Raw genomic sequence first — 72,089 nt, 5'->3', positions numbered from 1 at the left:
GATAGCAAGAAGTGTGAACTGAAGAAATTACTGGGATGCCATGGACCAAGCAGTGTCTCCCTCCTCTGTACCATGCCTATCAATGAGGTTATCAGCTCAAAAGCACCCCTGCGTTTGGACGATCAGTGTTCGCAATAAATATATCTGAAATAAAATATGGTGTGCAAATCGTAATGTATGGTCCATACCTTAGTCGAGGATCGAACCCCTACAGGCTCAATCGGGACCTAGTAAGCCGCTCCGGTATGCCGCCAACATGTAAGCGTGGTAGGAAGCTTTGGCCAATGGGTCTTCTGCCCCTCATGAGGAGCCCCTCTAGCATGGGCTCTGGTCGCCCTAGTCACTCTACGCGCTTTTATCGTTGTAGGAGCCCTCGCCCCCTTACCTCTGCTAGCACCTGTCAGAGGTGGCATGCGATGGGTCTGAATGAAGGTCGCTTAGTCGCCCTCTGCCCTGAAATAGTCAGCATTCAAGCCCACCATAAACTGAGTAACCGCATCAACGGACAGGCTGTCTGTTGATCTCGTGGACTCCAGCGGTACCATCGGAACGATTGGGTCTGGTAAGCTCACGGTCTGTTGGATGAACCGCTCACTCAAGAACCAGGCCCGGCAGACTGGGCTCTCAAATAGAATGCAGAAGCGAGAAGTAGCCCAGGCCCTGGCGTACTGGTCCCGTATCCCAGCCACCATCATAGCCCAAGGCTGCCACATGATCTGCAAACAGAGAGTGTACAGATTGTTAGTTGTTGTCAGTTGCAAAAGTGAGAACCAGAACAGTGTTAAGGAAAAAATGGCTGGGCCACTTCTCGTTTCCGACGTTGGCACCTGTCATCATACCGCCTCGAATAGGGAACTGCCAGTGGGAGCTCCTCCATGGGCTCTGGGGCAAGAGTTGGGAAATAAGCATACACCCACACCTGCGGAGAAAATGCAGTGATATGTGAGAATACAATGTATGAACAGACGCAGAAAATACAAAGCAGAAAGCTCAATGTATAAACAAATACAGAAAGTGCAAAGCAGAAAACACAAGTGCTGAACAGATATGAAGCAGAAAATGTAGAGCAAAAAATATAAAGCGCAAAGAGGCAACTGAAATGCATAACTCCGAGGCTCGCCAGTAGCCTTCGATCAACTCTCCCCTCAGGCGAGAGGTAGAACTCATGTAGCCATAGAGGGTGGCGAGGCCAGCTCTGCCGCAAATCATAGAAGCGCACATGTAGACCCGACTTTCTTTGCGCGCCCCCCTCTCGGAGAGGTGCGAATAGGTCTCCTACAGTTCGGACTTCTGTCACAGTTCTGAATCTAATCTCACAAAGTGCAATGTGAGACTGATAAATACCAAAGAGTCCAATCCGGCAAATCATTTTTGAAAATCAGATTTTAAATCAAAAAATGCCAAAACTAGACTGCTTTGCCAGATTACAAAGTCACCACCTAAATATTTTATTTTTGAAAAATTTAGGAAACTCTGACTCGTGCCAAAGGCCACGTGTCCGTCATCACCAAAATTGTCTCGGCTCGGGAACTTGTGTACGAGAGGGGAAGGTCTGAAATGAGCACCCTCGCTCGCCCGATCAAAGGATCGGCCTCTACTAAGTATGATATGTTGTTTTATAAACCTCATGTGTTCTTATTCTGATTATTAGCTAACTTTACTATGTGACGCACACATACAAGTATAGACTAAGTCGCAAGACTTGGAACGAATTCAACTCATGTTTGTCTTCGAAAATGGTTTGAAAGTGCCACTTGCAAGTGGGTTAAAGCGCGGATTTGCCACCCTCAAGTGAGCTTAAAATATGATTTGCCACTTCGCAAAGTGGGCTTAAAACTCACATTTATCGAATTGTCCCAATTCAAGCAACAAAGCCTTCACGCAGAGGCATTCATGCAGTTAAGCACTTAAGTAAATAGCCTTATGGCAAGCATGCTATCATGGCAACACTCACACTCATGCAAGTATGCTAAAGCGTAACACTTACAGTGTACTCTGAGCTAAAACAAAAACTTGTTAAAAATATGCATGATCCTAACTATGCAAAATGCCTAATGCAATACATGTAATAATGCAACTAAATAGGCTCGGCTATCTAAAATGGCATATGAATGCAACGATTTGATACACGTATTTAAATAAGTATTGAAATACGATTCAGTTTGAATGATGCGCCGAGCTCGGTGCATGCAAGACAAATGAATGATGCAAACATGCAAGCATAAGGTATGTTAATCGAAACGTGCCCTAAAACTAACCATTGAAAGCGGTTAAGTAAAAGGGAGAAAGAAATGGGGTTGGAAGACATGCACACACACGCACTTATTACAACATTGCGCCCTCTCGACGGAGGGTCTGAATAAATAAGCTAAGCTACACTAAGCTAAGCTAATTATTACAAACAACTAATTAACTATTCTAGCTACTTAATTACAAACCAAATTGAATTTGAATAACTAGTTACACAAACTAATTAATTACAAAACGAATTAAATAACTAGCTATGCTAAGCTAAGCTATTTAAAACAGTTTAAATAAAGCAAGTAAACGGCCACGTAGGTGAGGGAGACATGCATGCTTGGTTGCGTCCTCCTGAAAATCCACCGCTTTGCCTTTGGATGCCTCTGTTTGCACTTTGCCTTGATCTCTGAATAACACACCAAATAACAGACTGCTTCTGCTCCACCTCAGGAACACTTTGAACAACTTTTCAACTGGTGGCCAATCGGCTACCATAGGTGGCTGTCGGCCACTACCACTGGCCGGTCGGCCACTATTTGTGGCTGTCGGCCACCCTTTCCCTGGAATTCTTCTTTTTGCTGCAATAGAGAGCAAACAGAGGCAAAACAATGTATTCTCACACAATATACGTACCATTACCCTCCTTATCATTTCTCAAGCTCAAATGAGTGTAATATTCGGCTCTCAAGCCACCAACCAAGCATTTTTAATGCATGATGGCCAAAGAGTCAAGCTTGTACAAAGTCAATGAATGCACAAATAAGACTCTAAGTACCACCACCCTATCATGCATGATCAAAGGTGACGACAACCAAGAAATGTGACACGTTTCATCATTTTAAGTATGAAACGTCCCACACTTCTTGTGTTTGGATTAACGTCCAATCCAAACACATGCAATGCAACACAACATGCTTATCTTAGTCATGTTTTACTTGTCTAGTTCTTGTTTACATATTTTAGCATTACCAAGCCATTCATTAATCGGTTAAGTCCAAAATGAGTGTCCTCTAATGAGAGAGGGGTCAACCAAAGGATGGTTTAAGACATGAGAGATATCATGCCTTTGGCTAGGAGGAACCCTCATAAGAGGGTTAAAGCCATTGAGCACAAGCTCTATCTCAAGCTTAAACACAACCCTAAGGATAACCAACCCTTAAAACAAATGAAAAAATGAAGAAATGAGGGAGGTTACAGACTTTTTAGTGTTGATATGGCATGGAAAATAGTGCTACAACATGCAAGCAACACATGCACAACATGTTAAGGGCCAAAAACATTAAAGCTAGTGAAGAGCATTACACTAGAGGCATGCAATATCAAGCTTAAATGACCAAACCAGCTCTGGACAGAGCTTAAACATGCCAAAACAGTGGTTAAAACGTGCTGGAATTAAAGCACAAAAAGCTATAAAAACATGCTCATATGTTGGCTCACAAGCTAGGCTCAAAACACAACTCTCAAAAGCAAAGACAGAGTAAAGTATGTGAGAGTATGATAGAGCTATGTACACTGAAATCATATGCTAAATGATGCTATATCATGCAATCATCTCAAGCAAAGCATGTTAGAGGCCTTAAATCACCAAGCTAGTAAAGGCATTTGCACTATAGCTATACAAAACAAGGCTCACAAGGGATAAACACTTTAAAACAGTCCTAAAACAGTTTAAAAGGAGTCTTAAAACTAAGTAGGCTAAAAAGAGCTAGAATGAGAGGCTAGCATATAGCACAAACTAGACCATTAAGCACCATTGCACTACAAGCATATAAAGCAAGCCTCAAGTGGCCAAACTAGCTTAAAATAGAGCTTAGACAAGTCAAAAAAGTAGCAAGAACATGCTGAGATCAAGTCACAAAATGGTAGAAAAACATGCTCACATATTAGGCTATCTATTCATGCAAACAAGACACAAGGAGGGGATGTCAACCCCTCCTATTTTGGACCTCAAAACATGATTTTTGTCACTGAAAAACCTTTGAGTTTCGGTGGTAAAAAGGCCCAAAAATTTTGATTTGAAGGTGATGAGAAATGGTGCAAAAAGCTTCATAAGCCAAAGAGCCAAAAGGGGGGACAACCCCCTAACTCACAAAGGCCCAAAACCACCATTTTTAGGAATGAAAAACATAGGTTTTTACAGTTGAAAACCAGCTCAAAAACAATGTAAAAAGATGGCAAAACAAGTTATGCAAAACAAGCTTTAAAGGTAAGTCTTATACCTCTTGAATCCAAGCACACTTTAGGCACAAAGAAGGCACCAAATCAATCTAAAATCACATTCTAAAGCTCAAAGATGGTCCCAAGGAATCTCAGCCCAATGGTGGTTAAGTTTGATCAAGGATGTCTAGGCAAACTAGAAGTGTTTTTCTACATGTATGCACAAAATGACAAGAGATAGAGAAATCTAGAGAGAGAGAGAGATTTTAGAGAGAGAGGCTCCCAAACTTTCTAACCTTCCAAAATGAGAGATATGGCTTCCATATATAGCACAAATACAAGCCTTGGTCGAAAATATCAAGATAAAAATATCTGGAGCAGTATAGGACAGTTGGAGGAGAAATATCTACAAATTCTTAGCTTTCTGGGCATTTGTGGCCAACCAGCCACATTGGTGGCCGACCAGCTACTAATGGTGGCCGAAAAGGATCACTTTTGGCCGACCTATGGCCAGCAAGCTCCATTTGTGGCCGGCACACTTCCCCAGAGGCCGACAGCAAAAATTGATTCTGGCCCCGACTTCAAACAGGCATAACTCCTTTATCTAGACTCCTTTTTAGGTCATTCTTGAGCCTAAACTGCAGCCCCGGAAGTATTATTTCCAATGGTGGCAGCCTCACATCAAAATTCCAAATATGCTAAGAGATATCCCTCTTTTAGTGAAGACTGCTCAGTTTCAATCCAACTGGATTGATGTCTAACTTCAACTAGCCATATCTCCCTCATCTAGACACGATTTTAAGAGATTCTTGAGTGAAAAATGAAGCCCCAGAAGTCCACTTTCCAACGGTGATAGCCTCATAGCTGAAATCCAAGTGTAAAAATGGATAGACTTAATTTAGCGAGGGCCGCTCGACTCTCTCTCAACGATTTATGCCCAACTTCTTCCCCAACTTGTTTTCTTCCCTCTCCTCCAATTTTCTTCAATCCCAAACCCCTAAACAAGATGTTTTAAAGATTTTTCCAAAGAGTTCACATCTCATTCATTCATTTCCACTTTGCCCTTGCTCAGTTTACTGAAAAGCGCAACATTTAACGAAATGCGAGCCTCAGAATATCGTAGAAACTTTTTTTTTTCAAAAATGTTTTGAAAGAGAGGGTTTTAAGGTCTAAAATCTTTTTGGTCCAAAAAGCAGTATAAGGTTTGGATTTGACGCTCTCCTTGCCAAAGAAACCGAACATTTGCACTGCACAACTTTCGCCACTAAGTAAACAATTAGTGGCGCCCAAGTCTTAAGGATTGTCAAAAATGGGGTGTCTACAGCACCCAAGGAAGGGTCACCAGGGCACTCAACAGATATAAGCCCACGGTGTTCCACCTATTCGAAAATAAGGTGGTACCGAGGACAAACATCAAAGAACCCTTGGCATACTGCTCCATCTCCTCTACTGTCTCGGGCTTGCTCCATCGAAATCGCTCAGCGAACTAGCTCTGTTTGACCATAGCTGTCCGATACAAGGGTGGACGTGCTCCTAATAGCTCGACCCAGGCGGCCTCCCACTCTCCCATGTCTGTGTCGAACGGGATCGATCACCTCCTACGTCTAAGCCGGTGATCATGGAAAAGTCGTAGGGAGTCATCGTCATATCCCCGACAGTGGAAAAGTGGAAGGAATTTGTGGTATCCTACTACCTCTCCACAAGGGCTCCCAGAAGAAGACGGCTAGCGGTGACTCGCGTCAAGCCGTAGCAGAAGAGGCCAAAACCAGTCTTGTCCACAATGTCAGGAACTCCAGTATGGAGCTCGTCGTACCAATCTTGTGCAGTCGTGGCTCCGTACCCTCCGAAGGCATGAGACTCGGACTGTGACAAAGAATAGATGAATCAGATAAGGCAGTGATAAAAGTACAGTCAGATAAAAGGCAGTGCAAAAAATGCAAGTAAAGAAAGACAGGAATGCATGAAAACAGAACTCATACCTCAATGGCAATGGATGAAATATGAAAAGCCGGTTTCCTCAGTAGGAGGGCCTGTGGTACACCAAGAACAAAGTCGCTAAAGCACCTAATGCCACCGGCTGGCAAGATATGTATGCGGGAATGGTACCTCGTTGGATCAAAATGGCGTACCATCAATGACAGCGGCTTTGGCTCTCCCTCAGGCTCAAACTCTACTTCAAGGTCAGCCTCGATGCCCTGAGCCGCCTCGCCAACCTTGGCAATGATAGGCTCTTTCGCCTCAGCAACAGGTGGAAATACGGGAAGAAGCTCTAGAGGAGCCCTGTCATGTGGTGAATCATCTGCCATCTGGAAAATGGGTGAAAAGTAGGTGCAAAATGGATAACTTTGAAAAAAGTCAACCCTAGGAGAGAGAAAATGGAAGAAAAAGTCAAAACCGAAAAAAGTTCACTAAACTCGAGAGAAACTTGAGGGGAACAAGCCTAGAAGGGTGAAAATGAAGAAAAAGTGTTAAAACGAAAATTCAATCGGTTCAAAGTGAAGAGAACTAAGAGGGTTTAGCGAATAAAGTTTGTGTGGGGCATTGAAAAATGCGTAAAAAGCTCGGATATAGAGAGAGAGAAAGTGTTTAGAGAGAGAGGGAAGAGATTTTCGGACATGAGGTTATGTGGAAATGAAGTGTGTATACCTATACTTAAAGACCCATGCATAAAAAGTCAATTTTGCCCCGAATTGCCATCGATGGTCGGCATGTGGCCGGCAAGACTCATTGGTGGCCGGAAGCACTCTTTGATGGCTGGTAGCCTCCTCTTGTGGCCGGCAGCCTCCCCCTGAGTCCTGATGCTGTTTTGTGTCTTTATTTCCCAAGAGTTGTAAGGAAGGTTCATTGAACTAGGTGTATCCTTTTAAAACATATTGCAATCCTTCTGAGAAGTAACTCGGAGGTGCCTTCGAGTTTACTCAATTTAGGCTTTTGTTCTTTTCTGTTACATAGATTGTGCATTGCATATGGCATGTGTGTCTCGCATCATTTATATTTTGTATAGAACATGCTTTGGTTGATCATTTTGCATAGAACATGCGCTCTCATTATTTCAATTTATGATCTTATGTGCTTTGTGCATCTATCGCACACCCCTCAGTTTTATCTCAAGATGCATGAAGCGCGGCCCTAGGCAGGTTTCATCTCGGGACACGTGAAACGCGACTCCAAGTGGCTTTCTCTTATCTCACGACACGTGAAATGTGACCCCGAGTGGTTTTATCTCAGGACGCGCAAAGCGTGGCCTAGGGAAGGTTTCATCTCGGGATGCGAGAAACGCGAGCCCAAGCGGCTTTCTTTTATCTTAAGATGCGTGACGTGCAGCCCTGGGTAGATTTCATCTCGGGACGTGTGAAACGTGACCCCGAGCAATTTTTGTTCTCAGTTTCTCAAGATGCGTGAAACATAACCCTGAGCGGTGTTTTCTTCCCTTGTCTTTTGTTTTGGCATGGTTAGAGTGTGGTTTTATCTTTTTGCATTGAACCTGTGTTGGTTCTAAGCTTGAAGCTGCTTATTCATATGTTATTATCTTGTTATCTTGTTTATCGCATCTTGTTATTGCTTATTGCATCATCTTGCATGATCATAAGTTTTCAAAATAGCCGGCTTCGCGCAACGTGTGAGTCTAGCTTTTAAAGTTACATCGTGCAGATCATTTGCATCTTGCCCCAAAACTACGCTGGTTTGATTCCTTACAAAGGGATACGTAGGCAGCCTGTTGGCGCAACCATTTTTTTCTGTCTTGATTGTTTGTCCAAGTCTTACGGCCTTGTCAAAATGGGTCGTCTTCAGGCTTTGACATTCACTCACGTCATTTCATAACTCCGAGTTCTGTCAAAGAGGGGCAACTGTAGATACCTCATTTTTGACGACCCTTACGACTTGGACATCATTGCATGCACACCTGATGATGAGTTTATATGCTCGTCAAGTGCTTGAAGTCCTTAGCGAAATACCACAGCTTTGAGCCTTTTAAACCTTGCACCTCTGTTGCCCTGTTTTTGACCAAACCCTGTGTTCTTCAAGCCTGCAGCTTCTGGTATTAGGCTATCGGCCATCACTTTTGGGTTGCCAGCCACTGATGTGGCTTGCCGACCACCAGTGATGGCCGGCCGGCTACCAGTTTCTTTTACAGATATTTTGTACCAGCTGTGCCAGTTGTTTACATAGATGCATGCATCTGCATCCACATGTAGGGCTGAATATCTTTGTAGGGAATTCATGTTTTCTATCTAGAGGAGACCCCTCTCTCATGTTTTAAGGTTAGAAAAATTTTGAGATCAAAATTTTTCCTCTCTTTCTACAATTTTTTTTTCTCTCTCTCTCTCTCTCTCTAGCAAATTTCTATACTTTTGCTTACAAATTCCTAAACTTTGCCTATACACCCTTAACCAATCCTTCTCATCTTTGAGCTGAGGTATTTTTTAGCTTGGTTTGAGCTCTTGAAGGGTGTGTTGTCTTGGTTTTGTTACTTGAATTGCTTATTCTCTTCAAGAGGTATAAGGCTTTGCCTATTTGCTTGCTTTTTCTAATATTATTCTTGATGTTTTCCAACTGATTTTGAGTTGTAAAACTTCTATAATTTTGGGCTGAAACCTGGGTTCTAAGGCCATTAAAGGTTGAGGGGTGTTCTACTCTTCTCTGTACCTTGTTTTCGAGGCCTTTTCACTTGTGTTTCTTACTCTTTTACTATCTTTTTCTAAGCTTTTAAATACTGATTTTTAGAGCTTTTTTAATGGCCAAAATCATGTTTTGAAATCCAAATTTGGAGGGGTTAGCATGCTCTCCTTGTGTCTTGCTTACTAGCCTAGTTTATACCAAGTTTTAGCATATTAATCTAGCTATTTTTAGCTCAATTCTAGCATGTTTTAGGACTTGTTTTAGACTTTTTAAGCACTGTTTTGGGCTGTTAGTTGCATTTGAGTTTTGTTTTGCATGCTTGTAGTGTAATTGTCCTCATGAGTTTGGTATTTTAGGCCTTAGACACCATCTCATTTGAGTTAATGGCATTTATTTGTGCTTTTCTCACTCATTTTCAGCACTAATAATCTCTGCAACCTCCCTCATTTCTTGACTTTTGTTTTGCTTTGAGAGTTGTTTCAAGTCTCTTGTTCTTTTAAGCATGAGATTGAGGTTGTCATGCTTAATGGTTTAATCGCTTTTAGGGGTTCATTACCAACGGTATGATATTTCTTTCATGCCTAAAACAACTCTTGGTTTGAGCCCCTTTTCCATTAGAGGACTTAAACTCACCTTTTAGACTCAATTGATTAAAGAATGGTTGGTAACCTAAAATAGGGTAATAAAATTGAGGCTGAAATGGTGAAAGATAATAATTTGGTTATGTTCAATCGGACGTTAATTGAACATGTGGAACTTGGACCATTTCATACTTGCTAGTGATGAAATGACTCAAGTTTCCAAGGTCACTACATCCCTTGATCTTTCATGATAAGGAGGTGGTTTTGAGAGTCTTATTTTCATTGCATTTATTGAACTCGCACACTTGGTTTCATAAGCCATCATGCAGTAAAATTGCATCCATTGATGGTTTGTGAACCAAACTTACTACTCCTTTGATTTGTTCTTGAAAAGAAGGGGTAAGTTGTGCAAACAAACCCTTGAAATACACTGTATATGCTCTATTTGTCCTCTGTTGCAGCAAGGAGAACTGGGCAGCAGTGGCCGGCAAGTGGCGGGCAGATCACCATTGATGGCCGGACGGCTACTGATGCAAAATTCAGTAGTGTGTTCTTTAGGCCAAGTAAAGCTGGTCTGGAAGTGGGCAGTAGTGTTAGTTTTCTATTGTGCAACAAAGGCTCTCCGGAAGCAAAACAGTGGCTCTTCGGGTGGAAATCGAGCACGCGCATGATCATTCCTTGCATTCCGAGCTTGTTTTAGTTTAAAAAATTTAGCTTAGCTATCCGTTGTAATTCATTAGTTATAGCTAATTAATTTTGATAGATGTTGTAACTAATTAGTTAGTTAATTAGTTATTCAATTTCGTTTTCTAATCAGTTAGTTAACTAGAATAGTTAGTTTATTTATTGTGTTGTAATAATTAGCTTAGTTTTAATTAGTTAGTTAATTAGCTTAATTTATTTGGACCCTTCTTCGTGAGAGCGCAATGTTGTAATAATGTGTATGTCTTCCAACCCCACGTCTTTCTCCCTTTTATTTACTAGCTTTCGATGGTTAGTTTACGGACATTACGTTTCGTTTAGCATTCTCCATGTTTGCATCCATTTGTTTTGCATGCACAGAGGCTCGGTGCATCATTTTAACTTGCATTGTTAGTTTAAAAACTTCTTTGAATACGTGCTTAGACCGTATGCTATTTAATTGATTCATATGCCATATTAGTAGCCGAGTCTATTAGTTGCATTTTTTGCATGCGTTGCATTAGTTTTATTGCATAGTTAGGAATCAAGCATTTTTCTAACTCTTTTGTTTGTTTTGGCTTGGAGTACTAGGTGAGCCTTTACTCGTTTTAGCATATTGCATGTGTGTGATTGTTACCTAAGTTCAGCATGCTTGCCATGAGGTTAATTGCTTAAATGATAAACTGTTTGAATGCCTGTGAATGAAGGCTATTTGCTTGAATTGGAATAATTTGAACAATGTTCATATGCGATCACTTTTTCAAGTGGTACACATTTCGAAACAATTTTCGAAACAAACATGAATCGAAATGTTGTAATTCTTGCAAATTTTGTCTATACTTGTGTGTGCATCACATAGTAATGCTAGCTTAATAAACTGGAACAAGAGCATATAATGTTGATAAAAATCATATCATGATTAGTAGAGACCGATCTTTGATCGGGCGAGCGGGGGTGCTCGATTTATGACCTTCCCTTCTCGTACCCTAGTTCCCGAGCTGAGACAATCTTGGTGATGACAGACACGTGGCCTTTGGCACGAGTCATGAGTTTCCTAAATTTTCCCAAAACAAAAAATACTTAGCTGACGACTTTGTATCTAGCAAAGTAGTCCATTTTTTGGCAATTTGATTCAAAATCGATTTTTCAAAAGATTTGCCATATTTGGACTCTTTGGTGATTATCAATTTCATATTGCACTTGTGAGATTAGATTCAGAACCGTGAGAGTCCGAACTATAGGGCTTATTTTGAACTTCTAAAAGGGGGGGCGCAAAAAAGTTGAGCTATAGCCCTTATCAGATTGATTCGATTGTAGGCACATGGGCATATCACCTTACAGACATGGCTGGTTGAAGTCTTCTACGACCCTAGAATTTGACCTACTTGCGTAAATTTTATCATTAAACCAACTTGCACAATGTGCTAGCTCATTTTTGTTTCTGTTGCTGTGATGTATCTATGTCGTTACTTAACTGTCAATATATAGTACCTCTCTTATCATCGTCTCATTTAGAATGGCCGAATAAGCCTCAGAATTTGGAGTGTCTCTCGTACATGATCACGTTTGGCCATTACAAAGACTCAGAATTTGGAGCGCCCTTTGTGCTCGTCACGATTGGCCGAATAAGCCTCCGAATTTGGAGTGCCTCTCGTGCATGATCACGCTTGGCCATTATAAAGATTTCGAATTTAGAGCGCCCTTCGTGTTTGGTGCGATTGGCTAAATAAGCCTCCGAATTCGGAGTGCCTCTCGAGCATTATCACATTTGGCCATTACAAAAACCCTGAATTCGGAGCGCCTTTTGTGCTCAGCATGATTGGCCAAATAAGCTTTCGAATTTGGTGCGCCCTTCGTGCATGATCACGATGGGCTATTACAAAGACTTCGAATTTGAAGCGCCCTTTGTGCTCGGCATGATTGGTCGAATAAGCTTCTGAATTCGGAGCGCCTCTTATACATGATCACGTTTGGCCATTACAAAGACTCTAAATTCGAAGCACCCTTCATGCTCGGCACGATTGGCTGAATAAGCTTCCAAATTCGGAGAGGCCTTTGTGCTCAGCGCAATTGGCCATTACAAAGACTCCGAATTCGGAGCGCCCTTCGTGCTTGGCACGTTTGGCCATTACAAAGACTCCGAATTCAAAGTGCCCCTCGTGCTTGGCATGATTGGACGAATAAGCCTCCACATTCAGAGCACCAGCTGAAAGGGTTTTCAAATAGGAGCACTGCCTAAACATAGCAATCAATTTACCAAAGTTAATAAGCACAAGGTTCGAAAGATACAAGCTAAGAGCAATAGAATGGCATGGGACCACAAATATGCAATGATTGATAAGACACACAAGAACAATGAATATTTATTTTAACCAATATGACTTCTTGTTACCAATACATGAGTCCTACTAGACTGTAAAGTACAATACACAGTTTCTTGTTATTTAGGCTTTTTCCGGATCGGCACCTTTCTCTTCGTCGTCCGTCTTTTTGGCATCAAAAGCCTCAAAGGGAAACTTGTAATCTTTGTACAACGGAGACACCAAATCAACATCTGTGCTTAAAGTCGCGGTTTTCGCATCGACAAACGTCTTCTGCCAACTTTTCCTTAGTCTTCTTAATGCCGATTTTTCGCCCGTCAAAAAACCTTCTTCATAGGCCTGTGTTCTTATCACCTTTTTGGCAAACATGTTTAGCATTTCCCTATCGGCTATAGCATGATCCAATAGGCACCAGTTGACTCTATCCGTAGCAACCGGGTTCGTTGCACATGCCGACTGCGTCTCAGTCACCTTGGCCTTTTTTAACTCACTCTCAGCTCTCTCTGCACGGCGCACCAAATCCCGAATACGCCTGTCCTTCTGCTCGATTTCTCTCTACGTCACTCACAGGCGCATGCCGACTTCATACAGGCTGTAAAGTTCTCAGATTGCCCCATGAATACCATCCCTAAAAACCTCATAATCGCCCCGGCCGATAAGTGATTGTTGCACTTCTAGTGGGAGTATTTGCCACGTAAATTCCACCACCACGTTAGGATCACGGACTATTAGTCTGTTTCGGTCATCGGTTTGTTCCTAATAAAGACCGAAAAGCTCAGCGGGCGCGGTGGTCTGCTCGGCTCATTTCGCGCAGTGGCATGCCCATTCGCAGTCTTTGAGCCCCCTCGTTGTTGCGCCCGATTTCTAGGGAACTTTGCTACTTCACCTCTTTTGGGGGACCTACTTCGACGTCTGGGCGACCGACGTCTCTCTCTCTCCTCCGCTGTTACGTTTTTTGTTCTCTGAGCTTCGCTCCCAATAACACGATACATTTTCACGTCCAGCTCCGCTAAACTCCTTCATTCTCCTTTACTATTGAAAAATAATCTCTCAGACATATATGGTCCCGCTTACGACCACCGTCGACACTCAAGTCTCTTTTCACTCTTAAATTATCGATTACCCTTTTTGTCTTCTGTGCCAGATCTATTTCACGACGCCTGAGACCTCCTAAATACTAGGTACCTTGTTCATTAATTACGGATGCACCGTTTCCGATGCGCCCCATAGCTAACCTTGCGTTGGTATGCCGTTTGCTCCAATTGGTCAGACGAGCTCAGCGTTGGGCCATATGTTTTAGTTGGCGCTGGCACAACGTGCCCAACTGGGGCAAGGCTAGATATATGAATCTATTCAGCCATATATTTTAGTGCCGAATTACACCACACTACCCCACTTGGCCAGACAAGCTTAGCGTTGGGCCATATGTTTTAGTCGGCGCTGGCACAACGTGTCCAACTGGGGCAATGACAGATATATGAATTTATTCGGCCATATATGTTATTGCCGAATTACGCTACACTGACCCATTTGGCCAGACAAGCTTAGTGTTAAGCCATATGTTTTAGTCGGCGCTGGCACGACGTGTCCAATTGGGGCAAAGGCAAATATATGAATCTATTCAACCATATATGTTAGTGCTGAATTACGCTACACTACCCCACTTGGCCAGACGAGCTTAGCGTTGGGCCATATGTTTTAGTCGGCGTTGGCACGACGTGTCCAATTGGGGCAAAGGCAGATATGTGAATCTATTCGGCCATATATGTTAGTGTCGAATTATGTTACATTGCCCCACTTGGCTAGACGAGCTTAGCGTTGGGCCATATGTTTTAGTCGGCCCTGGCACGACGTGTCCAATTAGGGTAAGGGCAGATATATAAATCTATTCGGCTACTAATTTTTGTTAACAAATACATAACAAAGTTTTATTGCTTTCTTGAAAAGACAAACAGGCTATTTTCATTAATAAACTGAGTGCATACAATCGTTGCTTTATATATGAAAACTACCCTACAAATGATCTCTAAACAAAATGAGTAAACCTTCAAAAGATACATAGGATACCTAACATCAAGCAAAATTAAACTAACACAAACCCAAACACAATATTTAGTCTTCAAGGTAAGACTTAAATGGCTCAACCTCCAGTTGCTCATATGGAATCGGCTGCTTCAATGTCACATCGGCGGCCGCCAGGGCTTTAAGCCAGCCATGCTTAAAGCCTCAGTTCTTGAATTTCAATACCTCTTCCACGTACTAATCTATGGCCGCGTTTTCACTAACATCAAACGCCTTGGAAATCTCTTACTCGGCGAGCTCTTTCGCCTTCTTTGATTCTTCCAAATTGGCCCCTAGTTTCTCGATCGCCTCTTTGGCCAACTTTAGTGCATCGTCATTCATATTCGCCCTTTTCTCGACGGCCACCCGGAGTAAATCGGTGCGTCTAGCCTTTTCCTCTTCAGCTTTGGCCTTTACTCGCTCCTCTTTCTCCTTTTTGGCCTCCGACTCGGCTCTAAGAGACACCACCGCCAACTCGGCTAGCGCCTCTTTAGCCTTGTCCTTTACGGTCTAAATCTCAGCTTTAAGTACGTTGATTTGCTCGACGGCGTCATAGTGACGGTAGTCGATTTCTGCGATTCTGCCCGCCGCCTGAAACAAGACAAGGGTACGGTTAGTCGTCATATAAAAGAAATTGGAAGTGAGAATTTCCCAGTTACATACCAATATCGCCGACTGTGCAGCTAATGCTATTGAAACCAAGTCTGGTTTAGCACAGAACATAGCCTTGTCCATCGGCAAGGAAATTGTCGAAGCCACACTTAAGGCCACGGCGGGATCTTTAATAACCGACGCATCGGCAGAAATCGGCGCATTCTTCATCCTAGGTTAGACAATAAACAACGCCACCAGATCTTGGGACAACTTTTCTATTCGAGGCCATTTATTGGTTATCTCTTCGGATGACTCGGCCTCCATCTCGGCGGGGTGTTTCTCTTCCGTTTGTTTAGTGCCTAAATCATTCGATCGTATTTCAACAACCAAGTTAGCCGTAACAGTTTCTCGCTCCGCGTCCTCAACAGAAACAGACGGTGGGGATAGGGATCCAACGCTTTCGACCCTCCTTCTGGCTGCCATCTTTTTGGCATTTTTCCTTCTAGCCATTTGTGCGAGCGATTCTCCAACCATGTTCTCAGGGTATACGCCGGGTAAGTCTCCCAAGTCGGTGAAAATGTCGTCCTCTAAAGGAGATGTTTCTATTCGGCCTGAGGTGGATGAGAGGTCAAAGCTGACTTCTTTAATGGCTAAATTAAGAGCTCTATCAACTTTCTCCCCCAAGCGACCCTCAGACCCATCTGAGTTAGATTGGCTTGGCTGCTTAGCGACTCGATCACCGACTTTACCGCCTTGGTCCTCTGAGGCTGAACCCTCAAGGCCGATATCCCTAAGGCTCTTCAAGTTTGAGAAGATGAGTGCTGTGAGATGCTGCTCGCCACTTGGAATTGGGATGTGATCAGTAGCTGAAAAAGTTGAATATGTTGGGTCGTATCGCAGTAGCACGTGGACGGCCCGCTCTTGCTTTTGAAGGTTTGGACGATCGAAGAATTCGAGTACGGTTTTGACTTGCGCAAGCACAGCGTCGTCGGTCGAAGTGCGTGCTTTTTTCAGATCGTTACTTGCACAAACAAAAAGATAAATACATGGAATCCAAGTCGCATAAATCTGGAATCCAACCTGAATAAATCTACAGAAATGCACAAACGAAAGAGAAATGGGTTTGTATGGCCACCTGTCTCGCCTTTTTGTTTAAGCACAAGGTCCAGGCGATCTTCACCTTCGACGAATTCCCAGTTACCTTGGACAACGACCATGACGTCGTTGATACGCTTACCAGAGCTGGCAAGCATAGTCACCAAATGGTGATCTGTGTCCTTAGCCCTGAGAAAGTAAGGTCCCTACCGACCGGATGATTTCGCTAAGGTATAGCAGTGCCGAATAGCAGGGATTCCTAGGTTAAGTCTAAGTCGGCGATTTAATTCTATTACGCCCATTATAATTCAGTAAAAATTTACGTTTGGTTGTAAAGGGAGTAGACCCCAATAGCGAAGAACGACCCTAAAAAACGGACTCCGCCCTCAGTGATTGACAGCAGAAGAAAGATGATCGTACTCGCATCAGTCCTCTTCATGTCAACTACACTATCTGCCACGAGTGACAAATGGACATTGTCTAAAATTGAGAAATGGCTATGAAAGGCGGAAACACGGTCCGCAGAAAGGAAAGTCTTCAAGTGTTTCGCCATTCAAAACGGAATAGAAAATATGCTAACTAAAAACGAACAAAAAAATGGGAGCTAGAATGAGGAAGAAATATAAAGAAGAGAAGAACTTATAGGTCAGAGAGAGAAGGGCAATGAGGAGTAGGCGAAAATCGCAGAGGTCTTGGAAAAGTAAGAAATAATACTGTGAGACAACCCAAGAGCCTTGCACATTCAAAAAACATTTGAAGAGACAGCACAATTTCAAATCGCATTAAATGAACAACACATACGAAGAGGCGGGAAGTTGTAATGATTTCTAATCGTGTTCATTTTGACGTTTCGGTATTGAAAGAAGTGTAAGCGCCATATTTTTGCCTTTCGATACGCAAACCAAACATGCCGACTGAATAGTATTAGTCGGATGTTCGAGGGGCAATTGTGGAGGCTAAATTTAATCAATGAGGTAGAAAAAGGCCAAGCAGGCCAGTTGGGATATTGGGCCGAAGACAAGTCGGCCCTACCCGGAAGTCCATGAAGCCACGTATACGAATCGGCCATATAAAAAGCCAAATGGGAGCCAACACACTCAGTTGGAAGGTCAACTAGATAATTATATGAAAGGTCAACAGTGGGCCCAACCCTAAGCCCAGGCGTAATATAAAAAGGAAGAACATCAGCCAAAAGAGAGGTATGTAAGAAAAGAACGATAACTTGTGATACAAGAAAGATTTGAGAAAAAATTAACTTGCTCGTCAGAATGCTAATTCTCACACCCCCGACCGAAGTATTCATTTCTATTTCAAGTGTCAACTCGAGAATCAAGAGCATCTAGTTAGATTATAAAAAGTATTACCAAACCACTTCACCACAAACTTCATTCAATCACATTGGCTTACATGCATTTAAAAACATGAGAATTTTGTTTAAAAGTCGTCTCTAAACAAATATCTTTGTCACTAAACCTTTTTGTTTATTTTTTATTTTTTATTTTTGGATCCATATCTTTTGTACTCAACTTACAATCCAGTTTATTGGCTTAAAATAATAGAAAAATTAACCATACCAGAAGATAGGAGTGATTCATTAATATTCTGTAACCTCAAATAAATTAACAAAATTGTTGTATGAAAGGGCAGAGTAATTCTGCATCTAGATCCATATATCGATGATCAATTTGAAATAACTGTGGAATAAAAATACATTTATTAGACATTGAAACAACAGAAGTAAAAAATATAACAATAATGGGTAACATATCAAACTTCCTACAGTGCATGAAGCAAGGCCCAACTCCAACTCCTACATTACTGGAACAGTTCTCACAACATTTTTCCTCGAATTACAGAAAGAATGGAGGTGATCGTCGTCAAACGTGCCAAAACCTGAGAGTTGGATTCCGTATGCTTGCATCCTCTTGACATCCCGTGGAGTTGGAGATTGCCAAAGCCCATCCCACCAAGCAGGAGGGAGAATCGGGGTGAAAGCACATTGAGTAGACTGGTTGTGACAGCTTAAAGGACCTGCAAATCTGTTCCATACATGTCCCCAACCAATTTGAATCCCCAAACCTTCTGAAACCAAATTACTCTGGAAGCTGCTCATGAACAAAAATCTTGAATCCTCCACTAAAATTGAAAAAAGAAAAAATATTAAAAAACAGAGGAAGCATTTCTCTAGATGGAACAAGCAGGGATTAAAGGCAGAAAGAGTACCAGGTTTGTGTGCCATGGCCAGTGCTGCGATTAGTTGAGCGTAGGTTGTTCCAACTCGCCTGTGAGCCCCAGAAACAATAGCGTGTTTTGCACGTGATGCAAGAAAGAAGTCAACAAATGCAACCCATCTAGGTGCTGGGCCCCAATCCTTAACTCTAAAATCTAAACTACCCAATCTATTATTGCCAGAAATATTTCCTTTGAAGCGTTCATAATCAAAATGAAGAACCTGGATAAACCATAACCATATTAGAAGCACTTATAGGTGAAACAAATGAAGAAAGTGAAATCCTGCTAAATTTTGGAATTTAAATAACAAACAAGGAAATTATCTTTGGGGCCAAAGGTCGGTCTGCTTGAAAATATGATAATAAAAAATTACCTCTGCAAATTCATTTATATATGGCGCAACCTCATTTATTAAAGTGGGGCTATCTGAAACCAAAACCACCTTGGGTCTGGATTTCAGTTGCAGATTGTCCATGGCTTTTCTGATGCAATTCAATGCTGCCTGTACTGCTCTCAGTGACCTGAAACAACAAAAGTAATAGCCAGCCTTATTAATTATATCCCTCGATGAACAAAGTAATATGTTTAGTAGCATACCTATTCATAAGCATCCGCATGTGCAATGTAATATCGGGATCCACCCCGTCACCGAGAACCCAATTCACTGCCTCTTTAACATTTTCTGAGGGAGATATGAGAACTCTCATCAGCTCCCCAAATACGTTAGGCCTATATTGAAGATTTTCAGGCCGCCCAAATAGATCATAAGCGGCATTCCTCATCTCAGAATAAACATTTTTCAAGAAAAATTGAGCTGCCACAGCATCTGTCGTGTTTTGGATCCTGCCATGGTAGGGTTAGTGACTATTTGATGATTTTTTAAACAAGTACTAGCAGATGATTACTTTTAGATGTTCTCAGTTTACCAAATTATAGGTTGCTCCCACTCCCTCCAGTTGCTGCAGAGGACACTTGTCTTGGCTGGCTTTTGGAAATCGTCAATCCTCATTACAAGACGCCTTCCATATTTAGTCAAACAATCATTCTGTCTCCATAGATGCTTCACTTCATTCAAGGTAAAGGCAACATCACTATAAGAAATGTAATCCCCAAAAGGATATATCCCCCTGAAATATTTTCAATAAAGTAATAATTAGCACCAATGAAAGCATCTTTTTGACAGTATTTTCCATTATAATTTTAACATCTGGCCTACTTTATAGTAATATCCAGAACAAAATTAGGACAACACACAGAAACAAGAGCAACTTCTATCAGGGTACGGGTACACTATCACACTTCACAGTTTCACGCTGTATGAAACCAACATACATCTAGGTGCCTGTCATTAACCATGATATGGTATACTATAATTTCATAAACCAAAACAATAGGTATATCAAATATAAATAGAAAGGCTTGAGAGATAACCAATATGCCTCTTTTGCCCAATTATCAGCGACCGATTCAACATTATACTTAATGCTCCCGCAGTTAAGATCTTGTACATCTCATTCCCAAAACCCGCTTCTGATGCTTTCCCTATAACAAAATTATGTCTGCAGAACTGCTCTGGAGGAAGGCCTCGGACTCTAGAAGCACCTGAAATGAGAATCAGTAGTGTGAGCTCCTGAAATGGATCTCTCTATGCAAGTGTGATACTAGAACCTTTTGCTTGTGAATGAAAAGTGGTTAAGCCTATTCTTCCCCCTCCCTCCCTCTTTCTCTCTCCTCTGTGCAGAGTGAATGTCAGATTATGCATAATTTACTCTCCAATGCTAGTCTGTTTCTTATCACTCTTCTTCCATATAAAAACAAAATTTTCAATTTTCATTTCCTTCTCTTTCCAGAGAATAGCTATTATTTCCAATAGGTTCAGCATGTATGCACTGTTTTATCTTTGACAATGAAAAGGCAGAGCTGAGTGCTCCTTTCCATAGTTTATCTTTGGCATGGACTTGAATAGCAATGGGTTTAAAGTAGTGGGGGGTGGAACCTCAGAAAGGATTGAACTTAAAACTTATGACATATCTACGGGGAGGGTAATGGTTGTGAGGATTGGTCTGCTGCTTTGAACTTGAAACATAGGGTCTGGTTATATATTCCTTGCCAGCTTCAGGGAACAAGTTCTCTCTTGGAGATGGATGGCACAGCTAAAGGGAGGGCAAAGGTGTTGATATCAAAGAAAAAATGAGCAGCTTGTCTAAAAGTGATTAATCCTCCAACAGCACTAATATGTAAAGGTGTTGATACTTGTCTTGCCATAATCAAAAGCAAAGTCATTGAAGGTCCTTCCAACTGAAGGGAAGACAGCAAAAGAAAGTTGAAGGATAAATTTAATAACTTGAAGTTAGCTCACGCAAAAGCTTGCTCATCTCGCTCTTACCAAGTCAAGCCAGGAGGAAGCAGCACTGTCACCTAGCCCCCCACCCCCGCGAGGGTTAGTTTGCTTATTACCTAGGTTATCAGGTTGTGAGAGTTTCCTTTCTTTCATAGAGTCTAGGTTTGTTGGTTTTTAGTTGTTGCCTCTTAGAGCTAGAGGCTTTAAACGCTTTCCCTTTAAAGCTTTGTTTGACACTTAAGGCTTGCATTGAGCTCCATTGTATATCTTTTCTTTTCTTTTTTTCGGTAATGAAATGCTCGCTTGAAAAAAAAAAAAAAAAAACTAGATTGATTCTTCAGTAGCTGGGCGTAAGCCCCTGCTTAACCAAAGAAAATCACGCAATGCAATCAAGGCATGTGTCATAATGGTTTATCTGGATCCCTCAACCTTTATTGTTGAGACCCTTATAATTCCTCAGTCAACGGCCTCCATTATCGTGCTACTGTCATAAGTCATAATGCATCGGCTTAGCCCAAACTCTACAAGACTAAAAAGTAAAAACCAAGATTGGCGACTAATAAAAACTCTTCTAAACATCCCGCAATCTTTTATAGTTCACAAAACCTCCCTCACAAATACCCCACTCCGACCACCCAAAAGAGAACTTAAATGTCGCACAACATCAGATGTATACTTTTCTCAATCTTCAAATACCCACCCACCCACCCACCCACACACACACACACACAATTATCACTTCCTATTGCATTGAAGACAATTATGTTAACAAATTTGAAATCAAGACAAATACCCAGATTCATGAACTAACAACTGCAGATCTAGATAGTAAAATTAATTGAGCAAGAAGAAGAAGAACAAGAGGGTTTACTTAGTACCATTCAGAGCAAAATGAAGATCAATTTTTCTTCTGACTTGGAGACTTTCCTCCCAAAACCCTCTGTTAAAGATTTCCCCCATTTCCTCCACCGTGGCGCATCCTTTGGTCCTCGAAAGCTGGGTCTTGGCAGTGAGACTTACATGAGCTCCTTCTGCAACTGGTCGGGTTTTCTGAATCGGGAATTCCTTGCCTGTAGATGGATCGACGGACCTGAGAGTGAGATTCAACAGGCCAACACCAGTAAAGAATGCACAAGCGATCAGGACGGCGTGGATCGACAAGAGTCGTCTCCTTCGTGATCCGACAAGCCTCATCTCATCTGAATTGATCGAAGAAGATGGATTGTAGTTAAGCAATTGTGGACAACCAATTGAGAATACAAAAGCAGGAAGTGGGATATGCGAGCGTGAAGCCTACAAACTTTCCGGGAGTTGCTCACCTCACCGCGACTCTCCCTCTCGTTGGGACCTTTTTTAGCTAACCGCATCTTGATAGTTAAGATTCCATGTCGGTAGTTTTTTATTTTATTTTAGTCAAATTATTTTTCTATTTTTTTATATTACATTTTTTTTATTTTTTATTTTTGTAAAAAATTAAAACTTATTTCCAAACATACTTTAATGGATAAAATACTAAGAGGAAAATTTCCAGGAAAAAAAGCTTTAGACCCTAAAAAACGTTTTATTATTAAATTTGTTTAAAAATATGTGGATTATTTACATATTAATTATTGATTGATTTTAAAATTTAATTGTTTGAGATCTTATATCATAAGGGTGAATTTATAAGATTTTTAACATTTCACATAAATGCCAAAAAAAAATAAAAAAATTGAGATTATCCAATAATTGTGAAATAATGATAAATTCACATGGTTATTTTACAAGATGATGTTATATATGGACATCATTCTTTATTACAGTAGAGAGGAGACAATTTTATTTTTTATTTTTTTGTCACACAGTATGATATAAAGATGTTAATAAAATCAAATTATTATAGTAGACTGATATTATTTCATTCGACAATGCTACGTAACTCAAATTTTGTGGCTCAAAAGTGGCTTAAATGGCCAAAACGACGTCGTTTTGAGTACAGAACAACATAAAAATGGCCAAAACGACGTCGTTTTGGCCATTTGAGCCACAAAATTTGAGTTACGAGATATTTTCCTATTTCATTTACTCAAATCTAAATTCTCTCCAAACTAACACTTAAATCCATTTTCATAACTACTCACTTACCGTCAAGTCGATAATCTAGATCCTTAAAAAATAAAAAATAATTATAAAAATATAAGTGCCTCATATATATCACTATGTTTTTTCGTTACTTTTTTACCTTCCATCTATTTATCCTCCATACATTTTTTTTGGGGAGGCAAAAAAGAAAAAGAGTACATTCATTTATAAATTTAAATATTTAGTTTGTTTTTTTTTAGTATTTATGTTCTTAATATTTTAAATCTAACCTTATATGCACACACAACAAATTATTTTTTCTTGTTTACAACCACAAGACCATACTTTCAAAGTTCATAACCACCTCAACCAACCAAAAAAATAACTTTATAACCATCATCGATCCGCTTATAACATTTCAATGAACCTTCATATGTTTTATTTGATTTGTTTGTTTAACGTGTGTTTGGTTATATATTTTTTAATTAATAGGGTGTTTTAAAGTTTAGAAGTGAATTTTGAGGAATGATTTGTGGCACTGTTCACCAAATAAGGTTTAAATGTTCTTAGAATTTTTCAATGTCACATTTGAATAATTGAATTTGTTGTGGAAAAGATTAAAGAGAAAATATATATATATTTGATTCACATTTTTATTGTTTTTCTCCTACAAATTTAATTTATAATTTGAACACTCCATAATAACGGATGATAGAAGCCAAGGTAACAAAAATTTACAAAATGAGATTAAAATTTGTTCATAAACTAGTGATGGGTATCAAATCAATGCAAGATAACAAACAAAATCCCAATCAAAAAATACATGTAAACAGTGCAACACACCGCATATGGAGTGTGGTGCTTGCTACTCAAGGGTGCCTCAGCCCCAAAAAGAAAAAAAAGTATGAATTCAACCCTTCTTACAATAATGACCAAATTAATTTCATTTATACAATAATGACAATGCGGTACTAATAACATGCATGGCTTGGACTATTGTTTCAATTTGGTCTCTGTAGTTGCCCTTTCCATGAACTTTTGCCTCTTCTGTTTCACTTCCATCAAATAAATCTACGAACACAAAAACCAGTCACATAATCGAATACAGAATGTAGTATATAGACATATAAAAATTTTAAAAATGGACCTCACTAACAAATTAAGTAAGATTTTGTCCATTCATTAATGTTTTGTATTTAATTCTATGATTGATTTTTATGCCTGTAGCAGAACTGATTGGTATCAAAATGCTACGTGCCCTTTGCATGGTTATGGTCTCCTCCTCCCCGTAGGCGTTGCATTCCCATCAAATAGCTCATCAATATGCGTCTCTATATCTTCGGGCTGGTATTTTATATACTTTTCCGTTTGTCTTCCCGGAGTAAAATGCTGACTGAACCTTGCCAAGAATGACCGGTACGCTGGTATCACCACCGCTGATATCGAAACTCTAAGCTCCGATTGAAGCTGCTCGTCGCTAACCACCCAAATGCTCTGCATCTTATGTATCTCATCGAACATGGTGTTGAAGCTCTTGAACTTCTCTTTCAACACCGGCTTCACCACCTTCCCATTCACATTCAATCCCTCATGGTTCAAGCAATTCAAAAGCCTACCCCATGTTTCGCGTTGGTATGTCTTGTGATAGTTCCTCAGATCCGACGATCTCTTCCTTGACCACGTGTCACCCATCAAGCTGTGTATCTCTGGGGACCCCTTGGTCTTCTGCAAAATGTACCTCCCATTGTTCATCATGAAAATCGAGCTCAACGAAGTGTCCTTGTAAAGCTTCGATTTCGTCTCCAGATTCGTATCAAGTAAATCCATCACTTTGCTTATCTGTTTCGCAAATGGCGATTGCTTTAAAGTCTCGTTGTTATTGTTGTTGCTGTTGTGATTGTTCCCGCCACGTGCAGCATTAGTGTTATCGTAGTCTGGTCCTGTGGTCGAGTCGGTCTGATCGATCTTTTGGTGCTCCCTGAAGACTTGCTCTAGGGTTTCCTTGAACTCGCATGCGTATTTTAGATAATTCAAGGTGTAGCGAGTTAGGGGATGAACCGCACCGCCAGGAACCGGAGTCTTTCCTATGTCTGCCTTGATCGAGTTCTCCAGTTCGCAGAAAATGCAAACCATTGCCTCACCAAGTCGGCAACGAGTCAACATTGCTTCAGATTTGAGCTCATTCGCAATTTCTCTAGGTAACAAATCGCCCATGCTTGGAATCACATCACGTAGGCTCTCGTATATGTCGAGAAATTTGAACTTCTCTGACGAACGCTTTGTCATTGCGATTGCTTCGGCAAAATTGAGAAGTTGCATCATAATGCTTCGAGATAGGTTTCCAAAGATGACATCAGTGATCAATTTGTCGTCAGAGAAAACCGCCTCGGAAAGCTTACGTTCACCAGTGAAGTGCACGGTGACGAATTCCTTAACCGTTTTGTTCCAGGAATCGATCTCTCTCTCCAATGGCTCCCATTGCATCTTTTGAATGTCGTCGATGCTGAACTTCTCAAACCCTAGCTTATGCAAGGTCGCTTCCAATATAGTCCTTCTGGCTACAAAATAAACTTGAAAACACTCTGCCTCGTAGCCTCCCATTGCCATCAATTTGGCTAATCGATTCAGATTCAACATGACCTCCTCTGAGTATCCCGGAAAATTGTTGCTCTCAGCAGCAGAGTTAGACTCCTCAGGTGAGGGTTGATCTGCTTCTTGATTTGATGTTTTTGAGTCATTGTTTTGATCAGAAGAATCAGGAGCCTTTGAATCTTCGAGAAGTGATCTGAATTCGTCTTCCAAATACGACATTGCTCGTTGAAGAATACCGCCAATGCGATTGATCACCTCAGCATACTTGGAATCAGATGAGAATTTTCTGAGAATGTTCGTCAGCTTCGAGATTCGATCAACGGATTCGAAGAACAATGAAGAATCCGCCTCGGAAAGGTGACTCCATTTCATGGATCTCTCGCTTGGATCGTAATTTGCGATATTTGCCTCGACAAGAAATGCAAATTGGTCCATGACATGGGGTACATCCGGGGGATTAGATTCTTCATCATCACCGCTTTTGGCTCTTGACAAAGTAGAGATGAATTGATCAATCTCTTCGCAGACTTTATCAAAATCAGGAGGAGGAGGGGATTCTTCTTCAGTGGCCTCATCTTCTTTGTTATCCACCTCAGTTTTTTCTGAATTTGGGTCGTCTTCTTTGGGTGGTGGTTCAGAATCAGAGGGTGTGGAATCGTCAGTGCCTTTTTCTGGTTCGTGTTCTTGGTCAGGGTCGGGTCTGGACTTAGGATCGTGATCGTGATCGTGATCGTGCTCGGAGTCGGATTGTTTGGAGTCTTTGGAGGCAAAGCTAGAGGATTTTTCAGTAAGGTGTTTGTCTTTCTCTGTCTCCATTGATGACAAATTGATTTGAATGATAAGCTTCTTCTTCTTGTTGTTGAAGCAAAATGAAAACAAAAGGTTTGAATTGAGAGAGAGAGAGAGGGAATAGAGAGAGAAGGATGGTAAGATGGCAAAGGAAAGCGGAAAAGGAGGAGGAGTGTTCGTTTTTCAATTTTCTTGATTTCCGTTATTTTGTTATTTTTATTATTTTTCTGGGTATTTTTTATTTATTTTTATTTTATTTTATTTTTGGGGGGTTGAGATTGAAATGGTCGTGTGGGGCAGTTATGGTTGGATGGGAGAGGAGTCCGTTGGATCTATTTGGTTGGGAGTGGTTGAGGTTTAACGTTTGACGGATTCGGGGACATTGTTTATGCTTCCCACCCACATTTCCACCGCACCAACTTGTTTTCGAAAGAATAATATTAAGAACAATATTAAGGCCAAGTTTGGGAAGGTTAAAAAAGTGTATTTTTTGTCTTTTTGAATTAAAAAATTGAGATTGAAAATATGGATGTTTGGGTTAACTTTTTGACTTTTTATTGAAAAATGTGTAATAAAAAATTGTAAAAATTGATTTGTAGGGAAAAATTTGAATTGGGAGTTGTGCAGCCGTAATTGTTGACTTTTGGTGAATAGTGTTAACTTTTTAACTTTTTGAGTAACTTTTTGACTTTTTGACTTTTTTGGAAGTACCCAAACTTGCCCTAAGAATCATAAAAAAATGTATTATGAAAATTTTTTATCTATTGATTAGTGTATAATATTTTATTATGTATGTAATCTAACGATAAATAATATTTCATCATCATTTTCATAATTCTTAACATTATTCTTTTCAAAATTCTCTATTACTTGTTAGCTTGTTTTGTGACGGCAAAGCAGTGCGCACTCTCCTCCCTTGAAACAATTTTTTAATTAGGTATACAAATGTCATTCACAAAAATAAAATAAAAAATAAAAATTCATTTTATCCTTAAAAAATGAAGAGGAGATTTTTAATGTATTGTAGAAATGGAATTTATGTTCCAAGAAATTAACAATGAGATATAATTTTCAGCAATTTATTTTTGGACGAGTCTATAAAATATACTCACTCTTTAAACTCGATAATATGACAATCAATTAAAATATTTAATACAATTCTTTTATTCATATTTTTTTCAATCATTAACTAATTTTCTCTATACTGGATGTAGAAAGTGGGTTTATATATTATTTTTCTTTATTTTTTACTTTTATGCTCAATTAATTTTGAAGGAAATAGATTTTAACAAAAAATGATACTCTTTTCAAAAAATATTTTTCATAGCATGCTTGTCTATATTTTGTTACAAACGTGAAACTTATGTCTAGTGATTGTGTTAGTGGTTGTGGCTGCGGTAAATATGGTAATTTTTTTTTTGGGTCTCGTTTTGCCTGGTCTCGCTCTAATTTTATTTATAAATATATATATATAATATATAATTTAATTTTTTAATATAATCAAATTAAAATATTATAGTTAACATTTATTTTTACTCATTTATTTATTAATTTACATATTTTTGAATCTCATTATTATCTTTACTTTTTATTATTTTTAACGTTATAAAATTAACCTCCAACCCTACCTTAACTACTTTCTTAATTTGCTCCACCCCCAATATATAATACAGGATAAGATGAGGGACTTCCGCCCCAAACCCACCCTGTTATCATCCTAGTTGGCAGTGGGGTGGGTATATGTGATGGTGACCATAGTATTATGGTCGTATTGGTAAAACTTTGGCCTAAAAATATTTTTCACCTCAATTAAATATTTTTGTTGTCAATTATAGAAAATATTTATGTTGACTTTTATTTGTTGTCATACCAAATATTTTAAAATGCAAAAAATATTTTATGTGAAAACAAACTTGTGTTAATTTGTTACACTTCCTTTAGTTTGTCACGCTTTTGTTTATAGAAGTAATAACAACTACATTATTTAAACAATACTATCAAAAGGAAAAAGATCCGGACCTCTTTTTTCCCTTACTCCTTGACCACCTTTCTCTCTCATTGGTTAGATTTTTTTATTTTTTTTCCTTCTCCTCCAATCACCACCCGCCACGTGTGTGTAGAGGGGAGGGGTGATGGGGGTGGTGGGGGTGGTGATTGGAAGGGCCTCTAGCAAAGCTCTTATCAAAATATAACAATAACTAAGTTATTTACCTATAAAGTCATTGAATATTATTTTACTTTGGTTTCAACAACTCTATATATCATTTTGGATAAAAATTACCACTATGTTTGATTTGTTTTTAAAATTTCTAAAAAAATTTAAATTAATTTAATTGAATTTTTTTTTATCGTTTTCATATAATTTTATCTTGTTGGAAAGTATAAATAATTTGTAAAAAATTAGAAATATATTTTTAGTATTTATTTTTGTCAAATTAATTTAAAAGTTTTCATAAAAAATTCAAAAATAGTGTTTTGTTTTTTGTTTTTAATAAAAAAAATCAAACCAAATAGATATTTTTACACCATTTTGGATAAGAATCATGATTGGTAACTCGAATTTCATCTTGTCCCAAACAGATCGAATTTTAGCTTGTCAGTCGATCGGCCGATCATCCGGCAAGAAAGCTAACAACGGTCAACAAAGTAACAATCGCGGTAAACAAGTGTTACACTGGTCGTTCGGGTGATTGCCTGAGCAGTCGTCCGGATGATTGACCAGCAAGTACAAATTCAGGCCATTCAGACAAGCTAAATTTGAGTTACCAATCTTTATGATTTGGATAAATGTAGTATATAAATTGTATTTGTACATTATTTTCTTTACATTGTTGTTATTTCAAAATTAAGTAAATTATGTCAGAATTTCTTCAATTTTGTAAATTTTTTTAATTAAGTCCTTGAATTTATATTTCATTCTAGTAGACCGTTTAAATTTTCAAATTAATTCAATTTAAAGTTCGACAGCTTTATTGAATGAAAATTTTATTTTCAAGATTAATGATAAATTTTTTAGTCGGTTTAGTGAATTTGCCAAGAATAACGGTGGTGGGAGAGTTTTTGTTATTGACATTGTTATTTTAATTTGAAAGTTGGATTTATTGTTTAAATTTAATAAAGTGATAATAAATTAAAATATTTAATTATCTGTCTCTCATTTTTTATAATTATGAATCAATCATCTATGTAATACATAGTACTTAGTGTAAAAAGTAAAATTTTAAAGTCTTTTTTGACATGTAGATTAAAAGTTAATTTTTGATTTTTTTTTGAGTAATATCACTTCTCTATTTTTTATACTTTTTCAAAACAAATTAAAATTTTAACCTAATTTCCAAAATAGATATATATCAATTTTTTATTTTTATTTTTTTGTTACCCTTACCCACACAAGGCATACCTTCGAAAAAACAGGGAATAATAATGCCGAAACCAAGGGGTGTTTCCGGAATTAAAAGGAACAGTCATTCAGCACCATACGGAACCGAAGCTAAGCAGAAATGTGTACATTGAATTTTTTTTATTTTTAAAAGATGCGTATATATAATATTATGAGTGGTAATGATTATCTATTATAATTGTTTTAATTTAAAATATAATTATAATTAAAATAATATTTTATTAAATACGTATATAGAGATAATTAGACGTGTGAAAATAAAGGGTCTGTTTGAAACGATTCTGAAAATTGTTTTCTACGATTGAATTCGCATATGGTGTTTGGATAGAGTTGTGAAATTAATTTTTCACAACTCTGCAAAAAATTCTGTCAAACAGAGCGCGATTTTCAATTTTTTTTTCTTCGAAATTTGACCTAATCGGTCGTCCAGCCGATTGACCGACCGGTTAACCGAAAAAGTGAATTATTATTTTTTTAATTGATATGTTAATTTTTATATATTTGAAAAAAATATTTTTTGAATTTTTTAAAATTTTTTATGTGCTTTAAAATAATTTTGAGTTATATGTTTAGTTATGAGTTGTACGTTTTTGTATCAAATATTAAATATTATATCAAAAATTTCCCACTCAATTCAAAACTCTTTCACCAAACAAATTTTTCACATTCAAATAATAATTCTAAACTTCACAAATTCAAAATACAAACTCAAAATAGAACTCAGGCTCTGAAATTATAATTATAAACTCTACCCAAAATTTTCCGAAACCGAAGCTAAAGCCAAACTTGTGAAAAAGGCAGCAACAGTTTATTTTATCTTGTCTTCTCTCTTAAAAAAGTACCAAACGAAACGAACAATCTCTGAGCTTTTTCTCTATCGATCAAATTCATTCATTCGTCACAGCCCCCACCCCACTGTTGCCCTTGCCTCACTTCACTAGGAACATCACTTCCTCTTCTTTCGCTTCCAATCAACCGCCGAACCAACTCCAAATACAATTCCAAACACTAGTACCACAATACAACCCATTGAAACCGTTGAAGATAAATCTAATTTCTCTCCGTTCATGAAGAAATCGAGCCTTCCCTGCCTGCATTTTTCTTGAAAAGGTTCCTTCTTTGCTTTGTTTTTGTTCTTCAAGTTATCGTGGGTGGGGGTTTAATTGTTAGGTTTTACCCTTAACCCTTTGTTTTGTTCCTCTTCTTGCAATTCGAATTAGGGTTTTCACTTCAATGGACTGTTAATTCGCACCTGTATTATTAGAGCTTTTGTTGTTATTATATTTTTGCTGCTGAGAATGTGGAGTTTCTAAGTCCTATTAGGAATTATTGACAGTGCATGCAAGACATGAAGATCCTTTTCTTTGCTTTATATGCATTTTTCTTGGCCAACAAACAGTCTAGGTAGTCTCTTTCTAAGAACGGGTAATTTTGGTAGCGAAGGCGTAATTCTATTTCCACACACCAGGTACTCTCTGTGCACACAATCTTTTTATTTTTTTAATGATAATTTTGTCCTAGAATAAAATTATCAAAATAACCTTATCTTTTTCATCCAAAACCTAATTCTAAGCCCTAATCCTTCACCATTCCCAGGCGGTGTAGACATGAGAGTTGTAGTGCCTAGGGTTTAAAATAAATAATGGGTAGCAAAAGTAGATGCTGGGGAGTAAATGTATTGATAATGGTGGCCGACGATGATAGAAGGGTGAGAGTGGCGGTGGAGGTACAAGTTTCCAGCGGCGGAGGTGGTGGTTAGGGATTAGGGGGTTAGGATTAGGGTTTGAATGTTGAAGAAGATGAGGGTATTTTTGGTAGGGGTAGGATGTGTATGAGCACCCAAACATAAGAAAATTATGCTCACACCCTAAACCCCAACAAAATTATCCAACAAAAATCATTTTTTATTTATTTGTAGAAAACTTACTGTTATGGAAAGATTGTGAAATTCAACAGTTATGGAAAGATTGTGAAATTCACACATTCAAAGTCATTAAACCTCCCAATTTATGTATGCGTTTTAGTTCCATCAATCATGTACTGTCCCAAAGGGTCTCGCTATGGCGTGAACTTCAAAATGAAGTTGTGCAACAATTTTTGAAATTCGAACATTGTTCATAAAATCACATTTTTGCAGGTGCAATTATTTTAATATTCTTTTAGTGGAAGGGAAAAGAAGGGGGAAAAATCACACTACACACATTTGGAATTGCTCCAGTTTTTGGGATTTTTAATCCTTCATTCGATTACTAAAAAACTCTCATGTCCCGTTATTTATCACCAAAAAAAAAAAAAACTTTCATGTCCCATAAGGGGAGTTATAACTCATCTTTCTCAATCTATATCTTGGCATTTATTATATCAATATGAACACATTGCGTGTGCCGGAGTCTAGTGTGTATATAGATATATATTTTCCTTCAATTCTCGTGGAGGCCTTATCACATGATTTCATTGTACTTACTTTTGTTAATACTAGTTTCATTAATGATTTGTGTTTAATTTTGTGAAATTGTGGTCCGTGGATTTATAGACTTGATTAACTGCATTAGAGAATTGATGCATTGACTGAGGGATGGTGTTTTTGTTTTGGATTATCTTACTAATGCAGTTGTTTCATGTGAACTTAAATGAAGCATATTTAGTATGTTTCTCTTACGAGTCTATTTGTGACTGGGTTTATTTTTATTTATTAATTACAGCATCTGTTGCTACTCAAACTCATCCTGTCACATAATATGAATCCTTGATTATCAGATTCTTAATGGTGACTAAGCTACGTTCTAATTCTGACTGTATGCCTTTTTATTGATATATTTATTTTAACCCTTCAACTTGAAGAATCTAAATGTGGATGCATGCTTTCATTCTCGTGGATGCTGTGCAAATTGATTTTCCGTTCATCATGAATGTAAATTGGTCAACATTTTTCACTCTCTAATTTTGATGACCACATTGCGGGATGCAAAACTTGGGTTACAACATTCACGCTACAACATTGGATGTTTATCAAGTTAGATTGCTAAACTCAAGGAGTGCAGTAGCTAAAAAATTAAAAATTAAAAAATCAAGGAGTGCAAGAGGCTTCATCCATTTTTTTGGGCACATCTTGTGCTTAATTTCTGCAAGATGTCTAGTAATTAGGACATTCTTGGCTTTAGCACCTATCACACACAACGAAGATTTGCTTAGAAAAATAAATAGATATAGTATTCCTGTTCTTTCCCCATCTCACTCCCTATTGAGCACATGTTCACATTCACACATTAAATTTCAGTTGTTATTCTTTTTGATGTTGTGATAGTTGTTTGATTAATTGGGACCCCCACAAGTGGATGGTGAGATTGGTCTCCCGGATTAGTCAGTCCAATACCGACTAAATTTTTTTTTTTTGGTGCCTTAATGTCATGGAAAAATCAGTTGCCCATCTCATCTTGCTATAGTAGACCTATAGTCTTCTTGCACGTTCTTTTACCCAATTAATCACATAATAATTGCTGCTTTGTGCAAAAATATTGCTTCTGTTCCTATTATCTGCTTCCTTTTACTCACGAAGGGCTGTGATCCTCATTGAGAGAACATGATGTTCACAATCGCTTATTGCTATCATTCCCAATTTACGTTGATTACTCAAAGAATATCTGTTGATGTTCTCATAGGGTGGTTCTGAGAATGATTTGTGTACACTTTTGGTAAATCTTCACACTTCTCTGTGGTGGTTTGTAATGAATAGATTTTAAATTTTTATAGGGAAATTCTAAAAGGCACCTATATATTAATTAAACTGAGTGCGAAAGAGAGGGGATAGGGAGGAGAGAGTTTATACATATTATTACTACTTGAACAAAATAATGGGGGTGTTTTGGTACAGTAAATTTAGGGTTATTTTTTAGTGTGAAGCACAGCACAAATTTTGCTTGTGTAAGGAACTTTCCCTGTTTTTGGTTCTGTTTGATACAATAGGTAACTTAATTTTCAAATACCTTTGATATATTGTGTTTTATGTCATCTTTGTATCTTACAAGGTAGTTAATCCATTTTGATTTTGTTCTGTACGTTTTCTTGTAAAGGTTGCTTCTTGTTCAGAAGTCTGCCTTTTGTTCTATTGTGTGGGCAGACTTTTGTCACAAACAATGGGGAGCACATTTAATCCGCAGATTCTGATGGAAAAGCTGGCCAAGCTCAACAGTTCACAGCAGAGCATTGAGAGTATCCTCTCGTCTATACGATATTTTTCTCTCTATTTAGTTTTTTGTTTTTGTTTGTGATAGTCATTGGTTATTTTCACCTGTATTGGGGATTCATTTTCTATTTCCATATTTGAAGTGATATTTTGTTTCATTGCTTCCAACATTATTCATTGCTTTTAAATTGAGGTTTAGCTTTGTTATTGAATTCCCCCAAATCTCTTAGACCAAAACCTTTTTTTGGGTTTATGCTATCTTCTTTGAAGTTACACCTAATTCTTTGTATTTCAAATAAAATTTTAGTGTTTTTTTTTTTTTTGATGAAATATTCCAGCATTTTCATTTAGAATTCCCCCCTCCCCCCTTTTGATAATATTTTCCACTGTTGTGATAACCAACTGGGGGTAGCCCAGTTAACCAGATTTGCAGATTCCCTACGTCTCATTGGAGGTCAAGGGTTCAAGTTTTACCACAGGAAAGCCTCCTCCCTCCCTCAGGTTATGGCCTCCGATGTACCCAAAAAATGATTTGATTTTGATAGTCTGGAACAGTACATGTAACTTGTGATTTTGTTATTTCATCCTGTGCTTTTGCTCCAGTTACCAATCTTTCTCATTAATTGGCTGTTCCAAATTCTCCTGTATGTGTTGCCTACTGTATTCTGGATGTATTTTAGGGGTTGTTTGGGATGTCCTAAATAAGTGTACTTTTTGTCTTTTTGGACTAAAAAGTTGAGGGAAAAAAATATGGATATTTGGGTTAACTTTTTGACTTTTTATGGAAAAATGTGTAATAAAAAATTGTAAAAATTGGTTTGTAGAGGAAAATTAGAATTGGGAGTTGTGCAGCCGTAATTGTTGACTTTTGGTGAAAGTGTTAACTTTTTAACTTTTTGAGTAACTTTTTGACTTTTTTTGAATATCCCAAACTTGGCCTTAATCACTATTTTTACATTTGTCATAGTCTTATTGTTCATTATTGGTACATGCTCCAGAGATGCTATCCTTAATGCAATTAAGCTTTATCACATTGGTGTATTTTCCATATGAATAAGGCAAAACAAGTTGTTGAAACATGGGATAGACAATTCCATTGCTCCCCACGTGAGCAAAGATTGGCTTTTCTATATCTTGCGAACGATATTCTGCAGAATAGTAGGCGAAAGGGGTCAGAGTTTGTTGGTGAGTTTTGGAAGTTTCTTCCAGATGCACTCCGTGACGTAATTGACAATGGGGATGAGTTTGGAAGAAATGCTGCACTACGACTGGTATTTTTCTCTAGCTCACCTGCTTCTTGTTATGCCCATACGGTTGGTTTTAATTATATAAATTGTTAAAGGGGATGTAAGTTCTTTTGGACTTCCAAAACCCTTTACCATGTAAATAAATATTGACATTGAACTTGTTAGATTGAAAGGCTTATTAAGGTGGAATTTCATGGAAAGAAGAATATGATACAAAAAGTATAGGCAAATAAGCAAAACTTCCATAAATTTATGAAGGAAATTGGGGGAAGCCGTGGATGATCCAGTCCTACTACCTTAATTTACTGTGATCTGATTTGGCAAGTGTTTTTCTCATAATTTTCTCTTAAGTGGCAGTAATTAGTAAGATTGAACGGACGCACTTCTGACTTTCTGATTTGTTGTGGAGACTGTCTTTAATAAATTTCCATGCCATGTATGATTCTATTATTATAACTGAAAACACTTGTGTATTACATGTTGTTAGTGTTGAAGAAAATTCTAATATTTTGGAGTCCAATTCTGTTTGTGTGGAGAATATGCACTTCTATAATTTTATTTATTATTCATGTGACATGGTGTTATTCTCAAGACTAGAATAATGACAGCTGGGCAGAGTAGCTTTTATAAGGGCTTATCGTTATCTCTCTACTAGAAGAGAGACGGGCAACGGGACATTTTAACATTTTTAGAGTGAGAAAATGGCCAGTATGCATGTATTTTCAAGTATTTGGTTTCCTGTACGCTTATATAACTACTTTACCACAATTTCCTTTGTCCATTGCAATTCCTGTTCACATACTTATCAATATCTGCAATTGAGAATCAGCCTGCCCCTCATTTATGCATATATATACATGTTTAGTGCATTCAGTTTGCTTAATTTGGTCTTGGTTCACTCCAGTCTACATTATGTATTGCTTAGCATTTTCTAACCAAGAAGTAGTTTCTGATTTTTGTTTGGACCATTTTCTCTGGTTGACAGTTGAAATGGCAAATGTTCATTTTTGGTACCATCCATTTAATTTAGTTTGCAACGCTTTTTTGACCCCTTTTTTTTTTTTTTTCTCAACTTAAATCTGTTAATATTTCATGATTGATATGCTGGGAGTTGCATTTTTTGTATTTGGCATGTAAATGTTAACGTTTGTTCATTATGAAAGTCGGTAGAGAGAGAGAGAGAGAGAGGATGCGCATATCAAACATTTCAATTGGTTTTTCTGAAACTTGGAGTGAATTATTGCTTACGTTGCATTCCTGTGCCTTACACATCCAGATCAGCATTTGGGAGGAAAGAAAGGTTTTTGGCTCTCGAGGACAGATTCTTAAGGAGGAGCTTGTGGGAAGGCACCTGGAAAATAATAATAGAAATGGGAAGCATTCAGGGTTCAAACTGGTGTGCAACTTCAATTCTATGGTGAATTGTTTATATGAGTAACTTGTTTTTATACGTAAGTTAAGGATTAATAATATTTTTTATCCTTTTTTTCTAGCTGAGGCATTCTACTGGAAATGCATTGGATAAAATAGTTTCAGTTTATCAAGTTGTTTATGGTGGCCAACTGGATGAAGATGTTATATTGGGCAAATGTAGGAATGCTATCAGCTGCATTGAGAAAGTGGACAAGGAAATTGGGGGTGATTTTAATTCTGGTATGTCCTTCATGATGCTTCTTGATAGAAGTTTAGAATGTAGTTCCATTAAAGTTTCTACTACTTATTGGCTTTTTGGACATTCCTATGTATGTGATAATGTGATATTTATGCATGTTTTAAAGCATTTTTCATTTTCTGTTTTCTTGTAATTTGTTATTTCCTCAGTGATTTTGTATCTTTTTGCTGGACATTCCTATCTATGTGATAATGTGATATTTATGCATGCTTTAAAGCATTTTTCACGTTCTGTTTTCTTATAATTTGTTTTTTCCTCATTGATTTTGTATATTTTTTTTGCAGTATTTTTCTGTCTTTTTAATTTTATTTCGTGTGTTTAGAATTTTCTGTGCCCTATGCATATTGTAATTTCAGGACTTGTTATGCATGCAATATTGCTTATATGTAACACAATGCTTGTTTGGAGAGTGTCATTTTATTTTTCTCACACATATTTTTCGAGAAGCTAACACTTGTTATAAGTGCACTATACTGGATCTATTAAAATATGGAATCAACTAGTTGGGCAGTGGTAATTTCACGTGTCTGTCTGTGTTGTTTTATGTATTTTACCTAGAAATTATCTAAGATCCACTACCTTCATAGTTATAGTGGCAGTACTGACATACAGAATAGCAAGTGTAGAAGACATCCTAGATTCAAGACAGAATGTTGTGAAGCTAGAGTTCCAAGTTTTTCTTGTCACCTTACGCATTATAAAGAGCAGTGTCAAAAGGATTAGGAATGTTACATGGACTCTGGTACAGGTGCGTGTCCAAGCATTAAACCTTCATAAACTTAAATCTTAGGATATTGAGATATATATCCAAACTAAGATATGGGTACGGGAACTCATTATGGACACTTATATATGTTACATATTATATAACATTATTATGTAGAAATGTACTTAAAATTAAATAGAATTTAGAGAAAATATATAATTTCTTTTTCTCATCTATGTTGGAGACTATAAATGTGTCTTTTCTATCAAATTTGAGTTTCTTATTTTTCAAACATTGCAAAAAGTTGAAGATCCAACTGTCCAAATCGGGTATGGATGTCGGACACATATTCCACACCCTTACGGTCCATTTGTTTTAGGTTATAGGGGATGGGATTGGATTGGGATGGATATGGGGTCAACTAATATTGTGTTTGTTTGCAAAAAGGCGAAGGGGATTCACTATACCTTGGGACTATGATATGCCTCCGTGGATGGGATTAGTAGTTTCCCATGGGAGATGGTATTAGAAAAACAATCTTTTGGGATTAGAGGGGGATTTTCTATTTTGCCCTTTATTATCCTACCTAATTTATTTACTCTACTTGATTAGTATGGTCTTTTCTCTATGACTTTTTTTTAATTATTCCACCATTTTTTACTCTACCATTTTTTATATCAAAATAATTTAATATAAAAATAATTTTTAATATAAATATATATTAGTATAATAATATTTATACCAAAAAAATTATATTAAAAGAATAAAATACTACCAAAAAATACATATATTTAGGGATGGTTTGGGATGTTTTAAGTAAGTGCACTTTTTGATTTTTTGTAAAAATATGTGTAAAAAAGTAGAGAAAGTGGGTAGAAAAGTAGATAGGAGATGTTGATTGATGTGACCCAAATAAGTGTATATTTGCAAAAAAAATACACTTTTTTAGTGCATGCCAAACACCTACTTATGAAATATAATTTTTAATATTAAAATATGTAATGCATTTATTAGTTGGTATAAGCCCAAATTTGATAGTAGTGGGTATTTGTGAAATTTTATATGATTAATCTCACTCCTATCTCTCAAAACAAACAGGAATTATTGATAGTTCACTGGTTATCAAACAAATGCAATTTTTCTTAGTCTCCTTATTAATAATTCCCTCACTAACAATCCCACCCAACCTACCTCTGAAAACAAATGGGCCCTTACCCTTGTCATATCTGGTGGACACGGATACTTCGGGGAAAATAGAAGAGTCAGAGCAATATGTTACTATTGTTGTCAATATTTTTTTTTTTATTAACGGAAGAGCTATGTGTCACTTTAAAGTTGTTTTCTGAACTTTCAAAATATGTTTTTGCATAAAAATGAAAACTATGTGAAAACTATTGGTGTTTCTAATTTTTTCAAAAATATGAAAAAACGTAATCATCGAAAATGAAAACAATACCAGAAAGATCTTTACTTTTTGGATATATTTTTTGTTAAAATCAACTAAAGTGGTAAAAGGATCTTTCCACCTTTTTTCTTAAATCAAACCAAATCAAACCAAGTCTTAAGTCCTATTACATGGGGTCGACTGCATGAATCCGTCTTCTGCACTCAACTCTATCTAAGGCCATTTCGTTAGTAAAATTAAGAAGATTCATATCTCTATTTACTACACTAGTTTACATCAATCTAAGTCTACCTCTTTCCCTAACACTACCATCTACCGTCACCGTATCGTATCTCTTCACTATCGTCTATGTTGGTTTCCGTTGTATATGATCAAACCATCTGAATCTATTCTCTCTCAACTTATCTTCTATCAGTACTATTCCTACCCATTTTCAAATATACTCATTTCTAACTGTGTTTTTTCTAGTCTTGCCACACATCTACATTAGCATTCACATCTCAGTAACATTCATCTTATCTGCATGTTGTTTCTTAGTTGCCCAACATTTCGCCCCATAATAGCCGTTTTATAAAACTTCCCTTTTAGTCTAATGGGTACTTATTTATCGCACAGTACTCCCGATGTACTCCTTCACTTAAGCCACCCCGCTTTAATTCTATGGACCACATCCGCTCTAATCTCCCCAGTCGTTGTGATAATCGATCCTAAATAACAAAAATATTCACTCTTAGGAAGTTTTTGGTTCTCAATCTTCACTCTCTGCTACTTCCATTGTGACTGTTACTAAAATTACACTCCATATACTGTGTTTTAGTTCTGCTTATCCTAAATCCTTTAGATTCAATTGCTTTTCTCCAAATCTCCAACTTAGTGTTAACTCCTTCTCTAGTCTCGTCCACTAACACGAAAGCATCTGCAAAAAGTATACACCATGGCATATCATCTTAAGCCCCGGTTTGGTTTTCCTCTTGGGCTAAAAATTCACAAAAGGACAAAAAAAAGTCAATAAAGCCAAAAAGTCAAAAATCACAATAGGATAAAAAAAAAAAATTTGTCATTTCAAAGCCAAAAAGCCAAACAAGAAAGCCAAACAAACAAAAAAGTCCCATGCTAAAAAAGTCAAAAAAGCCAACTAAAAAAGTCATTGTCAAACGACTCCTAAGTATTGCGCGTCAACTCATCCATAACTTAAGCGAAAAGATAAGGACTTAAGGTTAATCTTTGGTGTAACCCTACAGTAATTGAAAATTTACTCGTCTCTCTAGTAGGTGATTTAATAGTGGTCACCACACCTTCATACATATCTCTAACCACATCAATATAACCTTTTGTCACTCTTTTCTTCTCTAACACCCACCAGATTATATCCCGAGACACTATCATATGCTTTCTTAAGATCGATAAAAACCATAGGAATGTCTCTTTCCTTTTCTCTCTATACTTTTCTTGTCACTTTGTTGATTGGTGCCTAAATGATACGGGGGCAATGGGAACATTTTTATGGTCTTTTGGTCTGTATTGAATTCCCCAAGTTTTGTTTCTTGAAGCCATGTTGAGGTTTGGCAGAAGATGGGGGTTTCTGGGCCAGTTCAGTATCATTCTAAGTTTGTTTTCCTAAATTTGGTTCCCTTAGCTAAATCCTGTTGCATCTCTCTGTCTGTGTCTGTCTCTGATCATCATCATTATTATCATCATCATCATCATTTGAGCAGGGAAACCCAATGGCTCTCGTGTTGTGGAGGAGCTTCAAGGGCAGCATGCTATATTGAGAGACTGTATTGAACAACTAACAGTAGTTGAATCATCAAGAGCAAATCTTGTGTCTCATCTGAGGGAGGCTCTTCAGGAGCAGGTTGGATGCCAAGCATATCTTTGAAACTATTTGTTAACTTCTTTTACGTTATCTTTCTTTTTTTCTCTCTTTATCTTTTGTGATGGAATGTGTCATGGTTTTGGTAAGCAGGAATTCAAGCTGGATCAAATTCGCAGTCAACTTCAGGTAACTCTGTTGCCTCTTGGATTGGCTCTACTTGTGTGGATTATAATTTTAGTTTTGTGGTTTTCTTCTTGGTTTTTGACATTCAAATCTGCTTTAGATGCACATGATGTTATTTTTGTCTTCACCACAAATAGTTGAAACCAGGTCAAACTTATAATTGATGTGCAATGGCCTTAGGCTTATAAGGTCCATTAGATGCGCACGAGGTATTATTAGTATGGGGACTCATTAAGGACAGATATTTACTGTGGACGAAAATCACATCAAGTGTAAGGGGGCCATGCCTGCCCTTGCCCTACCTTCAACCTTCTGGTTTATGTCCTTATTGGTTGTTTTGAAAATGAGTATTTGAGAAAGTTTACTATGTAATTAAATCTAAGTAGGTAAATGAGGATGTGCATCTTGACATTTTGAAAACTTTGAGACTCTGAATAACACGTTCAAGTGAATCTAGTGGATGCCATATGAACTGCTGTTGCATATAAGATGGTGTGATGTGCACTTATGGAAAGATGCTTTTCTCTTTGAGCCATTGGTGGAAGGTTTACTTTAGGTCAGGTGCAGAACTTGCTGGGTGTTAAGGAGTGGTGGGAGGCTGAAAGGATGCGTATAGTTTAAGAAAATATGAATCTCAAGTTCTATATTATGATGCTAGATCCTTATTCCTGCCATAATCCCAAAAGTCGAAGAGCTGAAGGATATTTGTAAATAACATGACCCTGTTAAGTCTTGCAGGGTTCTGGAGTGTTCCTCTGTCAATTTTTTACAGGACTAATATTTGATAGTATTATCTAGGGGGCCACACACAGCTTATCTACCCTATTATTCTTTAATTCTTGTCCTTTTCAGAGCTTCTTGTTTAAAATGCTAGACCTTCTATTCAGCAAAGCATCAGGACAAATACTAGTTGCTTTGATGGAGACGGGCATTTATTCGTTCATACCTAGTCTAACTATATATGCCCTCCCTTCAATGTTGTTGTTCAGGCAGCTCAGTCCCAGTCAGAACAGGCAGGTAATTTGTGCAGACAGCTACTGAACAACAATGCACAGTTGCTAGCTGAGCAGAGTATGAAGGAAACCGATACCTCCAAAGCGCCTCACAGTTTTATAATGGGAAGCAGAGAACAATCGGCTCCTGTAATGTATACACGGACGTTACCTTTTTCTGAAAAATCTGGAGAAGACCCCAAAGCCACAGCGGCTGCAGTGGCTGCAAAGCTTACTGCATCAACATCCTCAGCTCAGATGCTGAGTTACGTCCTCTCTTCTCTGGCATCAGAGGGTGTCATTGGCAATACAATGAAAGAATCATCCAGTGATTTTCCTTCGGAAAAGAGAACAAAACTTGAGAATGACCACCCCGCTTACATACCATCTCAGAATTCTCAACCACCGGTTCCGCCTTATCCGCATCCAGACTCACTGCAGCACGGTGTCCCAATCACCACACAAGAATTGACTGCAAATGAACAACCACCTCCTCCGTCATCGCCACCACCATTGCCGCCATTACCACCTATGCAGCCATATCCATTGCCTCATTTCATGCAGACCACACCGTATGGTTATGGCGTAACACAACAGCAGCCACTGCCCATGCCTGGCTATCCATTTACAGCTCCTCCAACAAATCCATACCAGAGTTTTCAAGGATCAGAAGGCGGTTTTTATAGCCAGCCATCGTCCTTGCCAATGGCACCAATCTCCCGGCAGTAGAATTACCCAGTCTTGTCGGTTGATTGAAAAGAGTAGGGTCTAGGGTGGTTGACTTTAGGGCATTAGAGAGTGTATGGGGGCTTGTTACCCTGGAAGTCTGAAGCCTTCCTTTTAAATTGTGCCTTTTTATTACCCATATAAGTAGATTTTGCACAGGGTAAGTAGATGTGTTTGTATTCTTATTTTTCCAGTGAGTTTTTAAATTTATGGAGTTTGAATAATTCCATTTGAGTAGCTGAATTGAATATAACAAATTTTGAACTGTGTCGATTGGTGAATCTATCATTTATCCATGGATGTGGGACTATTTTGAATAAAGATTAATGTTGGACTCGTGCACATGCAATGTTCTGGACCTAGCTAGTTTTCTCCCTCCTGGTCCAGTAAGATTGCCTTGTAAGATGGCAACTTTTTTTGTTTTTTCATAGATAGAATGTTAGTATATTAGTAAAGTTAAGTTATAATTTAAACGAGCCGTCGTTGATCCATCAATTTGATCTCCAGATCTTCCACTTACTGCACCTTAAGGTGCTGCTACATGCTACTTGGCTACAGGGGCCTTGGCTTTCAAAAGTATTTCAAAAAGCTCAATTCGTTCATATTGATTTCTCCAAATATAAAAATTATATAAATGCACTTTTTTGGCAGGTGGTCTGGAGGGAGTCTATAGCGGTGAAAGTGACACGTCTATATTTATGGGGGCATACAACATTAGGTCGAAAGATTAATCTTTTTTGATGATAAAGATATGCCGAAAAAGTCGCTGATAGTGACGGACAGTGGCTAGTGGTGGTAAGCTAAACAAATAGATAACATTTGGATAGGTAGGAAAGATTTGGACATATACATTTAGGCATTGTTTGGGAAGACTAAATAAATCTATACTTTTTATCTTTTTATCTTTTTTGAGTTACATTAATCAACATCTCCTCTTACTTTTTTACACATCTTTTTATAAAAAGTCAAAAAGTACACTTATTTAGAACATCTCAAACAACCCAAAAATTAAAAAATGAATGTGTGGCTTGATAGAGGTGTGAATTTGGCACAGTCTAACCCACTTAGGCCTGGGTTCAGGTCCGCCCATGTTGGGCCTTGCGGGCTCCTGCCAAAATTCGGGTCAGTTTGACCCACGAGCCAAAAAAATAGACCCAGACCCATAGGGTATTCGGGCCTTAGGCGAGCTAGGCTTGGTTTGAATATTTTTTTCACCAAATTTTTTTTCCCACAAAAAATGACACTGGGCCTAGGGCCAAGTTTTGAGTGGGCCTTGAGCAGGCCGATAGGTTCGGCTAAGCTTTAAAATTGTGGCCCAGGCTCAGGGTCCCAGCCTGGGCTTGGGCCCGGGCCTAATTGGACTAGGGCCACCCCGGACCGCGGCCAGACTTTGAACCACTCACGGATCGCGAATTATTTTTACACTCCTATGACTTGAGTACCCAAGCCTTTTAGGTATTTTTATATCACAAAAAAGGAAAAAAGTACAAAATAAAAAATGCATTATAAAAAAACTACAAACGGTCCTATTTTAATTTTTGCCATGAGTTTCAAATAAGTTTTAAGTTGTTTTGCTAATCTTCAGATGTTAGGGTGAAAAAATCTCATTAATTCCTATATGTTACCTGTGGGGATATATTTTTGAGTACCAACACGTGGCAAGGTGACGCCGATGTGTCAGCCGAGGTGCCACGTGTCCTGGTCATTATGCCGAGGTTATCTCCGAAGATATCGGAATCCGAGATAAACGGATAAGGAACAAAAGTCCTAGAATAAAGAGGAGATTTAGCCAAGATAAGGATAAAGCTCTTAGAGAGTTTATCTTTATCTCTTGAGGAGTCCAAAGTAAGTACTGAATTGGAGTCCATAGAAGTGAGGCTTCTAGTGGGACTAGGATTAAGTAAACTATAAAAGAGAGGCACCCTCGTGGGTCTAAGGTATGCAATTTATGCTTTAAGTAGTGAGTTTAGCACTTGATTATTTTTTAGAGATATACTGACTTGATCGTCGGAGTGCTGCCGGGTGGAAGAGCCACCGCCGGAGCCTTTTTTTTCTGTTACAGGTTACAGAAGCCATCTATTCTGTCAGTGCTCTCTAGTTGATTACTAAGCGGGCAGTGTGATCAGAAAATTACTCACGCAATTTGGCGCCGTCTGTGGGAAAAAAAGAAGAATAGATGGCCAGTAACGCACAGAAGGAAAACATTGGGGACAACGCTCCTACTGGGAGTGGCAGACCAATCGACCTTGATATTGAAGGAGACAATCACAATGCAGAAACCCGTGACCAGGGCCACGGAGACAACGACGTCGGCCAGGAGGGCGACACTTCGAAGAAGACAAACCAAAGCAAGTACTATAACAAAGATAACTGTCACGACCCCATTCCGTCCCTAGTAGAATGGTGCCGTGATGACCAGTAATCCGAGATTACCGAAGGCTAACTTTCAAAATTCACACACAATCAGAGTATTACATATGGGGCTAACAAGTGCGGAAGTAATGATTTACAATACAAGTGGTCCATAAGAGCAGTGCATAGATCAAATGAAATGGCATACATCTTTAACATGGTCTAATAACTTGAATACAAATAAAATAAGGTACATGTTACATCTTGATCAAAAGGCTTCTCAAGCCGACATATGCAAAATATATGAAATATAAAATCAAGAAGCATAATCTTCAAGATGCCGACATCCTCACTGCTGACATAACGTACATACAAAACACACATCTCGGCGTAGCCGACTGCTTGCTTGCTACCTACATATATATATATATATATATATATAGGGAAGGTGAGCTTGGATACTCAGTGATTGGTATAAATAATAAAAGGGTTAAATGAATGATTATCGAGATCTTTGCAAAACATACATATCATAGCTTGTACAAAACATGAGATGAATCTAGTTCATCAATCTTGATCTTACAAAACTTACTTACTTATTTTGGATGTTAATAACATCTATATAATACAAGGGATGACATTAATAAGGTTGTGGTACAAATGCTTATAGTCCCCTAGCACGTACGGATTTTCCAAGAATGTGCTACAAGTGCTTATAGTCCCCTAGCACGTACGGATTTTCCAAAAATGTGCTACAAGTGTTTATAGTCCCCTAGCACGTACGGACTTCCTGAGAGTGTCACCCAAAACAAAACTTACTTGATACATAAAAATAGGGATAATCATTCATGCTTAACAAATACTTTCAAAACAAAGCAAAGCAAAGCCTTTATCAAAACGTGTAACATAGCTTTATTAAAGATACCACTCACATAGCTCTTTGGACGTTGGGATCAAGGTAAAGGTTCAAGTCCTACAAACACATGGCAAAGTCCACTGAACGTACTTCTCAAAACAAGTCTTACATGCATGCAAATGATCTCAGGAAAACATGCTGGAAGTCAAAACACTGTTTTACATGTCAAGAAGACATGCTGGGTACCAACCAGGTCTTTGCCGAGGTCCCACACCTCTTGGCCGAGGTGTGGTTACTTAGGCTTCGGCGTGCGGCTGCATGCCAAGGTGCGCATAAGACAAACTAAAGGTGTAAGTGATCATGCAAGGTAGGCCAAGGTGAGATACGATGCTTGGCCTAAGTGTGAGGTCTAGGTAAGAGTGATTTCGACGACTACACTTAAGGAAGTGAGGTCTGGAGATCTGGGTTTCCATCCGTAAAGAACATGAAGAACACAAATGTTAAAATCATAACTTCTTTATTACAAGGTCTGTGATTTCATGCTATGAGTTCGAAAACATGGACCTGGTACCCATACTTGAAGATCATATGAAAACAAACACGAAAACATGCATCTTGATACAAACTTTCGGATCAAATCATGACTTTTCTTGAAGAACACATGAATACTATTTTCTCTTTCTAAAACCGAACTCCAAAGCAATGCATGGCTTACAAATCATATTCAATCATGTAACGCAATAACATGAACATAAAGAACAACATGAGCAGATCAGGAATCTAACCTTAGAACACGGATCTAACGGTTCGATCTCTAGGGGTCAAGCTTAGAAATCCACTCTCCCTCAAGAGCTCCTCTTCCTCTCCTAGAGCTTCTCTCTCCTCTTCAAAAACAAGGATATAACAAATGATAGGTTTCTCTCTTTGCCGGCTGATTTAACACTCAGCTCGGACACATGGCAACGGCTGGTTGGTTCTCCTCAAAAGGTGATAGATTGACAAGACATGTGTAAGACAAAGCGTATCTAACAAGCTACTCGTCAAGGCACTCTGGCAAGTGATGACATCGGCTAAGGACAAAGTTTCGGCAACTAAGGTGGCAATGACCTCGATTAGGAAGGACAACACTTGACTAAGCTGTGCCACACCTTGGCCTAGATGTGCCACACCTCGGCCTAGATGTGCCACACCTCGGTCTAGGTCATACCACTCCAGGACAAGATCACTTGGGTGCATAGGTAACATCTCGGCCTAGATAATACACATCTCGGACTTGGTGATGAACACCTCGTGTAACGCTCTCAGAATAATACAAAATACCCAACATTTTAGACATGCATTGATACAAAAGAAATCAACCATTCCTATTCATCAGAGTAATTCTTACAACTGTATTACATGTTAACAACAAAAGCAAATGCCCTATGGGCTACAGCTTTCCAAGTTAACACTTGGTTACAAAAAAAAAGAGTACTAACTCAATACATATTAAGCCATTGGCTTGAATTTACATGTAATATCTCAAAATAAACAAAAAAAGAGTCTTCAACTCTCATCATCATCCAAGCTATGTCCTTGGAGGTGGCATACTACCTGTACCTGAAAATAATGTCCCATAAAGGGTGAGCCAACGCGCAGTAGAGATATGCTAAACACAGTATGAGCAATAACTAAGACATTAGCAATTGATAAATGTTTAATTTCCATAAACCAATTCATAATCCATTTCCATTTCATGACCATATGTTCATGTTTCATTTCAGTTTCCATTTCTTATCAATTTCACATTTTTCATCAACGGCTCAGAACCTGGCCAACCACTTATATGAGGCAATGACTCATATTACACATCTCCCATTTATACAACAGATAAACATACTAATTGTATCAACATCTCAACAGATAAGCATACAAGCTATATCCACATTTCACCAGATATGCATATTAGCTATGTCAACACATTATCTGACAAGCATATGAGCTGTATCAGTGGAGTCCATCCCCTATCTCCTCCCAAACAACATCCGGTTTAGAGGTCCATCCCATATCTTCCCCTAAACCGTGGAGTACATCCCCTATCTCCTCTCACACACACAATGCATATATACACAAAGGTCATATACACAATCAATCAATACATAACGTTAATGTATTCTGTCAACCGTCATACTCTATGACATATCCAATTGATTAGTTTTAGTTTGCTTAATCATCATGCATTGTCTACAACAATCAAAACTACCCTCCACCGGTAGCCCAAGCAATTATTTCTAAACAGATAATAAAAGCTCCAACAGATAAAATATCAATATTTTCAAAAGTAATCGATTAACAAATCTAACTGTACTATTCAACCATATAATGACGTAATTCCATTATTTCCAACTCAATTCCATATAACCACAATTTCCTCAAATTAATCATACCAATTAATTTATACAACCAATTAGGGTTTTCTACCCCATTTCTCAATATTGACCCAATGGTCTATATTTCAACAACCAACAACAATAACACCATTTTGAGACCCAAATACATATTATGAGCCCAAAATCACAAAACCCTCTTTAACACATTTTGAAACCCTAAGTTCCAAAATTTTCCAAATTCAACACTTTATCAAAACAACTAAAAATTTAGGTCAAGGACCATAAGAGTGAGTAGGAACCCCTACCTCAAAAGATGAGACTCAAAGAAGAAGATGATGAAAACGAAGTTGCTTCAAACCACGAGTTCCTCGGATCAAAAGATAGCCCTCGACGATCAACAACCTTTTTGTAAAGACCAAAGGTGAGGAAAACACCCCAACTAGATCAATATCTAGAGAGAAGGCAAGGTTTTAGAGAGAGAGGCTCTCAAATGGCTTTTTCGAAAAAGTAAGAGAGAGAAAGGATGAGAAAAAGTGATTTAAAACTGCCTCACAGCCAACCGATATACGACATTCCCGCTCGAGTGGAAAACACAACGCTCGAGCGTCAAGAACAAAAACTAGGTCTGCTCGAGCGCAATAAGACCTGCTCGAGCGCCAAGTTACAAGAATAAAGCACATCCGCTCGAGCGCGAAAACCAGTCCGCTCGAGCGTAGATTTCCCCCTCCCAGAACTTACACCCAAAGGTACTACCCGCTGGAGAGCCAAAGTACCCACTGGAGCGCAAATAAACCCGCTCGAGCGTAAAAATCACACCTGCAGAAGTTTTGCAGGGACACGGAATACTGGGGGTGTGCAATCCCCGCTCGAGCGCAAGAAGACCCGTTCGAGCGGACCTCCTAAAAACTGGGTAACAAGGAATTGAAACCAAGGCTTAACCAACCTGTAACAACCCTACTCAAAACATCCTAAAACTCAATCAAGCGGAATTAAAGGACGATAACAAGATAGATACAACCACCAACATCACGGAACTGAGTCCGGAATACAACAGAACAGTAAAGGAACAACCGGGATCGCTATAACCTCCCCCCTTAAAGAATTTCGTTCCCGAAATTAAATACAAGTTTTTCAAAAACAAGATTTTCTCAATTCTCAACAATATTACGACATAATATTTGACAACCCGACCCATTACCGGTCAATCCCATCTCTTTTCAAGAGGCATAACACATTATTCAAAACAACTTGCATTAACAACATGCATTCCTTCGAAATTTACCAATTTCAACTTATTCTCCACAATTCAATCATACATGCAACATTATCATCATGCTTGCATTTCCACGATACATTGAACATATGTAATGTTAAAACAAACTTCCATTAGCCAAAACATTCACAATGCTTTACAACTTAAGACATATATAATGCTCTTAAAGTTCAACAAAATTATAGAATTCATTACAAAATTACACATCAATAAACATGTCCGGATACTTCTCACGGACTTCCAACTCACGTTTCCAAGTGGCTTCCTCCACTCCATGATGTTTCCACAAAATCTTTACCAAGGGAATGGTCTTGCCTCACAAGACTTGATCCTGCCTATCCAAGACCCGCACCGGTCTCTCCTCATATGAGGCATCCTCATCTACCTCCAAGTCGGTCTAATCTAACACATGGGATAGATCCGGCTCATACTTCCGAAGCATACCAACATGAAAAACGTCATGAACCCCGGACAACTGTGGTGGCAAAGCCAAACGATAAGCAACTTCCCCAATCCTCTCGAGAATCTCAAAGGGACCAATAAACCGAGGGGATAACTTTCCACTCTTCTCGAACCTCATCAAACCTCGCCTAGGCGATATTTTCAAGAAGACATGATCACCTACCTCGAACGCCAAAGGCCTCCTCCTACGGTCTGCATAACTCTTTTGGCGACTCTGGGCTGTAACAAGCCTCCTACGGATAAGCTCAACTTTCTCCGTCGTCTCTCTAACCAACTCTGGACCCAACAAAGGTGCATCACCCACCTCGGCCCAACACACTGGAGACCTACACGGTCGGCCATACAAGGCCTCAAACGGTGCTATACCGATGCTAGACTGAAAACTGTTGTTGTAGGCAAACTCCACCAAAGGCAAGTGCCTCTCCCACGTCCCACTAAAGTCAAGGACACAACCTCGAAGCATATCCTCAAGGATCTGAATAATACGCTCGGACTGCCCGTCAGTCTGTGGGTGATAAGCCGTACTAAAGGTCAACCTAGTGCCCAAGGCACTCTGCAAACTCTGCCACAACCTAGCAGTAAAACGAGGATCTCTATTTGAGACGATCGTCACTGGGACCCCGTGCAATCTCACTATGTCCCGATCTACCGAATCTCTCACACGCATAGGAATGAAATGCGCCGACTTAGTCAACCGGTCTACAACCACCCAAATGGCATCACTACCCCGCTGAGTCCTCGGAAGACCAACAACGAAGTCCATAGTGACATGCTCCTACTTCCACTCGGCAATAGGCAAGGGTTGCAACAAACCCGCTGGCCTCTGATGCTCGGCCTTCACTTGCTAGCAAGTAAGGCACTTCGATACAAAAACAGCCATATCTCTCTTCATACCCAGCCACCAAAACTGGCGACCCAAATCCCGATACATCTTAGTGCCTCCCGGATGCACCGCAAGACGTGAATGATGGAACTCTCGGAGTACTTCCTCTCGGCAAGACTCCGGCACAAATAAACGGTCTCGGTATCTCACACTCAGGTCGGGATACGCCGTCAAACCCTTCTCAACCTTCCCATTTGAGATCTTCTCTCGGAGGGATTCTACCTCAAGGTCACCTCTCTGTGCCTCTAACACTCGGGTCACAAGTGTAGGCTGCGCAACAACAGAAAACAAGGCCGCAGCCTCAGCTGATTCACCCAGAAGCAAGTCAAACTCGCTAAGTGCACCCAACATCTCCCGTTCCCGGATGGCAATATAGGCTACATCACTAACAGATTTCCTACTAAGGGCATCGGCCACAACATTGGCCTTTCCCGGGTGATAGTGTAACTCAAAATCGTAGTCCACAATGAACTCCATCCATCTCCTCTACCTCAAATTCAAGTCTCTCTGTGTAAACAGATACTTCAAACTCTTGTGGTTCGAGAACACCTCGAACCTTTCACCATAAAGGTAATGCCTCCAAATCTTCAAGGCAAAGATCACTGCTGCTAACTCTAGGTCGTGTGTAGGGTAATTCTTCTCGTGTATTTTCAACTGACGTGAGCCGTAAGCTACCACTTTCCCATCTTGCATCAACACACAACCCAAACCTTCTCGTGAGGCATCACAGTAAACCGCATAACCCAACCCTCTCTTTGAAATAATCAAAACCGGAGCGGTGGTCAATCTAACTTTCAACTCTTGGAACGACTTTTTGCAAGTCTCACTCCACACAAACTTGACCCCTTTTCGTGTCAACCTAGTCAACGACGAAGCTAGCCTGGAGAAATCTTTCACAAACCGATGGTAATACCCAGCTAATCCCAGAAAACTGCGGGTCTCAAACACACTCTTAGGCTGTGCCTAAACTTGCACTGCCTCAACCTTGGATGCATCAACAGACACCCCTTCCCTGGATACCACATGGCCTAAGAATTTAACCTCTCCTAGCCAGAACTCACATTTCCCAAACTTTGCATACAGCCTATGGGCTCTAAGCAACTCAAGCACCACTCTCAAGTGTTATTCGTGCTCCTCCTCAGAAGGCGAATAGATAAGAATGTCGTCCACGAAAACGACTACGAATCGATCCAAAAATTCCCGGAAGATCCGGTTCATCAAGTCCATAAAGATTGCCGGTGCATTGGTGAGCCCAAACGGCATCACCAGAAACTCATAATGGTCATACCGCGTACGGAATGTCGTCTTAGGAATATCCTCCTCCCTGACCCTCAACTGGTGGTAACTCGATCTCAATTCTATCTTAGAGAAACAACGGGAACCCTTCAACTGGTCAAACAGATCATCTATACGGGACATAGGGTACTTATTCTTGACCGTAGCCCGATTCAACTTCCGGTAGTCTATACACAATCTCAAGGCACCATCTTTCTTTTTAGCAAAGAGGGCCGGTGCTCCCCACGACGAAACACTAGGGCGAACAAAACCCTTATCTAGCAATTCCTGAAGCTGAACTTTCAACTCAACCAACTCTGCTGGAGCAAAACGATAGGGTGCCATAGAAATCGGCGCCGTGCCAGGCACTAAATCAATAGAGAACTCTATCTCTCGATGAGGTGGCAAACTAACGAGATCCTCGAGAAAAACATTCGAATACTCACAAACCACCCTCGGCAATACAATCTGGGTCTCATCACACTCGCCACTCAAAAAGCTAGCAAGTAGACCACTAAGCTCACTCTGTCCTCGCGAATCATACATTGGTGGCAACACACTACCAACCCGATCCCCCAAGAAATGGAAACACTCCTTGCTCAAGGTGCAAACCGTGACCCTCTGGCGGTAGCAATTAATAACAGCCCGGTACGACGATAGCAAGTCTATACCCAAAATAACATCAAAACCCTTCATGGGCATGACAACAAAAGGAAAAGGAAGTCTATGGTCGGCGACCTCTATATCACAACCTCTAACACCTTGTTTCAAGATTAACTCACCACCAATAGGCGATACCACACATATAGGAGATGCTAACTATGCTAACTCCAATTCCAAAACAGATGCAAATGTAGCAGATACAAAAGAATGAGATGCACCCGTATCAATCAATACACTAGCAACCGAGTTGCAAAACAGAAAGGTACCTCTCACTACTGATGGAGCCGGTACTAGGTCTTGCGCGGTAACAGCATACACGCGCCCTGTAGGCCCCTGATCTACCTGCTCACCTCTAGGAGCAAAAGGCTGCTGCACTGACTGGGATGACGAAGCTCCTGGATTGGCCCTCGAGGCCTGCACAGACTGAGCTGGCTGATAACTCTGCGTCTGCTTAGAACCAGACGCTCCTGAAGTAGCACTCAACTGTGGGCAATACCTCTTCAAGTGCCCAGGCTGACCACACTGATAGCAAGACAAAAGCTGGCCCCTGCCCTGACTCTGGCCCTGAGGTCTAGCTGAAGAAAAAGTAGCTCGCTGACCCCCTCTCTTTTGCAGGAAAACCAAAGACTTGTGACCCAGCTGGCCACACGCAAAACAAGTCAAGCCTCCCTGACTACCTCTTCCAGAGCCCGTACTCGGCACTGGAAAGGTTGATCTAGCCAAACCACCCTGGGACTGATGAGGGTTAGAACCCCTCTGTCTCCTACCGTCACCCTGACCGTCTTGGCTCCTCTTGGAGCCTCTCTGCCCCTCATCCTCCTCCTGCATCATGAGCTCCATATGAGCTGCAGCATCCACCAAACGTCTATACTCCCAGATAAATGACCCTCCAACCCTCAGCTTGAGCCCACGCCTTAACTTCCGCTCAAACTCAAAGCAACGGCGCTCCTCGGACGCCACCAATTCAGGTGCAAACCTGGAGAGACTAGTAAAAGTAGTCTCAAACTCGGCCACTGATAAGCCCTGCTGTTTAAGCTGGCAAAACTGTTCCCTCAGCTTCTCCCTAGCAGCTGAAGATAAAAACTTCTCCCGGAAAGCATTCACAAACGCCTCCTATGCACCACTAACACTGCCATTCTCGTACTTCCACCATTGACCCGCATCTCCCTTCAGCTGGAAGGATGCTAAGGTCACCTTTAAAGCCCCGTCCTCGATGCCAAGCATCTCGAACGTCTTCTCCATTTGTTCCAACCATTCGTCAGCCTTAAGCGGCTCCTTTGGATCCCCAACAAACTCGTCCGGATTAGATCGGAAGAATTCCCTCTTCAAGAAAGAAGGCCCTGCCTTAGCAACCCGATTCTCAGCTCTGAGAATACCAAAAGCTCCCGCTATCTCTCGGGCCAAGGCACCCATAGCCTGTTGACCCGCTGGCTCGGCCACGTTGGCCTGACCAACTCCCTCCTGCACTACCGGAACGTCATCTGGTAAAGGTACTTCCTGCCTACCACGCCTGCCACGCCTACCACACCCTCGTCCTGACATCCTAATAAAGGTAACTAAGACTATTAGCACATTCACAAATGTGCTGAAGCTATAACACTCGCGTCCTAATGCATGGACAACTGTAATTCACTCCACGTAAGCACATAAACACATAAGCACTTACGAATTTCATTTCCGGATAATGATAGTCCCGAGGCGTTACTAGAGTTCTGGTTAGAAACAGCATTGATCAAGTGCCTTTCCAACAAGACTCACAGAAACCCAAGGATCCAATCAACATCCTAGAAACTAAATTCCATACCCACATAGTCACATAAGCATGTTATCAGTTAAGCACATGGCATATGACACTACATCTAAGTCTCTATCAAGCGAGACAAACCCATTGTGATCCTAATCACTTCCCACGTACCCAAAGTATTCGAACCCGGTACGCTCTGGCCAAGTTGTAACGCCCTCAGAATAATACAAAATACCTAACATTTTAGACATGCATTGATACAAAAGAAATCAACCATTCCTATTCATCAAAGTAATTCTTACAACTGTATTACATGTTAACAACAAAAGCAAATGCCCTATGGGCTACAGCTTTCTAAGTTAATACTTGGTTACAAAAAAAAAGAGTACTAACTCAATACATATTAAGCCCTTGGCTTGAATTTACATGTAATACATCAAAATAAACAAAAAAAGAGTCTTCAACTCTCATCATCATCCAAGCTATGTCCTTGGAGGTGGCATACTACCTGTACCTGAAAATAATGTCCCATAAAGGGTGAGCCAACGCGCAGTAGAGATATGCTAAACACAGTATGAGCAATAACTAAGACATTAGCAATTGATAAATGTTTAATTTCCATAAACCAATTCATAATCCATTTCCATTTCATGACCATATGTTCATGTTTCATTTCAGTTTCCATTTCTTATCAATTTCACATTTTTCATCAACGGCTCAGAACTTGGCCAACCACTTATATGAGGCAATGACTCATATTAAACATCTCCCATTTATACAACAGATAAACATACTAATTGTATCAACATCTCAACAGATAAGCATACAAGCTATATCCACATTTTAGCAGATATGCATATTAGCTATGTCAACACTTCCAACGACAAGCATATGAGCTGTATCAACACATTATCTGACAAGCATATGAGCTGTATCAGTGGAGTCCATCCCCTATCTCCTCCCAAACAACATCCGATTTAGAGGTCCATCCCCTATCTTCCCATAAACCGTGGAGTACATCCCCTATCTCCTTCCACATACACAATGCATATATACACAAAGGTCATATACACAATCAATCAATACATAACGTTAATGTATTCTGTCAACCGTCATACTCTATGACATATCCAATTGATTAGTTTTAGTTTGCTTAATCATCATGCATTGTCTACAATAATCAAAACTACCCTCCACCGGTGGCCCAAGCAATTATTTCTAAACAGATAATAAAAGCTCCAACAGATAAAATATCAATGTTTTCAAAAATAAGCGATTAACAAATCTAACTCCACTATTCAACTATATAATGACGCAATTTCATTATTTCCAACTCAATTCCATATAACCACAATTTCCTCAAATTAATCATACCAATTAATTTATACAACCAATTAGGGTTTTCTACCCCATTTCTCAATATTGACCCAATGGTCTATATTTCAACAATCAACAACAATAACACCATTTTGAGACCCAAATACATATTATGAGCCCAAAATCACAAAACCCTCTTTAACACATTTTGAAATCCTAAGTTCCAAAATTTCCCAAATTCAACACTTTATCAAAATAACTAAAAATCTAGGCCAAGGACCATAAGAGTGAGTAGGAACCCCTACTTCAAAAGATGAGACCCAAAGAAGAAGATGGTGAAAACGAAGTTGCTTCAAACCACGAGTTCCTCGGATCAAAAGATAGCCCTCGACGATCAACAACCTTTTTGTAAAGACCAAAGGTGAGGAAAACACCCTAGCTAGATCAATATCTAGAGAGAAGGCAAGGTTTTAGAGAGAAAGGCTCTCAAATGGCTTTTTCAGAAAAGTAAGATAGAGAAAGGATGAGAAAAGTGATTTAAAACTGCCTCACAGCCAACTGATATACGACATTCTCGCTCGAGTGGAAAACACAACGCTCGAGCGTCAAGAACAAAAACTAGGTCCGCTCGAGCGCAATAAGACCCGCTCGAGCGCCAAGTCACAAGAATAAAGCACATCCGCTCGAGCGCGAAAACCAGTCCGCTCGAGCGTAGATTTCCCCCTCCCAGAACTTACACCCAAAGGTACTACCCGCTGGAGCGCAAATAAACCCGCTCGAGCGTAAAAATCACACCTGCAGAAGTTTTGCAGGGACACAGAATACTGGGGGTGTGCAATCCCCGCTCGAGCGCAAGAAGACCCGCTCGAGCGGACCTCCTAAAAACTGGGTAACAAGGAATTGAAACCAAGGCCTAACCAACCTGTAACAACCCTGCCCAAAACATCCTAAAACTCAATCAAGCGGAATTAAAGAACGACAACAAGATAGATACAACCACCAACATCACGGAACCGAGTCCGGAATACAACAGAACAGTAAAGGGACAACCGGGATCGCTATACCTCGTCCTAGATAATGACATCCCGGCCAATATGTCAAGGCGAAGGTGGAGGTCAAACAAAGTGGTTCCAAGATAATTCTAGACTAAAGATGACCTCGGCTAGGAATGATCTAGGCTTAATATAACTTAGGCTTGAGACGCCAAGGAAGGAACAAAGCATGCATACAACACTTAGGCAAATCACATAAGCACAAAACAAGGCAAGATTCATGAGTGCAAACTTAACAAGGCCACATGATGTGAATGCACATGAATACGACTAAGCCATAAATGTGGGTTGTTACAATAACCTCCAGGTATGGAGGGACAGGTGCCTGCGGAGAGATGAAGAAGTAAAAGAATTAGCAAACAAGTTGGCAGACCTGCAGTCGGTCGTCAACTTCATGATGCAAAACAATATCATGCAGCCACCGTACCCGTTGCACGACACGCCGATTGCAGCAACTAATACCCAGAAGGGAGGAAGGAAAACAATCGCCGAAGCCCCTCAGCACACCAGAAGCAGAAGGCACTCTCACCGACCTTCCAGGGAAGTCGAACGAGAGGAGCCGAGACGAGAGGACTCCCGAAGGACGTACCACATGAAGGACCCAAAGCCCAAAGAACATCGGAATGTTCAAGGGCAGGCGCTCTGCTTTGACACAACCCATGGAGAAAGGTCAAAACGGGCTCACCACGAGGCCGAAAGTAGTGTGCCGAAAAGATTGAAGTCCAAAGATAGCCAAGCTCCAGGAAGGAGTAAAGAAGACTTGAGAGATTACCTCAAGAGGAAGCAATAGAATGGTGAAGCCGAGGTAACTTCCTCGGTTAATCCGAAGACACCATTCTCGGTGGAACTGGACAAATTTGAAGCACCAAAGAGATTCAGTATGCTGAGATTCCAAATATATGATGGTAAGTCAGATCCCAACTTTCACGTTGGACTATATCTGAATTCAATGGCGTTATATAGTGGGAACGAGTCGTTGCTCTGCAAAGTATTCCCCTCATCCTTCGGGGAAATTGCATTAGATTGGTTCCATAAACTACCGAAGGGAAGCGTAAAGACTTGGGAAGGCCTGGCCGAGATGTTTGTAGCCAGGTTTGTGACAAATAAACTACAGCCCTTGAGGGTCGACGCACTGATGGCTTTAAAAATCACCAAGGATGAAGGCCTTAGGGCCTACGCAAAAACGTACTACGAGGTGTTCAATCGAATACCTGAATGCAACCAAGAGGTGGCAGTCGTGTCTTTCAAGAACGGCCTGAAAGATGACTGCCCATTTCGGAAGTCTTTGGCAAAGACATTGCCAAAAAGTATGAAAGAACTCATAGCGAGAATCGAGAAGTACGCCAGAGCCGAGGAGGATACGTCGGGAAACAAAGAGACAAAGTAGGAGAAAGGAAACGGCTCGCTGAAGCGAAGCCGAAGTAACAATGGACCAATCAAACAAGAAACGGAATTGAGGGCTAAATAGGCAGTAACGACTGTATTCCAAGTACCGATCCACAAAGTCCTGGATCAAATACGAAACCAACCCTATTTCAGAGCACCGACAAGAACACCAGGGGAATTTATGGGAAGAAACGTCGGTTGGCGTTGTCCTTACCACAATAAAGAAGGGCACCCAACTCAGGGTTGCAGAGCCCTAAAAGCACACCTAGAAGACTTGGTGAGGCAAGGCCATCTGAGGGACCTTGTCGATGAGGCCAGGATAAGGGAAGAACAAGCAAGATTGCCTCAAGCACCAGCAGCTCTGCCTCCCCCAGCACAGCAACCACAGGCAGGAGGACCACGGGTGGTTAATGTAATTCACTCAAAAGTGAATGAAAACGACATGCGAGGGGAGACCCAGAAAGTAAAACACCTACAGTACGTAAACCAGGTCGGACATAAAAGACCTCGGCTTGAAGAATGCCAGGGACCGACAATAGCCTTTACAGAAGCCGACCTAGAGATGGTCCAACATCCACATAATGATGCCTTGGTAATATCCCTCCAGGTTGGGGAGTGCCAAGTGAAACGCATCCTGATTGATCAAGGCAACTCTTGCGACATCATGTATGTTAGATGTTACAAGGAGCTGGGCCTTCATCCTGATGGCTTGGAGCAATCCAATGGCCCGATGGTCGGCTTCAATGGAACGCCGACGTGGCCGCTGGGCGCAACAAGCTTGGAAGTACAAGCCGGCACTAAGAAGATCAAGACAGAATTCATGGTGATTGACACGCCCTCGCCATACAACATCATCTTGGGAAGGCCATGGTTGCATGCAATGGGGGCAGTTCTCTCAACGTTGCATCAACTACTACGGTTCCCAACAGAACATGGGATTGAAGAAGTCAGAGGAGATCAACTGCAAGCGAATAATTGCTCCATGGCAGCAATGAAATCTACCTGCAGCATGCGAGAGCCAAAGAAGGCAGAAATTGAAGATGAGAACGTGGAAGTCCTAGAAGACGTCGGCAAAGAACCAGCCGAGAAGAGCGAAGAGGCGCTAAAGAAGATCCTCGTCCAGGATGGAGATGAAGAACGCTTCTTTCTTCTCGGCTCGGGCTTAGCCTAAGAAGAGGAAAAAGAGTTGGAAACATTTTTTAGAGCAAATATGGAGGTGTTCGCTTGGACACCTTACGAAATGCCTAGCATTGACCCCGAGGTCACTTGCCACGAACTAAATGTTGACAGGTCGGCTAAACCTGTAATTCAGCGAGCTAGAAGACCAACGTTGATACATGTCGAAGCAGTAGAAGAAGAAGTAGATAGACTCCTGGAGGCCAGGGCCATTAGAGAAGTACACTACCCAACATGGCTATCCAATATAGTGGTGGTAAAGAAGAACGGTAAATGGAGGGTCTGCGTAGATTTTACAAGCCTGAACAAAACTTGTCCCAAAGACAGCTTTCCTCTACCCAAGATTGACCAGTTGGTAGACGCCACATCTAGACATGGAAGGATGAGCTTCCTGGATGCTTACAGGGGATACCACCAGATAGCCATGTACCCCCCAAATGAGGAGAAGACAGCGTTTATCACCCTGAAAGGGCTGTATTGTTACAAGGTAATGCCTTTTGGGTTGAAAAACGCAGGAGCAACTTACCAAAGGCTGGTAACCAAGATGTTCATACACCTGATTGGCCAAACAGTAGAGGTCTACATCGATGACATGGTCGTGAAGACCAAGGAACCTAAGGGTCATCTTGCCGACCTAAAAGAGATCTTTGATATACTCAAAACATACCGGTTCCGACTCAACGCATCGAAGTGCGCGTCTGGAGTTGGATCAGGTAAGTTTTTGGGGTACCTGGTAACAAGAAAGGGCATCGAGGCTAGCCCAGATCAGATCAAAGCCATCCTAGAGTTAAAGAGCCCAACGTCGGCAAAACAGGTGCAGATGCTAACTGGAAGGGCCGCAGCCCTAAACAGATTTATCAACAGAAGCTCAGACAAATGTAAACCTTTCTTCAACCTGGTGAAGAATGCTACGGACTTCCTATGGACTGAGGAATGTGAGGTCGCTTTGGCTGACCTACAAAAGTATCTGACCACGGCTCCAGTCCTCTCAACACCTGAACCTGGAGAAGAACTGTTTTTGTATTTGGCAGTTTCAGAACACGCAGTAAGTGCAGTGCTAATCCGAGAGAAAAAGGGGGAGCAAAAGACTGTTTATTATGTAAGCAAAACCTTGGCCGATGCAGAAATAAGGTACCTACCACTAGAGAAATTAATGCTGCCCTTAGTAATGACTTCAAAGAAGCTGAACCATTACTTTCAAGCGCACAAGATTATAGTGCTAACAGAGCACCCACTAAAGTCCTTGTTGCAACAAGGAGACTTAACTGAAAGAATAGCAAGATGGGCAGTGGCCTTAGGCCAGTACAACCTGGAGTTCAGGCCGAGAACAGCAATTACAGGCCAAGTTTTGGCCGACTTCGTGGCCGAATTCACGCCGGAATCCATCGAACATCGGGTTCCGTTGAGCCAAGATGAACGATGTCCAAGCAAATAAGGAGAAGCCTAGCCAAAGGCAAAAGAACAAAGAAAGGAAAAACTCAGACCATGCAGCATTTACATCGGCGATTCTTTTTGCCTGTTTGTCGATGGGAGCTCAAACCGGCAAGGAGCGGGGGCAGGAGTAGTGTTAATATCTCCTGATGGGGAGATATTGGAACAGTCTATTCGATTAGGGTTTAAGGCCTCAAACAATGGGGCAGAATACAAAGCACTGATTGCAGGACTAAAGCTAGCAGTGGCAGCAGAAGCAGATGAGGTAATAATTTTTTGTGATTCACAACTTATAGTAAATCAAACAACAGGAGAGTTTGCAACCCGAGATGAGAGGATGTCGGCATACGCAAAGGAAGTCATCAGGCTGGCAGCCTTGTTTCGCAACTGCCGACTTCTGCAAGTTAGCCGAGATGATAATAGCTACGCCGACGCGTTGGGTAACTTGGCAAGTTCAATACAAACTGAAAAAACAAGGACAATAATGATTGACTATTTGTCAAGCCCGAGCATAGAACAACCGATCATAGAACAAGAAGCAATGTGTATAGACTTGGGACCAAGCTGGATGGATATGATTGTCGCATTCCTGAAAGAAAGAAAGCTGCCAGAAGACCATAAGGAAGCACACAAGGTCAGATTGAAGTCGGCAAGATTCAATCTGACAGCAGACAGACATCTCTACAGAAGGTCCTTCACTGGACCCCTTTTAAGGTGCGTACACCCTTTGCAGGTTGAAGATTTTCTATATGAAATTCATGAAGGGATTTGTGGAAGCCACGCTGGGAGCAGATCACTAGCTCACAAGGCCATTACCCAGGGGTATTGGTGGCCCTACATGCAAAAAGATGCAGAAGCCTACGTGAAGAAGTGTGAACAATGCCAAAGGTTCGCACCTTTGATACACCAGCCAGCCGCTGACCTAAACCCTGTATCCAGTCCATGGCCATATGCCCAATGGGGCATGGATCTCATTGGGCAGTTGCCCCAAGCAACTGGGCAATGGAAGTACTTGCTGGTAGCAACAGATTACTTCACGAAGTGGATAGACGCAGAACCGCTTGCCAAAATCCGAGATGTGGACGTCAAGAACTTCATATGGAGAAACATCATCACCAGATTTGGCATTCCAAGAGCAATAGTTGCCGACAACGGAACGCAGTTTGACAGCAAACTCATCAAGAACTTTTGTGCGAAATTCAAGATAAAGAATTACTTTTCAACACCAAGTTTTTCCCAAAGCAATGGGCAGGCAGAAGCATCCAACAAAGTAATTTTGGATGGGATGAATAAGAGGCTGCAGGCAGCAAAAGGGAAGTGGGTAGACGAGTTACCCAATGTACTATGGGCATATCGGACTACGCTGAGAAGATCAACTGGGGAAACCCCCTTTGCCATGGTTTACGGCACAGAAGCAGTCATCCCACTGGAGATCGGCATCCCAGGGATCAGAACCCAGGGAGTAGAGAATGGGACTAATGGCATACTTCTAGCCCGAGATCTGGATCTCTTAGAAGAAAGAAGGGAGAAAGCTGCAATTCAGCTCGCAGCGTACCAGCAGCAGCTTGCTAGAGCTTACAATAAGAAGGTCAATCCAAGGGATTTTCAGGTCGGCGACCTAGTCCTTAGAAAAGTTGTTGGCAACAAAAAGGACCCCAGAGAGGGCAAGCTTGGCCCAAACTGGGAAGGACCCTACAGAATCACTTCGGTATTGGGCAATGGAGCATACCGGCTTGAAGACAATGAGGGCAAAGCATTGCCAAGACCCTGAAACACTTGTAATTTGAAATTTTTCTATCATTAGATGTTCCTTGTTATTTTTTACCGACGCCATCAATAAAATTTTAGCAGAGTTCTCCAAAGACTTGTGAATTGATAAAAGATGCATAATGTTGTTTCTGAATAATGAGAACCCAAGTGGAACTCAGGTTCACATTGGGGGCAGAGAAAAGACAAAAATGCTTAACGCTTGTTGAAATTTGTAGCAATTTACAAGTTGAAGTTAAGCCGAGATAATTGTTTATCTTCACTTGTTGAAATTTGTAACAATTCACAAGTTGAAGTTAAAGCCGAGATAATTGTTTATCTTCACTTGTTGAAATTTGTAGCAATTTACAAGTTGAAGTTAAGCCGAAATAATTGTTTATCTTCACTTGTTGAAATTTGTAGCAATTTACAAGTTGAAGTTAAACCGGGATGATTGTTTATCTTCGCTTGTTAAAATTTGTAGCAATTTACAAGTTGAAGTTAAACCGAAGTAATGCTTAACACTTGTTGAAATTTGTAGCAATTTACAAGTTGAAGTTAAGCCACTATATATTGCTTAGCACTTATTATAAAAGTTTATAAAGATTAAACCAGTATATGTTTATCCTTGTTGAAATTTATAAGCAATTTGCAGGACAAGAACTTGCCGAGGTAGATCATCGGTTGGCATAACCGAGGTATGTCACCCCGAGAAGGTTACACAAAGAAGGATAAATATACATATACAGAATATTCTAAGTATAGAATCATGCAAAGACAAAAAAGAGAAGACAAGAGTGCAAGCACTTAGAAAAGAAAAAGTTATATTCACTTACAAAAGAAGAAAAAGGCACATCGGTCATACAAAAATCATACATTGTTCCAAAAGATAAAGAAGCAACAAAATACAAGTAAGCAAAAGAAGAACATAAAGCTAAGACTCCTCTCCATCAGTTGATTGAATTTGAAGATCAGTTGCTTGTTGAGAAGACATCCCAGCAGCCTTATCCGCCGCTATCTCGACATCAATTTCTTGCAGAGTTTCTTCAACACTCTTGTCCACAGAGGAGACTTCGGCAAGTGCATTCTCGGGAATAGCTTCTATGGGAACCCCATCACCTTCCTCATCCTGAGTCAAGTCTAGGACTTGCTCATTTTGAAGAGGGGACTTGGCCCCATCAACATCCTTAGGTTTTCTCACCAAGGCCTATTCCTCATCCTCATCATTTTCTTCAGATTTGGATTCGCCGACATCTTAATTTGGAGGTTGAGTTGGAGGAAATGACAGAGGAATGGCATCAGATTTTCTTAATGGCGAGTCCTCTGGGACGTTAAGTTTCTTCAGAAGGGGCATCCAACCAAGGGTAAAACCCTTGTTGCATGCCTCCTTCACTTGCTGTTCATAAGCATCAGTAACGTCAGCCATGCCTTGGGCATATGCCTTTTCATCAGCATCTTTTATTTCAGCCTCTTTAGTGGCCAAGGCTTCTTGAAGCTCTTTCTCGACTTGGGCCATCTTCTCCTTGGCCTCCTTTCTTTGGGACTCAACTACTTTCCTGATAGCTTCAACAGCCTCAGCCTTCTCTTCGGCATTATTCTGAGCTTTAACTGCAGCCTCGGCTTGATCCTTCAGCTTCTTCATTTTTGATTGAAGGCCCTTATTGATCTTTTGGAGAGAAGAGAACTCCTTCTTCATGTTGGCCAGATTTTGCCGATTTTCAAAAGATTGCACAGAAAAGGAGTGGGCATACTGGATTGCCTGAAAGAACACAAGACAAAAATTAGCTCAAAATTTTCTAAATACAAAACAAAAAGAAGAAAATTACCAAGAAGAAAACACTTACTTGAACGGAGCGTTGAAGCATCAACGCATAATTCTCGTACTCGCTCAACTCGGCGTTGCGATCAAGGTCGCCGGGAATGAGTAGAGCTTTGCTTAGAGCTACGCCGACATTGATGTCGTCGGCACTGTCAGTAGCCAAGACTGGCTTGTTCTCGAGAGTAATTTTTGGAGACCAGTGGGCATCGCTCTTCTTGGATCCCGAAGTCGTAGCGGAAGAAGACCTCGGCTTTTTGGATTTTGGGGACTCTGATGGCTGGGTTTCCGAGCGCCTCTTCCCAGCAGAGGGTTGAGGTTTGTCATTCTCCGCCAATTTGAGATAGGCAGGCTATCTTCGGACTCGACCTGAGTTACCTTAGGCTTTGGTTGAGCCTTTTTTATTCTCTTTGGTTTCGATGGAGGAAGGGTTTGGGTTGGCTGCTCATCAACAGATGATGGAATACTGGCCAAAAGATCTTTGGCAACAGGCTTTAGGGCGACCCATCTCGGCAGTAAGGACAAGTCATCGCCGACGTTTTCGTTCTGCAATTGGAACCAAGTATGGAGCTGAAGAAGATGGTTGATCTGCTAGATCAGATGTTGATCCTTGATCTGTTCGTGATGTGGAAACAGTCAATAGAGTTGTAGCGGAGGGTAGAGAAAGTCTCTTCTTTTTCCTTTTAGGAATGTTGGGCAAAGTCGACTTGTATGATGGAATAAAATTAAGAAGTACAGGCGCTTTCCTTTTGTGGATTGGCAAATCCAGAAGTCTCTTCAAGTCCTTGCTGGGGACAAAGGATTGGCGAAAATTTTTTGGTGGCTGACGAACAGCTGCAAGAAGAACAGACGTCAGAAACAGACAAAGTATTTAAAGACTTTGAAAGAAAATAGGCAAAGCTGAATACTGGGCTCTTACCCTTGCCCTCTAAAATTGATCGAGGAAGAGGGTAGAGATGGATGTCCTCGTCTAGAGCAAACTCCCAATTTCCCGAGGTAATGAGATAGTCATCTCCAGCCCCCTTGTTGGAGTTTGGGAGGTCGGCTACAATTTTGAATTCTGTAGACCTCGGCTTAAGGTAATAAATAAAGCCTTTTTCTTTCAAGTTAAGGGCACACATGGTATAGCAATACTGGATATCGGCTAGGGTGATCCTAGCGTGTTCCTGTTTAGCTAAGGCTATGGCACCAAAGATCACTCGATAGGAGTTGATTGCCAGTTGCATGGGGTTCAATTTATAGTAATGAAGAATCTCGCGAAAAAGGATGTTAAGTGAGAGCCGGAGTCCGCACTCAGTAAAAGCTACAATGGGAAAGGGCATGGAGTTTTCTTTAGGCATGATGGAGTCATCATCCCTAGCCAGCCTCAGATAGACATCGGCAGGGATGGAGAACTCTTGCCTAAAGTACTCAAGTTTGGTCGGGGTATCTACTCTATGTCTCCACATACCCATGATATCGGCCTGAATTAAAAGGGTTGAAATTCAGAAAGAAGATGTTTCTTATTGATGGGACCTCAGCAAAAACCTAGGTTTGGGCTGGTACAGAAATTTGTAAGGAATGTTTCAGTTTTGTCCTAAATTGTGGGTTCTACAAACAAATCCCAAACCTAAAACTATGGAGATGAAGATCAAAGGCACAGATCTGGAAAAGACACAAGAAACAGAAAGCAAGAATGGAATTTCAGAATCAAGAACAGAGATGGTTCATTAAGAGCATAAAGAATACAAGAAATACAAGGCCAAGATTAATGACAAAGATACTGGGAAATAGTGAAATAATGCATATGTTCAAGGTATGGGCAAAGGGAAAATCATGAGAAGGACACATTCAGGTGTATGAATCGCAAATTAAAGTTTCAACAAATACAGTAAAGGCAACAAGTAATGAAGAATATCAACAAAATTGAAAACGAAAGGAACAGTAGCTTACCAGAAAAGAGTGAAGCCGGTATGAAGATTGCCAAAATCCGATGATGGTTACAAGAGTAACAGAATAGCGAAAGCTTCACCAGAAAGACGAAATGAAGACAACTGCAGAGCTTGGAGCTTAAGCAATGGCGGATTCGAAAGAAAGAGTTTAGAGAGAGAAAAAACAAGTGAAATCAGATGCAAAAGTGGAAAAATGAAGAAAGGGGGAAAGGTTTTGTCAAAAATGAAAACGGCGGCAAAAAATAATCAATACGCCTAGAAGAACGCATACGTCAGACGGTGCACGTGAAAAAGAAACGGCTTATGGGCGCGTCACAGGTACGAACCAGTAAGAAAGAAACGAGTGGTTAAAAACAGTTGAATTATGGTGTATGACAGCTCATACGCGTGGAAAGGTTCTTGAAATTCTTGTTCTTCAACAAAAGGATATTGGCCAAAATAATGATCTCGGCTGAAATACTGAAAACCGACTTACTGGAAAAACGGAATAGGTTCCATCACCTCAGAATGCCGAGGAAATAGAACCTAGGGGGCAGTTGTGGGGATATATTTCTGAGTACCAACACGTGGCAAGGTGACGCCGATGTGTCAGCCAAAGTGCCACGTGTCCTAGTCATTATGTCGAGGTTATCTCGGCGTTGCCGAGGTTATCTCCGAAGATATCGAAATCCGAGATAAACGGATAAGGGACAAGAGTCCTAGAATAAAGAGGAGATTTAACCAAGATAAGGATAAAGCTCTTAGAGAGTTTATCTTTATCTCTTGAGGAGTCCAAAGTAAGTACTGAATTGGAGTCCATAGAAGTGAGGCTTCTAGTGGGACTAGGATTAAGTAAATTATAAAAGAGAAGCACCCCCGTGGGTCTAAGGTATGCAATTTATGCTTTAAGTAGTGAGTTTAGCACTTGATTATTTTTGAGAGATATACTGACTTGATCGTCGGAGTGTCCCCGGGTGGAAGAGCCACCGCCGGAGCCTTTTTTTTCTGTTACAGGTTACAGAAGCCATCTATTTTGCCAGTGCTCTCTAGCTGATTACTAAGCGAGCAGTGTGATCAGAAAATTACTCACACATTACCATTTGCCACACATTACAAGTTTTTCTATTTCTAACAATTAGTGACTCTCCTGTTCACATCTTTAAAAATAAATTAGATATATAAATTATATTTAAAATTTAAAATAATAATACAGTAACTAAGCGTAAAAGTTTGACTAAGTGGCCCCTTCTTGTAGTCAAAGACTTGAAGTTCCCATAGCTTTGGGATTTCAACAAAGTAAGGAAGCTTACTTTAGAGCCAAACTAGGATAGTAAAAAATCAAAAACTGTATTCTAAATAAATTTACTTTTATAAGTGTTTTGTTTTAAAATAAATGATTATCATTTAGTTACATTGTTTTGTATAATTTTTTTTATTTATATATTATTATTTTAATAACAATGTAATTAGAGACAATTAAAATTGATTTAAGAAGACAGCACTTAATAAATAAATGACCACCGACCGACCACCTTAGTCTCTCAAAACCCACCCATTGCATGAAAGTGTTGTCGAAGACAAATGGGACATGTGAATGAATAGGAAAAGAGATGGGTGCGATGGTAAGATATATTAATTTTCTTTCATTTTCGTGAAGTTGTTAATTGGAAGTTAATATCTACACATGGTACCCAAAAAACTAATATACGGTTGGGATTAAATTAATTAAAGACAAGCCAAACAGAAGCAAAAGAAACAGTCCGACATTCCCTGTAAAAAATAGAAATAGACAAAATATCGAAACACAAGGTGCGACAAAATCACCGTCTGATCCCAATACCGATACACCACCTTCCCCAATCCCACTTTCAACACGTAACCAATATTATTATTATTATTATTACTATTATATTTTCATACCTTGAAAAAAAATAATAATAATAAGGAAAATGATTGGTGGCCCTAAAAAATTTGCCCCTAATGCCCCTAATTTCCATTTTTAGAAACTGTTTTCTTTTTTTCTTTCTTTTTTCCTTTTTTTTTTTTTTTTTTTACCTAAAGTGGAAATTTCGGGGCATTCGAGCCCCGAAATTCGGGCCCTCAAGCAGCGCCGTAATAATAATTCAAAGTGCGGATATTAAAAATCAAAAAAATTCAAACGACCAGTCAATAGAAAAATTAGTTGGTTTTTGGAAGTTACATGGTCATATTTTATATCAATCATAATTTTTCTTTAAATACTCAATATAAATTCGTGAGTCTCACTTTCTCTACTAATTATAACATCATTGGGACATGGTGGTATCTCAAGACCAACCAATAACTTCTCCGGCCAATGGGTGGTCAATATGTTTGATATAAGTGTGAAACAGTATTAAAATATATAAAAGTGAATGAAAATATATGAAAAACATATTAGAATTTTAATTATTTTGATATTTTCTCCACTTCATTGACAATCCACAGAGTTGTCATTGACAAGATCCTAAAAAGAAAATACAAATAAACGTTTAATGAATAGTTATTATTTTGAATCTGTATAAAAAGTATATAAAAATATATGAAAAGAGCAACCTAACCTAACTTTGAAAGTATTATCTACTGTAATCCAACTCAACAATTTCTTTTTAAGTCCAAAATAATCGTCTAAGATATCTTAAAATTGGATTCCATGTTAGATGTGTGACCCAATCCAAACTTGGAACCATTCTCTACAATGATCCATGACCTCACAAGTTTATCCTTCTAAAGTGTAAGCCTAAATATGTTTTCAAAATAAACGTATATTGCTTCATCTTATAAGCTCTAACCTCAACCACATCATCGACGTCTAATTAATATGAAAATGCTAACAAAAAAAAAAAAAGCGTAGTACTATTTAAATTTAAAATTAGATTCATTTTTTAAATCTAATGATCAATCAATTAATTATTCTCACGTAATATATATATATATATATATAAAATATCTTCTCTAATTATCAATTAATTATCTTACTCACACATTAAATTTAGAAAGATACATCTAAAAAATACAAGCTTGTATGGCTCCGTTTGGCAAGAGCTAAACGGGGCTTTTTTGGCTATTTTAGCCATAAAAAACAAAATAGGCTATTTTAGCCACAAAAAACAAAATATCACATCCAACCCATAATCATTACATTCTTCTCTCACAAAAAAAGTCAAAAAAGCCAAAAAGCCAAAAAGCCCTTCCCAAACCAAACTTTTTAGCCCAGGCTAAAATAGCCAAAAAAGCCAAAAAGCCAAAAAGCCAACCCACTTCCCAAACGGAGGCTATATCATTTTTCAAAAATAGAGTACAAAAATTCTAACTACTTATTGTTATTATGGCTTTGTTTGGCATGACTTGGAGTATCTCCAATGGTTCATCAGATTTTTCGTCAAATTTGAGTTAAAAAAAGACGATTTTCTCTATTTAATATTGCCTGCTCCAACAGAGAAATTTGACTTTTCATCAAACTACCGGTCGACCGAGCGGACGATTGGTCAACCAGTCAATGCAAAAAAATGAAAAACCTGGTTCAGAAACAATTGGGGCTATTGTGTTGTGTTGGGGCTGTTCTGAAACAATTCAAAAAACTTCACTCACTCTATTTCATACTAGCATCAACTCCTTCTCTCTCTTCACTATATCAAACTTGAGTAAAAATTTATAGAAGTAGGAAGAAAGATTCAGTTTTTATTTATTGATTTCGAATTTAATGAAATTTCTGCTTCTGGGTTTTTGATTATACATCATTACGGAGACTTATATGTGTTTGTTTGATTGATTTTTTATTTCTTTTTCAGCTTTACTACTAAGGTATACTGTTGATCTTTCTCTCTTCCCCTATTTATTTTTTTACTGAGAAAACAAAGAGGTGGTCGACTGGGGAGTCGACCTCCCATTGTAAAATTTTCACAAAAAATTGTTTGAAGTGGTCATCCGGGAGGACATTCGGCCGGGCGTCTAGTGGATCCACGCTCAACAGCTACGCACAGTAATTTGTTGAAAGGTACAACACATCTTCAGTTTGGTGAAAATTTTGGATTGTTCTCAATTTAATATCAGTTTGATAAAACTGTTGAAGCCAAAAAAGATGTACTCTTTCATCAAATTTAAATTTGGTGATGTATTTACTTAATCATTAGAGATGGTCTTCTAGTAATATATTTTTTATTTTTTTAACTCACATCATTTCTTATTTTTTTCACACCTATTTATCAAAAATTAAAATATATATTTATTTAAGTAAGTACAAGAGAAACAGCACCCTCAAAGCGACAAGCCAATGTAAAAAAATGGATAAAAGGAAAAGAAAGAGTGATAAAAAAGCAGTCAACGGAAAGATGACGTCAGCCTGATGGAGTGAGGTGATGAGAGAGAGAGAGAGAGGGAAGGGGAACAAAAGGCTGAGAAAAGCCGTCGTGATGTCGTATGCTTTAACGGCTGATGCCAGTAAACTAAAGAGAATTTGGTCATTTGAAAATGCGTGTGCACCCCACTCCCTCCCTCAGTCTCTCTGTATAAATTAGTGTTTTTCTAAAATGTGTGAATTATATTAATATAAATATATTATATAAATAAATATAATAAAATTTTATTTTTAAATAAATTATAAATACATCCCTTAAAATTTATTTAAAATACAGATTATTTTATATGATTTGAAAAATTATCAATATTCCATTGTTATAATTTTTTATTTAATAGAATTAATTAAAAAAATAAAATTTATAACTATCCTCCTATATAATAATAAAATTACACAAATTATTAATTGAAATATATTTTTGACATCATTAAAAATTATTAATTGAGTTGACAATTTATTAATAAAAAAATTTATTTGTTATAAAATCAGAAACTTTAAAGGGTGAAATGTAATTTTTAAAATTACAGGAGGTGATTCGTATTATAAGCAAACCTCATAAGGTGTAATCTATCAATAGGTAAAATTTAAAATCTAAAGAGTAGTTATTGATAATTATTATTTTGTAAATTAATTTTGATATTGGTTATGGGATTATGGATGAAATTTTAAGAAATAGGTAAGAGTATCTTAAAAATACCAAATTGCACTTAGCTATAGAAAAGTAAAGGTTTTAGGACACTAAGAGCATCTTCAATGGTGTATCAAATTTTTCATTAAATTTGAGTAAAAGTTTCATTTGATATCAAGTGCTCCAACAGAAGTTTTTGAAGCTTTATCAGAATATCGGTCCACCAGCCAATATAAATTTTTCACAAATTTTTGCCTTGAGGTAGTCATCTTGGGGGTCGACCGGTCTGTGTAATTTTTTTACGAATTTTTGTCTTGAGGTGGTCATCTAGGGGACATTCGGTGTTGAAAATCAAACGATTGTGAACAATGATTTGATGAAAGGCACATTAGTCCTCAGTTTGATGAAAGGAAAATGAAATCTTAAATTTAATACTTATTTGATGAAATCATTGGAGCAGAAAAACGAGTGATTTTTCACCAAATTCAAAATTTGATAATAGATTTAAGTAACTATTGGAGATGCTCTAAGATGATGCTATTTGTAATTATAAAAACTTGAAAATGTGTATTTGTAATTTATCCTTATACAAAATAAGATTTATTTTATTAAAAAAATAATAATAAGGTTTCGTTTGGGAACATGCTAATTTAGTAATTTTTAAGCTATTTAGCTAAAA

At 39.4% G+C, this 72,089-nt stretch overlaps 2 protein-coding genes and 1 pseudogene across 5 annotated transcripts; 1 reads left to right on the top strand and 2 right to left on the bottom strand.

Moving 5' to 3' along the window:
* Positions 1-17,922: 17,922 nt before the first annotated feature.
* LOC114273799 (uncharacterized) lies at positions 17,923-22,301 on the bottom strand. The gene is made up of 7 exons (XM_028215614.2): positions 21,803-22,301; positions 20,023-20,185; positions 19,510-19,710; positions 19,181-19,426; positions 18,957-19,104; positions 18,575-18,803; positions 17,923-18,487 (listed from the first exon to the last, which is right to left on the bottom strand). The coding sequence occupies exons 1-7, from the start codon at positions 22,116-22,118 to the stop codon at positions 18,162-18,164; spliced, it is 1,629 nt and encodes a 542-aa protein (XP_028071415.2). The 5' UTR covers positions 22,119-22,301; the 3' UTR covers positions 17,923-18,161.
* Positions 22,302-23,780: 1,479 nt separating this feature from the next.
* Positions 23,781-26,697, bottom strand: LOC114273824 (exocyst complex component EXO70C2 pseudogene; annotated as a pseudogene).
* Positions 26,698-30,530: 3,833 nt separating this feature from the next.
* On the top strand, positions 30,531-43,017 carry LOC114273800 (uncharacterized). Of its 4 annotated transcripts, none has more exons than XM_082867685.1 (9): positions 30,535-30,876; positions 31,103-31,234; positions 33,837-33,975; positions 34,973-35,220; positions 36,473-36,592; positions 36,690-36,849; positions 40,695-40,834; positions 40,946-40,981; positions 41,968-43,017. In XM_082867685.1, the coding sequence occupies exons 3-9, from the start codon at positions 33,900-33,902 to the stop codon at positions 42,697-42,699; spliced, it is 1,512 nt and encodes a 503-aa protein (XP_082723811.1). In that variant the 5' UTR covers positions 30,535-30,876; positions 31,103-31,234; positions 33,837-33,899; the 3' UTR covers positions 42,700-43,017. The 4 variants fall into 4 exon arrangements, with proteins under 4 accessions (XP_028071420.1, XP_028071418.1, XP_082723811.1 ...); XM_028215615.2 differs by having other exon boundaries at positions 30,537-30,876; positions 33,884-33,975; XM_028215619.2 differs by lacking the exon at positions 31,103-31,234 and having other exon boundaries at positions 30,531-30,876; positions 33,884-33,975.
* The last annotated feature ends 29,072 nt before the right edge of the window (positions 43,018-72,089 follow it).

The sequence above is a fragment of the Camellia sinensis genome, chromosome 4, assembly GCF_055761805.1.
Source record: "Camellia sinensis isolate YWXY chromosome 4, ASM5576180v1, whole genome shotgun sequence".
Taxonomy (NCBI): Eukaryota; Viridiplantae; Streptophyta; class Magnoliopsida; order Ericales; family Theaceae; genus Camellia; species Camellia sinensis.
The sequence above is the reverse complement of the archived record's forward strand: the minus strand, read 5'-3'. Positions and strand labels throughout refer to the sequence as shown.

Coding starts and splice junctions, on each gene's coding strand:
- LOC114273799 (XM_028215614.2), bottom strand. CDS start 22,118: ATGAGGCTTGTCGGATCACGAAGGAGACGACTCTTGTCGATCCACGCC. Junction 19,711..20,022: donor CTGATAATTGGGCAAAAGAG/GCATATTGGTTA, acceptor AAAATATTTCAG/GGGGATATATCCTTTTGGGG. Junction 18,488..18,574: donor GGCCATGGCACACAAACCTG/GTACTCTTTCTG, acceptor TTTCAATTTTAG/TGGAGGATTCAAGATTTTTG.
- LOC114273800 (XM_028215615.2), top strand. CDS start 31,140: ATGCATTTTTCTTGGCCAACAAACAGTCTAGGTAGTCTCTTTCTAAGA. Junction 31,235..33,883: donor ATTCTATTTCCACACACCAG/GTACTCTCTGTG, acceptor TTGTGTGGGCAG/ACTTTTGTCACAAACAATGG. Junction 33,976..34,972: donor TTCACAGCAGAGCATTGAGA/GTATCCTCTCGT, acceptor AATGCAATTAAG/CTTTATCACATTGGTGTATT.